The 72089-nt window shown below is 34.2% G+C and overlaps 1 protein-coding gene across 1 annotated transcript; it reads right to left on the reverse strand.

The window, feature by feature from the left end:
• Nucleotides 1-7529: 7529 nt before the first annotated feature.
• On the reverse strand, nucleotides 7530-20316 carry LOC127855880 (uncharacterized). Its single transcript, XM_052391775.1, has 9 exons — nucleotides 19718-20316; nucleotides 19209-19347; nucleotides 18428-18688; nucleotides 18040-18119; nucleotides 17852-17927; nucleotides 15275-15336; nucleotides 13757-14261; nucleotides 13421-13498; nucleotides 7530-9876 (listed from the first exon to the last, which is right to left on the reverse strand). The coding sequence occupies exons 1-9, from the start codon at nucleotides 20162-20164 to the stop codon at nucleotides 9365-9367; spliced, it is 2160 nt and encodes a 719-aa protein (XP_052247735.1). The 5' UTR covers nucleotides 20165-20316; the 3' UTR covers nucleotides 7530-9364.
• Between the last annotated feature and the right edge of the window lie 51773 nt (nucleotides 20317-72089).

The raw sequence follows: 72089 nt of genomic DNA on the forward strand, positions 1-72089 counted from the left end.
TGTCTTTACAATGTTTAATTCGTGTTAATACAGTTTACAAATCAATACATAGTTCACATCGAATTTCATTTGCATTTATAAACATTCATGTATGCTGACAATTTTAGATTACAATACATACATAACATATCTATTTCATATATGCACACGTTACAACTGCACACATGTGTTTATTATGTATATTACAGATATTATAGATATAAATACATTTTAAGTATCATCACAGGGTAAATTATTTATTTAACATCAGTTTGCTTGTCACTATATGGTACATTAGTATTTCATTCAAACGCAGTTTCTGTCAACACATTTAGATGGCATATTTATAGCTCTTTCATGGTTCAAACAAAAATTCTAACCACGATACGGCTTTCAAAAATAAATATCAGAATATGTTATATATAGCGAACAGTCAAATGTCGGTTCCTATTCTGGGACGATTTCAAGTCAGACTTACTTCGTACTGACCTTGATATTCGCCAGATGAACTGTACTACGTTTAAAGATAGAGCACAATGTTTGTGCTGCTAGGACCAATATTAAATAGTATTTGAAATTCAATATAAAAGCGTGTACTGGTAATATAAATTATAATTGTAATTTTATCAGGGTATGGAGCAACAGAGAAATAAAATATACGTGTGCAGATGATGCAACAAATAGAAAGTATTTGTTAAATGTAATGACACAGTTTCTTAGTATACACGCATTTTATTGCCTGTTGATTAAGTTAAAAAAACAGACGGATTGGACAGAGAAGCCGAACGTAAGATCTGTGTACGTTGAAGGTTGACCTTAGGCATTTTCTATGGGTTATCATAAATAAAAAAATGTTCTGTATTGGTGTAGCAAGAAACGGACGAATTTAAGCACATCTATTAGCATCAATGTGATATGATAACGCGAAAAATATTTATCAATTTCTAGGTATCTACCAATGTGTAAAGGAATTCGACCAACTTCAGCATAGAGTGACATTGCATTTGTTGAAAGTTTTACATTTAACAGTCTTGTACAGAACTGTCTGTGAAAACGTTCAATATAAGTTGCCGAAATAAATCCCCATACTTCGCAATTTTAACGAAGAGTTGACAAGACATATACATCAAGCAGCTTAAAGATAACATTTATGGCACTTCCATATTTTTTGAAATGCAAACAAGAGAATTCATCGCTCTTGTACCTTTTCCATAAAGTGTCTTCGTGGCAGGTATAAATGAGCCCCCACTTGACATAACAATACCAAGGGAGTTAAAATTGCAAACTATTTCAATATCTTTTTCTTTGTATGTCCCATTTGTATTTTTAAGTTTCTGAGAAAATGATAGCATCATCCGCAAAAACGAGGGGAGAAATCAACAATTTATCTAACGTTATTCCGCCGGTTTGCAAATTAAATTCTATATCATTAATAAAAAACGAAAACATGATCGGCGATGTTATTTCTCCTTGAAATAGACCGACATTGCTACTTAAAAGGTCCGAAAGTACGACTATGAGTTGAACTTGAAGTTTGACCTCGCTATACATAAAGCGGATAAGTGAAATTACTTTCCGGATTCCCGATAGAATCATTTTACGCAATGGCTGTCCGCGATTTTTAAGGTCTTTACGGTAATCGACAATGCAGCAGAAAAAATATGTTTTTACTATGTATAAGCTTTTCTATTAAAGGATTAAGAATGAAAATTGTATCAACAGTACTGCAATTGGGTTTGAACCCGAACTGAGCGTCTCTAAGAATGCCATGGGTTTCTGCACAATATTTTAAGCCTTCGTTTATCACACCTGTAAATAGTTTCCCATAACAGCTTAACAACGTGATGCCTGTAAAGTTATTTGGATCGCTACGTTTATGTAATGGAATAATAACTCCCGTTGACCAGCTGTTTGGAAATGTTCATTTCTAAGATATAATTAAATACTAGTTCTAATGGTTTGACTAAAATATGCACTGTTTCTTTTAAGTATTCATAAATAATATTATCGTTTGAGGCTGCCATTTTATCTTTAAACGCCTTGCAGCTTTAATTATTTATTCTTCGGAATGGGTTTGTCTAGATCCGGATAAGAGCTGATTGGATTTTTTATATTATCAAACTGCCGTAAATAACTGTCACTTTCGTCGGTGTTTAGGTTAACGTCAACCTCAAAGGTTAAAGTATTGAAATATTCATAGATTTCTTGCAGCTATGTATTATCTTCTTTTGATAATACTTTTTTTTGTTTGAATAATTTTCAGAATACACGAGGCTTTTTTGCGACTCATGTAATTTAATTACGCACCCTGTTCTCTGTTAAACTTTTATTTTATTTTTCGACATAAATATTTATATTCTTTCCTGGCTGCCAGCATAGTTGTTCGTTTATGCATATTCGTATGTAAATTATACTGGTAAACTGTTTGAGTATATTCTTTCCGTTTTCGTTTGCGTGCTTCGCTAAACCAGCGTTGTTTATCGGTGTAAGCAAAGCGAATCTATTATGATTGTTAATAACATTATTGCTAATCCCATGTTTAAAATATTTTAATCAAAAACAAATCTTATATCAGAAAAGTGAATCAGACAGTATGTATGTGTTATGTCGACCTAAAATTTATATTTTAATCAAAAACAAATCTTATATCAGAAAAGTGAATCAGACAGTATGTATGTGTTATGTCGACCTAAAAATTAACATATATATATGCTTTAAGTAAATTAACTTGTGTTTTAGGATGATTTTCATTTTCTTGATTATGAAAACCATTCTCAAGCAACACTTAATTTACTTTTCTACTATCCTAAAATACTTTATTAAAAGGCGTGTTCAAACAACTGACAGATTTCGTATTTCCCCAAATTTGCAGTAAATCATTGGGACTCAATGCTTACAAAATGAGCTTGATAGGTTCCGTATAGATTTATCAACATCAATTTGCATTTTTCTGTAAAATCAACGCATCCCTACTTCATAAATATACTTAATATACTTCCTTTAATTTTACATGCTGTTAGTAATTCTAACCAATTTCGCTGGGACCTCCATGTTGCATTTCGTTTTTCTATTACTCAAATGTTTACGGTGCTGATAATTTACGGTTTTACAATTAATTTGGACACATTAATGTTTGAGATTTAATTCGCAAATGCAGTCTGAACGTCTGAACTAATATGTATGATAGCTAAAATAGTAATAACTCACAGATGTTATAGTATTAGCATGTAGTGGAAAAGTCTTAGTAGAAATTCTAGAGGTAAAAATATCTTCATAAAACTGTTCATTTCAATCTTGCCGATATAAAATAAAATTTAATTTGCATGTTTGATTGTGCCCCACCAAAGCACTTTACTTTGTAAGTGGTCGATCTTTTTTCATTCGTGAGTTGATTTCTGACTGATTGTGTAACTAATTATATAACTGGCATAAACCCCTGGTATGGAACTGATTTGTTATCACGAAATGTCAATAATCCGAATTGTGCACAATCTATTACGGGCTTTGCTCTCGAGTTTTGAAACAATCATTATGTCATTTGCATAGCATGTACATCGTTATCTAATCGCGAAACAATCGAAAGGTTTGTTAACTTTTTATTGAACTAATTTACACCACATTTGGGTGGGGGGGGGGGCTGCTACCCTCATTCCACTAAAGAATATTTTTTAATGGATAGAAGCATTGGTCCAGATCGGACAAAATAGTTTTTCATTTAAACGTTGATTAACAGAGACGTCGTTCATTACTGTTTTCTTATAGAAGAGAAATGATACAAATCAACGGCCACAAACATGATTAATTGGATGAGGTCAACTTTCTTCTTAATTTATACTATAAAATGTTTTCTCTTTCCTGTTTAATTTTAGACACTGACTTGTCGCGATCCCTGAATGATTCGGACGTGCACTGCGCCCATGACAGCTGGGCTGGTGGCCATGGCAAACAAGCTTCATATCGCTTTTACGACCACGCAGCCCAGACCGGAAATGACTAACCGGTATCCTTACCAATCGTTCGTTAATTCACTTCTGACAGCTGGTTAAAGTACCAATAAGATCGAGACCCCGACCGTTCCTTTTCGTTGACACATTGTCTCTGAAGTGCGAGAACGAACAATTAGTTTTCTACGCCATACCCCCGGCAATGTTTGCATGGTGGAACAGAGAGGATAGGTCCTAGATTCTGTATTAACTAAAATATTTTTAATGAGCGTGATGAAACAAAGGCAATCAATATGTTTAAAATTGTATTGCAATTAAATGCCGGGATGGCTCAGCGAACGAACTCGGCGTCCCTTCTGATATAAAACTTAATAAAAAGCGATCTCTGTCGTCAACCACAAACTCTTTCGGGACTTACAAGGAACTGATATTAAAACACCCATACCACAGTAAACAACAAATATCTTTAATAAAGAATATGTATATTTTGATATTGTAAATAACGTTTACAAAGAAACTTTCTAAATAATTAAATTCAAAACAAAGATTTAATTGCATTTACGTTTTTGTAGTTGAAAGTCGCTAATCCACCGCACGAAATGTTTCGTAAGCAGTGAATGCTTATTTGTCTTTACAATGTTTTATTCGTATTAACCCAGTTAACAAATAAATACATAGTGCACATCACATTTCATTTGAATTTATATACACTCATGTATGGTGACATTTTCAGAATTCAATACATATATGACAGATCTTTTACATATATGTACACGTTACAACTGCGCAAATGTGTATTTGTATATAACATTACATAATTATATAGTTTAAGTATCATCAGAGGGTAAATTATGTATTCAACATTAGTTTGCTTTTCACTATATGGTACATTATTATTTCACTCAGACGCAGTTTCTGTCTACACATTTAGATGAAATATTTATAGCTCTTTCAGGGTTCAAACGAAAATTCTTACCACGATAGGGTTTTCCAAAAGAAAGTTTAAACAATCAGACAGTTATTAAAGTGATATTATGGGCATTTTTCACTGTTAAATTGAGCTGAAAAGAATTAACAGGTCAAAGAGTTAGTTAAAATGTGGTAACTGACCAATTATCTGCAACTCATCTTGCTACCAGTTGTTTATTAAAAAAATATTTTTTATTCGATATTTTACATGTCTCACCCTTTCATCTAAGCCGAAATGATCCGTAAAACAAAATTGTGTCTTTGTGTCGTATGAACGATTTTGCACTAAAACAAAATTTAGGTTGACATCGTACATGCATGATCAGTTGTCAAACGAAAGTACTGTTGATATTCAAATGCATTATTTTTCTCTTTTCGGGATATTGTTTTAGTATGTTCATGCTGCATTAACAAATATATGTGTATATGAAGTGAAAGCACCAGAAATAAACAACGGTTGCGATAGCTACCTATAAACTGTTAGATGCCCATAATATCACTTTAATAGCAAACAGTCAAATATCGCGAGCCTTTTCTGGGACGATTTCCAGTCAGGCTTACCGCTTACCGACCTTGTTATCCGCCAGATGAAATGCATTACGTTTAAAGAAAGAGCACAATGTTTTGTGCTGCAATAACCAATATTAAATAGTGTTTGAAATTCAATATGAAAGCATGTACTGGTAATATAAAGAGAATAAAAGGTTACTGCCTGATCTTTTTGTAATATATCAGGCTTAGAATAATATAACGGCGAGGCTTGCCGAGCCGTTCTTTTATTCGTGCCGAGCCTGATATATTACAAAAAGATCAGACAGTAACCTGTTGTTCTGTTTATCATACCTCTACGTCCCCGATTTTTAAGATATAATGTAAAAATCGCTAAAAAGCTGCAGTTTTAGCGAGAAAGAATAAGACTTGTGTAATTTGACGGGTTAATAATGACGTAATGAGCACGCGCGCATAAGATTTGTAAAACATGTTTTTTTGCTGTTTGTGTTGCATTTTGTGTTTAAAATATATTACATCTTGGTATCGAATTGTTTGTTTTGTTAAATCGCATTCGATTTTACTTACAATGATTGCTTTATAGTTGATTCCGAGTAAAATGACCATCCTCCACGCATGCCTGTTATAAGAACATTATGTTGACCATGATATAAAACAATATATCAGGCAACTTTATATCAGGCAGATATCAATGCGGTGGTATGATAACAATTATTATTGTAGTTTTATCAGCATAGGAGGCAACAGCGAAATAAAATAGGCGTGTGCAGATGATGCAAAAAAAGAGAATAGGCTGTTGATTAATGTCAATTAAGGCTAAAACCTTGGTTGGACAGATAAGCCGAATGTAAGATCTGTGTACGTCGAAGGTTTTAACCTTAGTAATTTCTATGAATAATAATAAATAAAGAAAAGTAACAACGTTGTGTATTGGTGTAACAAGCAATTCGCCATGTTACGCACATCTGTTAGCATCAATGTGTCATGATAAGGCGAATAGAATGTTCAGATATAGTAGAAAACTCCTAACACTTTGTGTTGTGAAAATGTATTTACATAGACAGGCTACTAAAGAAGCATATATAAGAACATAATACAAAATACTAGACAGGCAATACAACATCAACTTATTGCGCATGTTTGCATACATCATAACGTAAAATAAAATAAACCACAACTCAAATAAAGATTTGATTTAAAATATAATAAATGCATCTACATTATTCAAAATTTACAAATACCATATACAACGTATACATTTACAATTTTAAAACTCATACAACTCATAGGAACATTAAAAGAAATATATTACGCATAAGTACACGTATGCAAAGTGTGAGACGGGTTGTGTCCAATGAAAATTATTACTCTCCCTTTTCATTATCAAAAGAAAGTGAAGATTTAGGTTCAATGATCAAATCTCTTGTAAGTTCATGTCCTTTAACTGGAACAGACTTCTTTCCTCCCAACGCTAGACCGGCACGACTCTGGGTTGACCTTTGACACGTTTTGGCAATGACTTTTGTGAGCATTTTCAGCATGTCGAACGGTCTTTTCTTGTACTTATCCTTATCCTTATCCTGCCTAAAATGAGGCTGTGCAAATCGCGTATCATCCAAGAGCCTTCTGCCTTGTTTCTCCACGCGATCGAGCCGGTTGGGGTAGCATAGAATACTAGGTGATAAATCTCACAATCCAGTGAGAGGGGTTCATCCACAATATTCTGCTTTCGTTTTACCTCGGCATTCATAAGTGAAACAGAACGAACATCAACTTCTATAGCGTCTTCAATCGATGGTTTTTTGTTTCATACAGCAATGAAGGTATATCTTTAACCAGGTTCTGATTCTCTGCTCCATATGCTTCCATCAGTGCATTTGCGGTTACTTGCTGATATATTTTATGGCCGTTGTGAGGCGCGTTTGCAATTTCGGTTTCTGACTTCAAGTGCTTATATCACACATATGTCAGCATCGGTATCTTTTGATAGATCATAAGTAAATGATTTCAGTAACTTGTCTGAAATGCATTTATTGGTACTGAGTATAACACAACTATTAAATGAAGAAAAACCTAGCGCAACTAAAATGAGCATTTTCAAGGCAAACAACAAAGATAAAACGAGTCCACTTACAACTAATATATTAACTATATTATATACATAAATATGTTTATTATGTACAAACATTTTTTAATAAAATTGTTAACACTCTCTAATAAATTGTTTCCATTTACCGACATGTTGTGCTCGTGTTTTTGAGTGTTAATGATGATCAATGTTTTTATAGAGTATGCGTTATAGAGTAAACAGTACGAGGATTATATCGGCCAATTTACAGGTATAATGTGACTAATATGGGACGAAAAGCGGTCTTACGTAAGGTATATACATAATAATCTATCCAATATTATTGTACGATTAGTAATAAATTGTCATGGCCCTCATGAACTGTGATTGAACAAATATTTGCAAACGTGTGAACTTAAATGCATATACAGAATACGATGTCTGTCCTGAACAAATCAATGAATAAAGTAAAACTGTTGACCATAAGAACCAGAAAAATATGTGTGAGCAGGTTCAACATTGGTTAAACAAACTGGAATTATTGTGTATTACATTTTACTAAGATGATAATTGTCAGAATAAAATAACAGGATCAACAACATAAAGCACAAACGCAAAACAAAACCAGAATAACTAAATAGATATAAGTATACATATCTTACGAGAGAAACACCAATGTTTTTTGAAACGGAGCACAGCGAAAACAATTAACACAAATAAAGCGTATTTCCATGTTTTAAGACTCTTGATTTATCGTACCCTATTTTGGGATACAGCTCACATGATTATTTAATATCCCTTCACAATGAACAAACGTAATAAAATACAAAGGAAACGTGTTAATATGCATAATAAAATGACTAAATTGTATTATGTTAAAATACGAAAAGAAATACAGGATTATAATCGAGTATATACATTAAACATGTAACTTGACTTTATTGCAATAAAAAGGAAAATAAAACATACAAACTAATTTAAATGTTAAATGTTAATTAACTCGAGAAACATGCGATACTGTAAACTCTTGAGAAAGAAAACCGACGTCAAATTTCGTAGTAAAACAATAAATATATATGAAAAAACTAGGCTAAGGCCTTGATTTTAACTATTTATATATATTCACACATATCGCCAGTTACGGGGTCTCCGATTTAGAAATAGGTCATTGGGTCCCCACTTTAAAAACATGTATCTCCATACCCTTTTTTATCCGATATTAACACGAATTAATGTATATAGGGGTAACCCCATATAGTATTATATATAAATACGTCATTTATTTTATCATACAAGAAATATATAGCAACATTAATTGCGAGGTATACATAATTTCAATTTCAGACGCGATTGTGGTTTTCGATATAAGACCTTATTGTAACATTTGATTGCATTACCTCCCCTACACCCCCCTCATAGTAATTAAAGGTGCCTAGAACGCGGGGTTGTATACAGATCCCGTTTATAATATTGACCCCTTAAGTATAGTCTGAAAACTACCGAGACCGCGTAACTGGCACAATGTAATAGTATATATATATATTCGATAAAATTCCACATATGGGTCGCATTTATTTTACCCTTTCATTTTCAAATCAGCACGACTTATTCTGTCAGAAGTTGATTACAGAGCAGTCTGTTAATTGTTTCGTAAAGCTCAATCTGCCAGATAATAGTATTGAACGTGAAATATAAACTAACTTTTTGTCGACATAGGCCAAAGAAAAAAGCTCTGGTGTATGCAGAAACATTTGTTTCATTTGTATGTTTAGTGTAAAATACGATTATGAACGAGACATTTTAACAGAACATAGACATAAATTGATTGGCATAATAACACAGGTTCTTTAAGAAGAATCTTTAAATATCATCGGACATCACACTATGTTTTATGTTATTGATCATCACCTAACGGCGGAAAGATCAAGTCCCGAGTAAGTTTGTGTTCGACAACAGATATAGCCTTCTTTTTATCCAGATTTGTATCATAAGGAGCGTTTGTAGTCCTCAGAGCCATCTTAGCGTTCACTTTTAACAACAGTTTTAGTATATTCACTGGTCGTCTCCCATCACACTTCTTAACAAGTTTGTTTAGGTAATACAGCATCCAGGAGCCCTTCTCTGTGTTCCGCCACGCCAACATGCCCGGGGGTATGGCGTAAAAAACAAGTTGATCGTTCTCGCACTTCAGAGAAGGTGTGTCAACGAAGGGGAAAGGTTTAAATTGGGGACTCGACCCAAGAGGTTCATCAACGAGCTGAGTGGAAGTGAACTGAGGAACCATGTGTATCGCGGGTGACTCATTTTCGGCTGCAGCCGGGAAGTCGTCATGAAGATGTACAGGGCCACCAGCCCAGCTGTCCATGGCAAAGTGCACGTCAGAATCGTCCAGGAATCGCTGGGTCTCTGGAATTTACCATGAATAGAAAAAACAGTAGTCTAGTAGGAACGGACGTCCACGGTGCATGATTGGAACCTTTTTTTTTAAATATGCTGATATTGTTCTACATTGTCTTGGGTAATAGAAAATGTTTGTTCCCAAGAAAACTTTTATGCCCACGGGGTCTTAATCCAAGATGGCCACCAACATGGCCGACCAAAAACATAGTAAATACCGTTTTTTTTTGCAAATTACTCAAACACCATATATTTTCCATGACTTTGGTAAGCTTTTAAATTTAAGCAATTGAGAACATATTATTCTTATTAAACAAATAAGTTTTTTGGTGAAATATTAAACATTGTATGAAAAAAATGACTATATCGATGAAAAAAGGTATAAAAAACCCATGTAATTTTGTCCTTATGAAATGTTTCAATTTGTATCTGAAAAACAGTTTAGATACAATTATTATCCTAACTACATTAAACACACACCTATGGGGCTAAGGAATATAAATTTATAATATCTCATGTAAATATGATAATAAAAATGCGATTTGTAAGACAAGAAAAATGGGTGGGGTAAATGACAAATCAAAAAAGAAAAAATGCCTAATGTGCATATTGATATATTTTGAGATAAACGATTCTTGCTAACTTGTTATGTTTATGTATTTGGATCTTTTTGATACTTTTAAGTGCATGCACATTGTTGTTAAACATAAAATTCATTTTCTCTTTAATATAATAGCAAAATAAAGATAAAAATCATTTATCAACAAAGGGTGTAGCATCTCTTATATTGAGCTCTAGTAGTATCAGGGGTTCACGCTGCATGATTCTAAGATTTTATTTGAAAATGCTGATGATAATCTACACTTTTGGGGGTAAAATATTATTTTTGTACCCAAGAAACTTATTGATCACATGGTTTCTAAAGCCAAGAGGCTTCCAAGATGACTGCCCATTAACCTAAAAAATACTGTGTTTGCACAAATTGCATAAACAACATCTAATTTGGACCGTTTTGGTTAGCTTTTTAATTTAAGTAATGTATTACATATTATTAGAAAAAACTACAACAATTTACTGTTTTTTATGAAAAATATTACATGAATATATTACATGAAAATATGATTGAGTACACGTTAAATTGGTACACAAAATGGTTGTTTTTGCGTAGGACATTTTCAAGTATAACCTGATGAAATTAACATGTCAACTGCATATATAAACCATAAAGAGACTTAGGAATAATATTATATATTATTGTATGTGAATATCATCCATGATTATTATATACAAGAAATAAAAGTGGATGGGGCCAAATGACAATCTGAAGACAAAATGCCTAATGTTCATGTTGATATATTTTAAGATAATTGATCATTTTAAACTTGTTATGTTCACGGATATATGGATTTATTTTCGTACTGATTAGTGCCTGTACATTGCATGCAATTAAATGCTTATTCCACTAACTCATAACAGTATTGTTAACAAATAGGAAAACAAGATCATATACTTGTATGCACATAGCTTACGCATTCAAATCGCATTCATTAAAATCCCTGTCGAAACAAAGATTGTTATTTTTACACACAACAAATCTTCTGAATGCACTGCATAATACACAATTGCGAGACAAACTCTTAGTCTTTACTAATTAATAACGTTGCTATAATATTCTTGTAACGTATTCTTTCCTTTCTACGTGATGATAGGAAACATATTGCATTCAATCAAGTAAATAGATTAAATCTAATTAACTTGAGCAACCAAACCAGTTGTGCGTGTGTGTTTTTTTTTAAGTTTATGAAATCCTTCCGCGCCTGAGGCTGAAAAATGTGTAAACCCGGAGTTGGTTCCATAACTTCTACTAAATTAACTCACTGGACCGTTCTTAAAAAATCAAATAGGAAACTAATAATAAATTGTAAACAGAGGTTATTAAAAAAACGGAGTTAAAAGAGAAAAGCAAAATATTACACGACCATTTCATTTTATTGATTCATTATATTTTAGAACTATGCATATAACTAACATTTTTGGTGCGTCCCTTTGTTATACATGTAGATTTTATATGGCAGAGAATCTTATGCACACAATACCCTTTATAGTATATTTATTTTACAACGTAAGTAATCAATGTAAGTAATGGCGACGGTTTAAACAAATCGCATTTCAGTCAAATAAAATAGACAAAACCGCCTACTTTCAACCACAATAGTTATCTTATAATAGCTCTATTATCAAATATGTCAGGTTGGTTAAACGTCTTAAATGGGTAATCGTCTAATTTTTCGTGTTCATTTTATATCGACTTTAATGCAAGATAGCTTTAAATATATCACCTGTTTATGAATGTTCTAGATAATCTCAGATAACATGTTTGTAAAGCGATACGCTGTCTTTATACCATGCGCACATATTTTAATTTTCAACAAATAATTCTACTTAATGGGTAGAATTGAATACACCTATTTTTTTCCTATGTCTAAAATACGCGAATATCTGTTTAAATCGAGAATTTTTTCTAGTATTTTGCGCATACATATTTTAACCGATTATATTTTAAAATCAATAATTTAAAATATTTTACAAATTGACTGTATTTGCTATCATTTAACACATTGAATGTAAGTTATTTAATAAGAACCCCCTGCGTTTAAGAGTTAGTCGGCACATTTGTTACCATAGGCGATGATTGAGTTGTTTGCATAAGATATTTTAACAAAGCATTTCCATTAAGTTTCCTCATAACGTTAAAATATCGATTGCCGCCTTTTTAATAGGTCGATGATCAAGCTGGTATGAATAAACGATTTTTCGTTCAATGAATAAGTGTATATATTCGTCTTTCAAATAATGAAAACATATATTATGAATCTCAGAAAATAGTGTGTCATAATTGTTTTTTTTTACCGGCCTTGCGTCATGGGATATAGTTTGTTCTAGTGAACCAAGATGCATGACTGTGTCTGCTTTCACTAATTCAGGGTCTAGGATCACCTCATAATGTGGGGTTCGCATTTCAATATTACCGGACGTATAGGAGCCGCTTTTTCCCCGCTATTATTTTTACATTTTGAATATATTGCATTGCATAGAAGACAAATTTTGATATAATTTCTGTAAAAAAAACATTACGCAGTTACTGTTTTTAGTGACACGAAGTCAAAATTTGACGTATTTAGAATAACCGGTAATATACAGCACTTGTCCCCATCCATTTGTAAAGATGTCCAATTTTAAGCACCCATTTTCTCAGACTCATTAATTAAAAATACACGCGCTACATATGCGCTATTAATATCTAATTAAAGTATACCAATGAGCTGAACTATATGAAAAACAAAGACATTAAACTTTCTTATTGACGCGTTTACCTCTCGTTAGCACCGTGTGTAAACCACTCTAAAACTGTGATTCTGAATCCCGTTAACACTAGTCGATCTAAGAATAACGGAAACTACGGAGTCTTAAAAAGCTGCATTCTATCGACTCAATTGAGCTAAAACAAATACGCCTACAATTATATAACTGCAAGAGTTGTTTATGTACCTACCTGCGTTGCCGCCACAAGTTAGATCAGGTGCTGCCTGTTTTGACACCAAAAGGTCAGCACCGCTGTCATGTTCTTCACCTAGGACAGAATTTACATAAATTCATGAACATCTCGAAATGTAAATAGGGGTTTTACCGACTGAACTAAAACTTGAGTGATTACATTGATTAAATACGTTGAAAATATTTGGCATGCCTACTTGAAATGATTAAATGATTTTGTAATTACCACAGAGTATACATTTGCTATATTTATCACTCACTTGGTCCTATCCATTAAATTATATTTGTGTAAGTAGAAACAATAATAAATCAATAATTAAAGTGATTGACTTACCTCTACAAGCTTGGATTATGAATAATTTTGGTTTGTTTTTTAGGGACGGGCAATTGTCGTCGTTGAACATTTCAGTTATTGTGCTGGTGAAAATCCATCTGTCGTCTGAGCACACAAGGGCGTGGTCACACTTTCCTTCAGCTTTGGGGTTCGGTCGTTCTAACCCGTGTGTGCTAAATGCTACGACAAGCATGTTACTGTCCGAATGGTCGAGACACATCACATCTTCGAGTAACTGTTTCGTTTCTGTGAAGGACATATTTGTTGTTTTTCCTTTATAGACCGTTAAACGAAGTTTGTAGGCAATGTTAGATAGATACGCTTCATCTTTGTCTGCTCCATGCCTGAACGCTTGGCGCTTGAACGTTTCATTAACAATGATGATCATATAGCCTCGGTGACCGCGACTGAAATCGTATGGGTCAACAAGTAAAACATCCTGTTCAGGACATTTGGTATTTGAAATTCGACCAGTTTGTGAAGATTTGGTCAGCTTTTGATCGACCTGTAACGGAAAGAAAAAAATGATATGTTTCTGTAGTGGCGTCAGTAAATTCTCAAGTGAACACTGTAGAGGCCGCAGTGCCACATTCTTCTTGGCCGACCCCGTCTTTGCTCACTTTCTCTTCGCTTTCACGTACAACTTTAGTACATGTGTTAATGTCAGTTTCTTGACCGTTAAAGGGACTATTAACCCACAAATTATCACGCTTTTCGTCCATACGATATTCTTCTACATAAGCATTGTCTTTTAGAGAACCATGTTGATTTGTAAGACGATAAAAATCGGTGGGGTAATTTTAACCAATGTTGCTGGGATCGCCATGTTGCAATTCGTTTTCTATGACTATGTTGTTTACGATGCTGATTATTTACTGTTTTACAATTAATTTGGACACATGTTTGAGATTTAATTCGCAAATGCAGTCTTAATGTCTAAACGAATATGAATATTAGCTAAAATAGTTATAACTCATAGATGTTTTTGTATAAGCATGTAGTATTGCTAGTGAAAAAGTCTTAATAGAAATTCTAGAGGTGATACTATCTTTTTTTAACTGTTCACGTTCATTTTGCTGATATAAAATGAAATTTAATTTGCATGTTTGATTGTGCATCAACACAGCACTTGACTTTGTAACTGGTCGACCCATTTTTAATTCTTGAGTTGAATTCTAACTGCTTTTGTAACTAATTAACTAATTATATAACTTGCATATACCGCTGGTATTGCACTGATTTGTTATTACGAAATGTCAATAATCCGAATTGTGCACAATATATTATGGACTTTGCTCTCGAGTTTTGAAACAATCATGATAATGATGTTGATGATTATGATGATCAAAACAACAATGATTATGTCTACGATGATGTTGATGATAATAGCAATAACAGCGTTATTTATATTATTGCTTTTACTTTTGACACCTTCGATGATGGAAGCACTTTAACTACTTTAATAAGATCTTGACTTCATTCAAACAATAAGATTATAAAAACGTGTATATGATATACCCCACTCTCCATGCCTTGGCTGTGTCCAACGCCGATGTCCCGTGTACCTCGATAGAGGCTGGCTGAATAAAATCGAGACACTGATAACATAAAAATGGATATAATGAAGTATGTATTGGCTGTATCAAATAACGGAAAGACAGAAAACGTTTATGCAATAAAGTTTGAGCTGCCTTTGACTCCATGTTGGTAATATTAAACTTGTATCGCGTTGACGTAAATGACTGTGGTGAGACTCTATTGTTATCCGAACAGATCTTCCTCATTGAAAACTAGAACACTTGCACTTATAAATTATATATTGAAAATGTAAATCTTGTTTGACTACAATGACTGCAATAACTGTTTGGCATACATACAACATATTAACAAATAATGCTTAATATTATAAATGAAACACACATCAACATTATAATGAGCAGATACAGTTAAACTGTATGCACCTGGCGATCAGTTGCATTGTAGAGCAAAATCACTTTTTTAAATATGCGACATCAGGAACAATTACTTGATACTGCTGTTAATACAAACAAAGTTTAAAACAAGGGCTGTTTGTAAAACATGCATGCCCCCCATATGGGCTGTCCGCTGTAGCGGCAGCCATTGTGTGAATAAGTTTTTTGTCACTGTGACCTTGACCTTTGACCAAGTGACCTAAAAATCAATAGGGGTAATCTGCGAGTCATGATCAATGTACCTATGAAGTGTCATGATCCTAGGCAAAAGCGTTCTTGAGTTATCATCCGGAAACAATTTTACTGTTTCGGGTCACCGTGACCTTGACCTTTGACCCAGTGACCTGAAAATCAATATGGGTCATCTGCAAGTCATGATCAATGTACCTATGAAGTTTCATGATCCTAGGCGTAAGCGTTTTTGAGTTATCATCCGGAAACCATTTAACTATTTCTGGTCACCTTGACCTTTGACCTAATGACCTCAAAATCAATATGGGTCATCTGCGAGTCATGATCAATCTACCCATGAAGTTTCATGATCCTAGGCATATGCGTTCTTTAGTTATCATCCGAAAACCATTTTACTATTTCGGGTCACCGTGACCTTGACCTTTGACCTAGTGACCTCAAAATCAATAGGGGTCATCTGCGAGACATGATAAATCTACCCATGAATTTTATGATCCTAAGCATATGCGTTCTTGAGTTATCATCCGAAAACAAAACCATTTTACTATTTCGGGTAACCGTGAGCTTGACCTTTGACCTAGTGACCTCAACATCAATAGAGGTCATCTGCGAGTTATGATTTATCTATCTATGAAATTTCATAATTCTAGGAGTATGCGTTCTTTAGTTATCATCCGAAAAATCATTTTACTATTTCGGGTCACCGTGACCTTGACCTTTGACCTTGTGACCTCAAAATCAATAGGAGTCATCTGCGAGTCATGATCAATCTACCAATGAAGTTTCATGATCATAGGCGTATGCGTTCTTGAGTTATCATCCGAAAACCATTTTACTTTTTCGGGTCACCGTGACCTTGACCTTTGACCTAGTGACCTCAAAATCAATAGGAGTCATCTACGAGTCATGATCTATCTAACGATGAAGTTTCATGATCCTTGGCGTATGCTTTCTTGAGTTATCATCCGGAAACCATTTTACTATTATGGGTCACCGTGACCTTGACCTTTGACCTAGTGACCTCAAAATGAATAGGGTTCATCTGCAATTCATGATCAATCTACCTATAAAGTTTCATGATCCTTGGCCCAAGCGTTCTTGAGTTATCATCCGGAAACCACCTGGTGGACAAACCGACAGACCGACAGACCGACAGACCGACCGACCGACCGACCGACAAGGGGCATAAATATTAAATATTGCAAAACACGATAACTAGATATAAAAAGATAGCGTATGTCGCATAAGTTAATGTTTTGTTACATAATATATAGGTTAAAGGTAAAATTTCAATATGGATATTTACCTTCGGTTTATTATTATTTTTATCGCAAATAATTTAGATAATTTAATACAAAAACTATAAAATCCCTACATACCTCTTCCTTTCGAATGCTTATAAAATCCGTTGTATAAAATTAAATTCTACGTAACGCTTTGTTAGAAATGTAACCTTTGTAGCTGTCAAAAACGCATTAATCTGTGTTTAAGTTAAGGTACAAAACAGCATACAGTTGAACGTTACATATATATTGTACGGAATGGACTTAAAAATGGACATACTGTTCATTTTATTTTTGTAGGTGAATAGAAAAGAGTGTGTGTGTGATTCAATATTATTCTATATTGTTGACACAAAATAATGTGAGAAAGTCTTAAATACGTGTATTTAATGTAATGTCTTTGTGACATACTATATGTGCATAAATTTCAATACAATTAACATGTTAAGTAAAACAAGATGTTATTAATTTTTCTTACTGAGGTTCTTGTTTGTAATACAGAGAAATGTTTAACAAAAAAGTATATCAAATAAATGTTATTCTTAAAAAAAGCGGTATAACTCTGTGAATGTATTTAATGAAGGCGAATTTCATGTGTGTTTTATAATTGACATCTGTTTAGATACAACACGTGGTAATTAACTCACCCGAACTGTTTCTGGAAAGTGGAGATTGCAATTCATGATAATCATCAGATGAGCTTTCAGAATGTTGTTTGGGTAACTGAAACATATTTTAGACAAGTTTTGTTTTACTTGCTTTATATAAAGTTTCATAAAAGAGTACATAACACATACATGACAGTATTTTGCATAATGAAATTGTATAACTTTACCTCATTTTCTTGGTTTATTCGCACAAAGGATTCTTTCAAATGAATTGATTTGCAAATTGTCAACAAGGATTTTCCGCCACCTGTAATTCCAGTATTAATAATTTACGTGTTATGCAAAATAACACAATAGCGCCTTCTTAATGCTTTTGATACAAATACACAATGAAATAGGAATATAATAACTTAAAAGAACTCGAATTAACAACCAACGAACACGGAAGCACCAAGGGTATAAATATGCAATTTAAATCAGTACAGTCATCATAAATGAGTATATTAGCAGAGAAAAAGCAGGTACCCTTAAATGTTAATAAACATTGATAACTGACCGTATTAAATACACTCATATAAAGATTGCTTCTGCTTCTTAAGACAAACAAACGTATACCTCCATCATTATTTCGCATGTGTAAGAGTGTCTCCACAATAGATGAAGGCTTCGAACTGAGGAGCTTCGCCAACTCCTCGTCAACATATTCCTCTGCCGATTCCAGGAGTGTGGCCAGAGACGTCAGCGGACGTATATCCATCGCAACTGTAATCGCATTGATTGCTTTCTTCAAGTCTACTTCACAGACCTTCAAGATTTCAGATCCTATGTCTTGACCATCGCAGATTACAGAAATGCGGTTGTCGCCACTGGGAAGATCTGTGGAAGAAATGGCCTTTTTATCTGCATTTTTATCAGTTTTGTCGAAATAATCAAACTTTACATTTCTGTTTTACCTAGTTCAATAAATTCGCCAAATATTTCGATACTTGTAATAATGAAGAAAAGAGGTCTATAATAATTAATAATGTAAACACTCACGTTTATGAAACCAGTACTAATTTCGAAGAAAAAGTAGTACAAGTATAAAAAAAACATTCTTTAATTGTATGATAACCGACAGTTGTTGCGTTTCATTAGAAAGAAACAAACTAAAGCTCCATTTTTGAAATAAATGATAACTTATACAGGCTTTAACGCATATTTGCATTTACTACGGTAGGTCAGCTTTAAATAAGAAGATACTCTGGCCTTCTTTAAGTGATTGTTAAAAACGAGGAGACCGACGTAAATGTTATCGAAAAAAAGGAAACAAAAACGAATGTATCACTCTACATTGTTATTAAACTAGTAGCATATGAAAGGGTTTTACTTTAAAAAGAAACTTCAAACATCGTACCTCCAGTCTGGAATGTCCAGACGTTCGTGAGGACACGCGTAGCCGGAAGCTCTTTGTCAGCATGTCGCACTACAACTTTCTGGAATGATGTCTGCTCATTTTCTTCATCAAACATCAAGATTATTACCTCAGTCGGCCCCTGAATTATCGATTAAAACATAAAATGGCAACACATGGCAAATCTAAAAACGTTTTTTTATTTCAGTATTTGGAGATCAGGAAAATTAATATGATTAAGGTTTACCAAATTGACCTTTTTTGACACACATAATTACAAAAGACAATATTTGTAAAGACACTGAACAACGATTTATAAAAATAACAAATGAGTAATTAAACGAAAACAAAACATGTAATTTAACAATTACAAAAATGAATCAATCGTTTTAGAAAAGTTGATATATTATTGTGTATATGAAGTTAAATAAAACTAAAAGCTTTTAAATAGAAATTCTAACAAATAAATAGGAATCGCAATACATATTTTAGACAAACATTTTGATACTTACATATATAATTTCTGGCTTGACTATAAATCTGTTCGCCTGTAGAGGCAAACACGGCCCATCAAATTGTTCCACACAAGCAATTACATCATCACGAAATTTTTTATATTCATTTGTGCCATATCTAGCAACAGAGAAATAGCGATCGCAGTTCATGCCACAATAATTGACCACTGAATCAAGTTGGCTTGGTGGGCATGAAAAAAGAATTTTCACATTTGACTGATGATCGAATAATTTTGTCAGAACCTCTTTTTTAATCTTCTGTATCGCTTCGCAACCCTTAGGCGTCAAAATTATCAATATGACGCCATTTTGTTTGCTGTCAACGTGAAAGTGTATGTCAGTAAATAAAACAATGTTAGTCACACATTTTCCAGGGAGATTATTCTTTATACTATCTACGATACTTTTACTGTCCGGCGCGCACACAACAAACACGCGAACCATTTTATTTAGCCTTTTTACATAACATCAACACAGTGAAATCGTAGTTCACACACTACATAGTTCGGTTTTACCGGAAGTGAACATTGATACAATGGTTTAACACTGTTTTATAATGTGAGCGACTGTTGCTGAGTGTGAACAGTGAGGGTAGTTTTAACACAGTATCAATCCGGAAGTTGATGTCATACACAATTGTTATCGGTTATCGCTATCTGTCGTTATACATAGTGTTGACTTTGATTAGTTCAGGTGTATTTTAAGCAAAACAAGGTTTAAGTGTATCCAAATAAAGTTTAAGAAGTATTTCACGTATAACAGTATCCAGATTAAGTTTGCAAATCCAGATTATTTGCAAACTTATTTTTTTATTTATTGAACAATTGTAATGAAATTTTGCATATTTGTAGGGGACACTGAGTACATACATATATGGGTGTTTTTTTCCGGACGGGAGAATTTTTCCTATATTTTACAAAAAATGTAATTTAAATATTATGCTTTGTTTACTGTTTCAATGTTTACAAATACACATGCTTAAGTCATAAAATATGTACTTAAATCTGAAAATAAAGTGTTTGTAAATTTTCTTCCACCCGTGGGATTTTTACGGGAGCTCCCACCAATCTCCCATTTCCATTAAACTCCCGTAGGAGGTTTTGACGGGTCCCCCGTGGGAGGTTTGACGGGTCCCCCGTCAATCCCCCATTTTCAATAAACCCCAACGGGAGTTTGACGGCTCCCCCCCCCGCCCCTTTACAAAGAAATCCCATGGGTGTTTGACGGAGGAATCAGACTTCAATAAACATTTAATATTCATTGCAATGTAGAGCTAACCGCCAACATGAAAGGAAGTTTTTGGATACTCGCATATTTTAATTACCCTAAAATCTCCTGGGATACAGAACACAGACCCACAATAAAACCTGGATGTAGTAACGTAAAACTTTATGATGACTTTATTGACTTGCTTGCAGATTTCAACCTTTCTCAAATGGTGACTGAAAACACAAGAGGAAACAACATCTTGGACCTTTTCCTGACCTCTAATCATACTCTTGTTAACTCTGTAAAAACTCTTCCAGGTATTTCAGACCATGATATTGTATCTTTTATTTCAAATCTAAAAGTTAAAATAGCAAAACAGAAACCCAGGGTTGTACCGCTGTATAGAAAGGCAGACTGGGATTCTTTTAAAACCCACATGCAGGGAGTGAGTGACAGGGTTCTTGAAAAAAGTGAAAGTACCTCGGTAGAAGAATTTTAGTATTTTTTTTCAGAAACTATAGGTACAAGAAGATCACTACCATGGATTACACAACCGATAAAACGACTTATGAGAAAAAGAGATAACCTTTATTTCAGACTTAAAAATAATGGAACACATAAGACCAGGAAAATGTTTCTCAATATTTAAAACCTTATCAAATACTAAAACTGCTTAAAATTAATATATCGAGTCCATTTTAGGCATTGAAGACCTGACGCTCAAGAAGACAGATCCAACTTTAATTCGAAGAAACTGTATAATCTCTTAAAAAACTCCAAACAAGACGCTCATGGTTTATCTACTCTTTTTGACAATGTTTCAGGAAAATCAACATCTGTGAAACAAGAAAAAGCCAATGTTTTGAACCAACAGTTCCAATCCGTTTTCACACCTATGTCCCCCCTTACTCTATCTCAATCATGTCTTTCAAAAATCTTAATGATATTTCATCTTCATCTTTCAGAAAATTTCCAACAATGCCAAAGATCACAGTCAGTGTCAATGGGGTGCAGAAGTGGCTATCCAATCTTAAACCAGACAAGGCAGCAGGTCCAGACAATATCAAACCTATTGTTCTTAAGTACACAAATTTCTCCCACAATAACACTTCTATTTGAGAAATCATTGGACTCCGGAATTCTACCAAAAATATGAACATCTGCAAATGTAATACAACTGTACAAGAAAGGAAACAAAGAAGACCAAGCAAATTACAGACCTATCTCTCTTACCTGTATTTTATGTAAATTCTTTGAACATATAGTTTCTCAAATCTTTCAGCTCACTTCAATAAATATAACATACTTTATGACTTACAGCATGGCTTCAGAGAAAAGCGTTCCTGCGAAACACAACTTTTACAACTCATTGAAGACCTTGCACGAAATATGTCATCTGGACAACAAACTGATCTAATATTGCTTGATTTCAGTAAAGCGTTCGACAAAATGAACCATCTTAAACTGCTTTTCAAATTACAGGAACATTGTGTCGATAAATATACTCTCTCATGGATCAAATCATTCCTTATAGGACGTACTCAACGTGTTGCTCTAGATGGAGAATTATCATCCGAGGTACCAGTGACATCTGGGGTTCTACAAGGGTCTGTGCTTGGTCCGTTACTTTTTCTTCTGTATATTAATGACTTACCTAAATCTATTACTTCTCAACTTCGCTTATTTGCAGATGACACTGCCGTTTATCTAACAATCAACAATATGCATGACTGCCATACTCTATAAGAAGATCTAGATAAACTAATGAAATGGGAACATCTTTGGGACATGGAGTTCAACCCAAGTAAATGCCATGTTTAAACGTAACCAGAAATAAATCAACATTCTCTTTTAATTACAGACTCCATGGAAACATACTAGACACTGTTGACAATGCAAAATACTTAGGTGTGGACATCTCAAAAGACCTTTCCTGGAACACCCATATAAATAGAATTACAAATAACGCTAATAAATCTCTTGGTTTTCTACGCAGGAACATACAGACAAGAAATTCCAACATTCGCAAGCTGGCATACAAGACAATAGTTAGACCACATGTTGAATATGCTTCTTCCGTATGGAGTACTCACACTTTACAAAATATACAAAAAATTGAAAATGTACAGCGTCGAGCAGTCCGCTGGGTCAAGCATAATTATTCTCCATTTGATAGTGTCACCTCCATGCAACAGGAACTCGGTTGGCAGACCCTACAAGACAGACGAAATGACACTAAATTAATAATCTTTTTCAAAATTGTTCAAGGTTTAGTAGCCGTACCGCTACCATCATATATTGAACGACCCACCAGATTCACTCGTTACATGCACCCCCTCTCTTTCAGACAGATCCATACCACTGCAGATTATTATAAGTTTTCATTTTTGTCCAAGTGCTATTGTGATGTGGAACAACCTCCCTGTCACTACAGTAATACATCCTGATCTTGAAGGGTTTAAGCGGTCCCTGCTTTCCCATTCTGCCCCTTGAACTCCGAGAGACATGTTTTTATCAGCTTTAACTTTAAATCACTTCACCATGCATGATTAATCGAACATACTTTTATCTTTCTCACTTATTCACTTTTAACACTTTTATCTTGCACTGACTGCGCACCTGTCAATAATACCCGCAAGGGGAGTTAGACAGTATAGATAGATAGATAGATAGATAGATAGATAGATAGATAGATAGATAGATAGATAGATAGATAGATAGATAGATAGATAGATAGATAGATAGATAGATAGATAGATAGATAGATAGATAGATAGATAGATAGAATAGATAGATAGATAGATAGATAGATAGATAGATAGATAGATAGATAGATAGATAGATAGATAGATAGATAGATAGATAGATAGATAGATAGATAGATAGATAGATAGATAGATAGATAGATAGATAGATAGATAGATAGATAGATAGATAGATAGATAGATAGATAGATAGATAGATAGATAGATAGATAGATAGATAGATAGATAGATAGATAGATAGATAGATAGATAGATAGATAGATAGATAGATAGATAGATAGAGATAGATATATTTAATTGTATAAAGACACCAAACTTAATTAAATAATTGATGTTTTCTTTTTAAGTTGTCAAAATCGATTTATAATGATTGAATTTTCTTAAATCAGTACCAGTATTTATGTTGAATAAAATGTCTTTTTGTTAAGAGATTATACCCACATATCGATATTTCTGTAAAGATGAATTTAAAACGTTCAATAATTTTGAAAGACTCACTGTATAAAGTGACTTGTCTCGAAAATATATTACATTTACCATTTGATAATCCAAACGTTGCTTTTATCCATTACTGTGATGATAATACGGTCAGGTACTGTGATGATAAATACAATTCAGAAAGACAATAACATTGGAAACATACTTATTGTCATTCGGACTTTTTTCTTTTGTTGTTTATTCCTGTGTAACAGTTTTGAAAGTTTTTTGCTCGAATTTTTGCTTGGAACCATGTTCGGTGCAATGTCGTACCTCAATGTACCGGTTACATTCCACAACATCGTGCACTGGTGGCGTTATTATCAGAGAAATGAGGGAGTCTTCTTAAAACATACTGTACTGGCTACAGTACATTACAACATGACCAATACAAGCAGTTTCACTTATGGGACACAACACCACTTCTCCAATAGAATCGATGATGTTGAAATACATTTGAGTTATATTTGCAGTTTCAGGGGGGGGGGGGGTTCTGATGAGGATATGATATCTATCTATCTATATATACTGCTAGTCGCCAACAATTAACATTACAAGCAGGCGTGTGTCAGTGCTAGGAAATTAAGGAAGAAGTGTATAGGAGATAAAAAGTAATACATAATGTTTCTGTAAGACATAGAAACAAAGATGATAGTGTTAGTTAAAAGAAGAAATATACAGATAAAAGGTTAAAAACAGCCAACCTGCTTAGAAACTGTGGTCTAGTTTGGTCACCCCCTGCCCAAACTGGTCCAGGGTAGGTGCCTGTGCAATATTGGCTGGTAGAGAGTTCCATAGGACAATAGTGGCTGGATAGAAGGAAAATTTATAGTAGTTGCTGGGAGTGGGGATTTGTCTGAATGAAAGAGGGAATGAAAGAGATATCCCAGACGTTAGTGCCTGTACTGTTTTTTTCACTAAACACACAGACATTTTACCTCAAGGACTTTGATTACTTTTCATTATTGTGTATTAAATACAAAATACCACACAAAACTGAAACATATTTGATATTACCTTATCAGCAGCATGATTTCCTTTCTCAATGTTATAAAAACTTAATTTTAATCATGAACTTGTAACCAAGAAAAAAGGTGAAAACAACGATTGCGTAGAATTGTGAAATATGAAAGCCAGAGATCTCGAGGTACGATTGTTGTGCGCTGCACTTCTATACACCACGACCTGTCTTTGTTCGAAGTTAAATGTCATTAGGCCTTAATATAATTACGTTATGACCCGGACAATAAAAAAGCGAGATAAATATAGTAATTCAGGGGCTATAGCTATAGTTCTTGTGCACTAAACTTCTCATCAGTGAGATCTATCCATATATGAAGTTTCATGTGAATAGGTGTTATAGTTAAAGAGCTATAGTCGGGACAAGGACTGGAAGCTGCCTGACGCCCGTCATGACATAGGTTTTCCCTTAATATGCCCTTTATTAGACGGACGTATATATAAGAAAAATGGAAAAGATGAAGAAAAAAAACAGCAGTAATTAGTTTTATCAGAGACAAATAACAGAGATAGGCAGCTCGCCAAATATCGGCAAACTCTCGCATGTCGAGTGGTTTTGGCGAGACTAGTCTAAGCGCGCAAATATCCGTCGGTTGCAACGGTAGTTAACATTCTTATCAACATTTCTAAAACACGATTTTGCATTCCAGTTTTTTTCATACGAAACAAATATAGTGTTATGTATTATTAAATTGAGTATGTATAGAGGTATTATCACTCAATTGTTATGTGTCAATTAAAACAAGAGATTGGTAAGCAATATGGTCCCTTACTGGTGAAACTCTACCATTGTCAATTTTTGTTGTTGTTGTTGCCATAGCAACCACAATTCTTAAGGTAGGAACAAAATGAAATGACGTGCATAATCTCCCTATTGCAATCTATCCGTGTTTCAAGTTGCATGAAAAATATGAAGAACTTTCAAAGTTATCGCATGATCCAGAAAAGTGTGACAGACTGACTGACGGACAGAGTGCAAACCAGACGTCCCCTCGGGTTTCACTGGTAGGGGACAAGTAATCACATGCCGCATTGTTTTATAAGCGATTTTATCCGGCTCCAGTTTGAAAAAAAAAATCCGGTATATAAAGATGGCCTTTGTAATAAGATAAAGGAGCGATCAGAATCTTACAACAAACAACTAATAATAGGTTGTTGGAATTAGATTTTTGTTTTTCATTTTAATTGCAGTTTTTAAATTTGATTAATCTGGATTCCATTTACCTGTAGTATAATTTGAATAAAGCTCTGAAAAAAATTCTTATGGAGAGAATCTAGTGTCGGTATGTATATGATCTGTATATAATCGGCTGTAGATAATCTTTGTTCTCTTTAATTACCGCTAAATTCAATGCACAATTTTACCAATTATAAATAACAATACCATCTAGAAACCTTCAGACCCGTATACTGTGCCATTCTCCGACATTTAGCATATTGATCAAGTTATTTAATCACTTTTCTGTGTTTCTTCACTATGTCTTCGACGGATTTGTCATCGGATGACGAGGATTTAAATCTGGATTTACTTCTAGGTATCCCGATGATGATGAGCACTGTGATAGTGAATTTGTTCAGCACTTTAAAGGGGCCTTTTCACAGATTTTGGCAGGTTTTAAAATTTGTCATTAAATGCTTTATATTTATAAATGTTAACATTGGATCTAAAAAGCTCCAGTAAAAAATCAAGAATGAAATTGAAAAATAGAAAAAAAGGTAACCCACAGCAGGACTCGAACCACTAATCCCTGGAGTCCTGGAGTAAAAAGTCTGCGCATTAGCCCACTCGGCCATCCTTCTTTACACAATAAAACAAGAATTTTATACTTCATATAAGCGATCCTCGTAGTTTCACAAAATATAACGACAACAACAGAACTCTCCAAATTATTCCATCGTTTCGCGTTGCAACGCTTTATAATTTTCACGTTTTAAATCGTCAAAAGATAAATAAAAAGGCTAGTTCAGAGCATGTTAAATCTTCAGTATTACTGTTTCCTCCCAAATATCATAACTAAAACAAAAATTTGCGAAACTGAAACAACTTTTTTCAATGTTGTCAATTTACCAAAGCGTGAAAGGCCCCTTTAATCAGTCAGTTGTGTATGAGTGCCCAGAAAGCAAAAAGTTAATGAACAGAATATATGGATTCCATATATTGTTAAAAAGCATAATCCTAAATTGAAAAGTATGTCCCCTTATGTACATTTTGATAAACTAAATAAATTGTGTCCCAGCTTCTACAGAGAAGCCTATGCAACCATTTATGTGATACAGTATAAATAATAAACTTCTGTAGTAACAATTTAAGTCTGTGCATAAAAGATTGCATGAACACAGTTTTTACAGTTTAATGATATTGCATCAAAACTTCATAATCCATTAACAAATATCAATACACCAGGCATTAAAAAATTAAGCAATTTATCAAACATTACACATATTAATGAAGTTGTTGATATTACAAATAACATATTGGAAGAAGACAGCTGATATTCTGCAGTTATGCAGGCAACAAACATATAAGCATAAGAGCCATTATCGTATGAGGCAGGGTATTAATGTTGCTAAAGAAAAATCATTGTCACATATTAAGTATTTTTCATCATGGATATTTAACTATAAATGTGACTGAGAGTGTTATCATGGTGGTCATGTTTTTTAACCATGATAATTGTGACACATTGTTCGACCAACTTTCATGAAGACCGGATAATAAATGTGGCCTCTAGAGTGTTAAAAAGGTTTTTCGATAGCTATATATAGACTTATAAGGAAAAATGCCCCACAGCCTGGTGCCTATGTATTTGAACCAACCGGAACCATTTTTGAACTTGCCCAAGATAACATTGGGACAAATCATCTGACCAAGTTTCATGATGATGGACAATAAACCGGAACAATGTTTTAACTTGTCCAACATATCATTTGAAAAATTGTTCTGACCAAATTTCATGATGTTTGGACAATAAATGTGGCCTCTAGATTGTTTACAAGGCAAATGTTTACGCCGCACACACACATCGCATAAAGGACCATTAGCATTGTGCTCAGGTGAGCTTAAGGGCAAAAGGATAATCACTAGAAATTTGTTTCCACAAAAAAATGGTCCTGTGCAACTTCCTTACTATGAGCATACACAGTAGTGTGTCCTGCTTCATTAAAACATACTTTCATACTTAAATATGTCTTGTCATTCCTTTGATCTGAATGTAAACAGAGAATGTCAAGGTCTCTAGCGTGCATATTGACAATACATGGCTTTCAATTACTTCGTTCAGTATGTAACACTCAAACCTGATAGGCACAGTGATCTCAACTTGACAGTCTCCAACGTCAGCTGAGTCTGGTTCTGTTGTTGACGCTGACAAACCCCACTGGATTGCTTTTTCTTCATACAATGCAGTGTTGAGAGAAGTATCATCCTCAGTTCTCAGTTATGGATTCATCCTCATCGAGCAGGAAACCATGGTCAAGCGCTGTTGTAGATGATTCATCATGTCAAGATGGCTTGTGCGTCTTCTGCACCCCATAACTCAGTCACTCCCTCCTGGGAATGGCCAAACTGAAAATACAAATGAGCATATCAGATGTACACCAAATCATGTGATATGTATTATATGCTATTCTAAATTAAGATAAACAAGAAATGTGTTTGTCAGAAACATGTCGCCTTCTGCGCCGCTTTGAATTTATTTTTATTTTTTGACCTTTGACCTTAAAGGATGACCTTGACCTTGACCTTTTACCACTCAAAATGTGCGGCTCCATGAGATACACATGTATGCCAATATCAAGTTGCTATCTTTAATATTGCAAAAGAATTCATAAAATGAGTGATTTTGGCCACATATATTTGACCTCTGACCTTGAAGGATAACCTTGACCTTGACCTTTCACCACTCAAAATGTGCAGCTCCATGAGATACACATGCATACCAAATATGAAGTTACTATCTTGAATAATGAAAAAGGTATTGCAAATGTTAAAGTTGGAGCAAACCAACAGACAGACAGACAGACAGACAGACAGACAGGGCAAAAACAATATGTCCTCCACTATAGTGGGTGGGGGACATAAAAATATAAAGGCCTCATGATATTTATAAAGAAGGCATATCAGCATGCAATTTATAATGTTTCATAGGTGATTTTTTTTCTATCAGCATTTAAACCTGACAACATTCAGCTTGTTCAGTTGACGTGTTACTGCATATTGTAACAAGACTATTGCCAAGCAATATATGTCCCAAACCAGCTCTAACATTGTCAGAAATTCCACCATGGTCAGAATTTTTTTTGCTGTTGCTATATCAACCAGAATTCTTTTGATGTAGGAACAAAATGAAATGACTTGCATAAAGTCCATATAGCCATGTATCCATGTTTCAAGTTTCATGAAAAAAATATGAAGAACTTTTAAAGTGATCGCAGGATCCAGAAAAGTGTGACTGACTTACAAACAGACAGTCAGAGCGAAAACCGGTAGGGGACAATAAAGGCAATTTCTCTATAAGATATAACAGACTACTGCAGTTGACGTCCCCAAAAGACAGTTACCTTTAAAATAGGGATTTATGTGTGTTACATGAAATTATGTTACGTTGTAACTTAAAAACACTTCCATATTACAAAATTCATTTTCTTGTAATAGAATGAGCTTCATTTTTATAAATTCATTGTCATATTTCAGCAAATGAACACCGAAAGACAATAAACAACCAATCCACCATTTACACCACACAATACCTGGTAATAAGACACAATTTTGTCTTATTTCCAGGTATTGTGTGGTATTTAATATTACCTGAGCGAAGACACCTTATTAAATTTCCTTCCTATATTATAAATTGATCAACAAGCACCTGTTTCAAATTAAATTCTTAGATTTAATATTCCTTGATTACTGGATTTAAATTAAATTATTAATTAAATTCTTATATTAATTATTAAATTACAATTGTATAAAAACTAAATTCATAAATTAAATCATATATTAAATGCTCAATTTATTAAAAACTTCCTTAACTTATTAAACTGAAGCACTTTTTTAATTAAGCACATTATTGACGGTTTTAACTGAACAAAATAAACAAACCATTATTTAGACTTATTTACACAAGTAAGATTGCGAATGAGAACGAATGAAGTCAAATTATAAATGTTTAAATTATTATAAAAAGTTGATTTAATTGGGGAGAGCTACCGTAATCTCTTATCTGGTATCATACTGTGTCTGCAATAATAAATTTGAGATACATCAACTGATATGGGACATTTCAACACCCATATAGCCATAAACTAGATGACAAAATTAATTGGCAGTTCTGTATGAAATAGTACACAACATTAGTAACTGGGTATCAATTTGACATCTTGTTTGGGTGGTTTGTATGGATATTTAGGAAATTTAAAAAAAGGAGGAAAGGAATCCATCTCTGTGTGCCCTTAAATTGAATCCATATACCGAGATATGCTCAGTTGTTAATTGTTAAAGAAATCAATACTTATGAACCATTATCATAATATCATATTATATACTTAAAATAACTTTACTGTAATTAACATGCACAGGTTGAATTTGAGCTTTAATTCCATTGAAATACTAGCCATAACCCTTGTCAACTGTAATATCCCATAATCTCCCTCCTTATATTGCCAGCTTGAGTTTATTTATGTGTAACAAATTTATTTTTTATTTAATTTTTGTATAACTTCAATCATCTTGAGATACAATTATTTATAACAAGAGCTGTCTGAGGACAGCCAGCTCGACTATTCGAGTGCTTGACAGTATAACGTAAGCCATCATGGAGACGAGGGTGGGGTATAATGTGGGTGTGTGATCATTTAATAGATGATTTTTCAAAGATAAAAACAAAACTATTTTTTTTTGGGGGGGTTGGGGGGAGGAGTTGGTACAAATTTGAGAGGGAGTGAGGTTGGGGCTTCTGGGGTATGGCGTGGGGGATGGTTTTGGCATTGTGGTATGTCAGGTAAGTGTTTTGTCAAACTTTAACATAGATTTTTCAATAATATGCATATTCTAAGTATAAAAGGGGCCATAATTCTGTCAAAATGCTTGATACAGTTGTCTGCTCTTATTTATAGATTGGGGTCATGTTGGTAAAGAAGTATGCAAAATATAAAAGCAATATGTCAACGGACATTGGAAATAATTGTGGTAGTACAAAAACTTTAGCAAAGATATATCAATAATATGCATATTCTAAATATAAAACGGGCCATAATTCTGTCAAAATGCTTGATACAGTTGTCTGCTCGATTTTATAGGTTGGGGTAATGTTGGTAAAGAAGCATGCACAATATGGAAGCAAAATATCAAGGGACATAGGAAATATTTGGGGTAGTACGCAAACTTTAACATAGATTAATCAATAATATGCATATTCAAAGTATAACGGGGGCCATAATTCTGTCAAAATGTTTGATACAGTTGTCTGCCCTTGTTTATAGGTTGGGGGTCATGTTGGTAAAGAAGTATGCAAAATATGAAAGCAATATGTCAAGGGACATAGGAAATATTTGGGGTAGTACACACACTTTAACATAGATTTATCAATAATATGCATATTCTAAGTATAAAAGGGGCCATAATTCTGTCAAAATGTTTGATACAGTTGTCTGCTCTTGTTATTAGGTTGGGGTCATGTTGGTAAAGAAGTATGCACAATATGAAAGCAATATATCAAGGGACATCAAGTTTATCACATTTTTTCAGTTATGATTGCCATTTTCCCGATTCATGCACTTTCAAATTAGGATAAAAAAGTATGTAGTACATTTCTTATGTTATATAGAAATTTCATTAAGCAAATGTGAGCAAAATGAAATAAAATTTGCACTTTAGAGAAAAAAGTTATGATGATTCAAGCACCAATTCAAGCACCATTTGAATAGCTATAATCACTCAAAATATGAAAGTTTTTTTTTCGAAAGTAAAAATGGCTGATAGTAAGTATGTTAAAAATGGGGTCAATTAATTATTGTATAATTTGATTGTTTCAAGGAACATCATTATGAAAATATGGGAAACCATAAAACTCAATCATCACATAAAATCATCCATGGTATATATTTTCATTTTTAGTCGCTACAACAATGAGAAGTTTGATTGAAAATAAAATTAGCTTAAAAAATGCACTTACAAGATGGGTATACTAAAATCTGGTATAATTTTCTTATGCAACAGAATATCACTATGAAAATTGGACTTATGATAATAAATTAAGTACAATCAGCACTTAAAAAAAATTAAGTTATCACATGATGCAATGAAACGTTTTTTAGCTTTGGTCACTCAAAATATGCATTTTTTTTGCAGAAAATCAAAATGGCTAAATTCAAATATCTGAAAACTGGATAAGTTAAAACTTGCATAATTTCATCATTTAAAGCAGGCTCCGTGAAAAATCCCAAAAAAAGCCTGTCGACGGGACAGGCTGATGGAAAAGTTAGCCTGTCAAGGCAAAAATTCACCTGACCGAACAGGGAGAGTATTACTGAATAATTAAGTAAAGTTTAACTCATATTTATTGCAATGTGGAGCCTGTGTATAGGTATCAATGTACCTATGAAGTTTCATGATCCTAGGCATAAGCGTTCTTAAGTTATCATCCGGAAACCATTTTACTATTTCGGGTCACTGTGACCTTGACCTTTGACCTAGTGACCTGAAAATCAATAGGGGTCATCAGCGAGTCATGAACAAATTTGGTAGAGGACTATTAGATATCACTACATATCAAATTTAGTAGCCCTAGGCTCTATAATATGAACAAGAAATTTTTTAAAGTTTGCACAAAGTAGGCCTTATTCAAACATATGTTCATTTGGCCCGGAGCAGATTCAAATTTGTCCCCAGGGGCATAATTTGAACAAACTAAGTAGATACCTATTAGATGTCACTACATACCGAATTTGGTAGAGATAGGCCCAATAGTTATGGAAAAGAAGATTTTTAAAGTTTGCAGAAAATGGGCCCAGTATAAGCATATGTTCAATTTTGTGACCCCTAGGGAACGGTCAAATTTGATCCCATGGGCTTAATTTGAATAAATTTGGTAGAGGACTATTAGATGTTATTACATACCAAATTTTGTAGCCCTATGCCATATGGACAAGAAGGTTTTAAAGTTTGCACAAAACAGGCCTTATATAAGCAAAATTTCAATATTTTGAGCCCAGGGCAGGGTCAAATTTAACCCCAGGGGCATAATTTGAAGAAACTTGGTAGAGGACTATAAGATGTCACTACATACCAAATTTGGTAGCCCTAGGCCCAAAGATTATGGACAAGAAGTGTCCTAAAGTTTTCACAAAATAGGCCTTATATAAGCACATTTTCAATTTTTTGACCCCCGGGGCAGGGTCAAATTTGCCCCAGGGACATAATTTGAAGAAACTTGGTAGAGGACTATAAGATGTCACTACATACCAAATTGGTAGCCCCAGACCCAATGGTTATGGACGAGAAGATTTTAAAGTTTTCACAAAATAGGCCTTGTATAAGCAAATTTTTTTCAATTTTTGACCCACTAGGGCAGGGTCAAATTTAACCTCAGGGGCACAATTTGAACAAATTTAGAAAAAGGTCACCTCAGGAACATTCCTAAGAAATTTCATCCGAATTGGGCCAGTAGTTTAGGAGAAGATGTTTAAAGAAAAAGTTAACACACGCATGCACTGACGCACGCACGCGCGGACGCATGCACGCACGAAGGACACAGGACTATGACCAGTGGAGCTAAAAATTATTTAATGAATTTGTGGAATTTAAGGAAAAAATAATAATAATAAATTACGAATTAACAAAAATTGTTTTAAATGCAAAAATATGAAATATATCAGTTTTACATAACACAATATCAATAAACCAAGATTTTTGTGAACTATTTTATTCGAAATTAGCATACACAAGCTGACATTTAATCTCAAAATGAACATACCAAACTTAAAATGAAGCAAAATGACAAACTTTTATAAATTGTATGATATATGAGAGTGAAAAAAGAGGATTTTGACTTTTGACTTGACAACAGCTTTCATTCTTTAAATGAAGATATATGAAATATTGATTTGTATTAACAAATGAAAATGATGAATTTTCATGAAAGTGTAACATATCTTTTGAAACCACCCCTGTTTAATACAACAGATGCATCTATGACTACCATATATAATATTATTAATTAAGTCAATTCAAATCAATTCATTTATAATAATTAATACAGTGAGTGATAAACTTTTTAAAAATACTCTATGTATTGGATCTCCAGAGGGAGGAAATTATTAAAACTTCATACATTTACTCTTTTATTAAATATTTCGGCCAAAGGCCTTCTTCAGTAAACGATTATTTAGACAACTTTACATAGCGTTTTCTTCTGTCGATCATAACGGAAGTAAATACAAAAAAATAAATAAATGACGTTACGTTACCCGACGTGAACGTGACGTTACGCGCCAATACTCGGAAGTCGCTACATATTATGAATTGTATGCTGTGTATATATTATTATATATATATTATACACATATACCCACATATACACACATACATACATATATACATATATACACATACATATACATACATACACACATACATAGATATATCCACAAATACATATATACACATATTTACATAAATACATATATACATATACACACATACATATACACATATATACATACATACATACACATACATTTATACATATACATATACACATAAACATGTTCACAATATACATATACATAATATATATAATGTTTATAAAATAAACATAAATATTATTATTTATTATAAGCATTATATGCTGTCTATTAATGTTGCCGACTGGAACACACTGTCTTTTACATTACATCCGAACGGTTTCATAGTTTTTAGTCTCTTTATCCACAACGCTTCTCTAATTACACGTTCTTGGCGTCCAGCGATATTTAGCGTCTCCAGGACCGAGAAGTACATATTGTCATCGCAGTGGCTCGAATCGAAGTGGGTAGTGATGGGCTTTTCTTTATGCAGGCGGACGTCTCGCAAGTGTTCACTCATGCGTTCTCGGATTTGCCTCTCCGTCTCCCCAACATAAACAACACACTCGCACTTGTTGCATCCTATACCGTATATCACGTTTCTCGTGCGACAAGTAACATTTTTGCACGTGCTGTAAGTAATTTTGCCGTCTGTGTCTTGAATGTCACTTGTTGTCAGTTTGTTACAGCACGTGCAGTTTGCCTCACAAATGTGTGTGATGAAGGTAGCCTTGCTTGTCTTGTTGTGTACCAGGGTATCACAGAGGTTTCTGTCCCTACGGTATGCTACTAAAGGCGGTTTACTGAAAACCTCGCGCATCCTGTCTGATCTATATAGCACGTTTAAATGTTTGTGTACAATGCTGTGTACGTTGGGAAGAAGACTGGAAAACGTGACTACAAGAGGAACTCTGTCGTTTTGCGTTTTTTTTCCAGTAAATCTGTGCGCGACAATGCATCTACCTTCTGTAACTGGCCTTCTACGAATTTCCCGCTGTACGCGCGTCTTCTTAATTGCAATTTTAGGTCATTTCTATGTTTGTTGTAATCATCTTCCTGCTCACATATTCTTCGTATCCGCAATCCAAGTCTATACGCTAAAGATCTTTTACTGCTAGGGGGGTGGCATGAGTCTTTACGTATGTAGAGCTGTTTGTCCGTGGGCTTTACATATTGATCTGTGTAGATATGACCATTTCGCATCCGTACGGTTGTATCTAGAAAAACGATACTATGCGGACTATACCGAAGGTCTACTTGGATATTTTCGTGTATTGAATGGGCATGTATGGTAAAAGCCTCATGTTCAGGCGCGGTACCTATCCATATTCCAAAACCATCATCTATAAACCTCTTATAAAATGCCAGTACTTTATAAGCTGTCATGAGTTTTTCGTCCCACTTCCGCATATAGCTACACGCAATTTTTTTCCCAGTTTTGAGCCGATCGCCACTCCATCTGTCTGTACGTAGTTGTTTTCATTTATACTGAAATTGTTGTTTTCCAAAACTGTCGTGATAACGTCAATCATATCATCAGTTGAAGTGACTAGTGGGTTGGAGCGCGCGTCCAATGCTTCCCTGCAAGCTTCTAACCCTTGTCTTTTGGGTATGGATGGATACAGTTTCCTGACGTCAAAACAAAATAGTAGACAATTGTCTTCCGGCAGTGGTTCTTTGACTTCTTTTAGTTTCTGAATAAAGTTCGTAGTGTCTCTAATGTAACTCGGCGAGGACTCCACATATTCATTTAATTCATGCCCGGCTAATTCGGCTAATTTCTCTGTAGCTGTATTTATCCCGCTCACTATTGTGCGTAAAGGTGCGTCTGCTTTATGTATCTTCGGATTTCCTTTGAGTTGACCCGCTTGTGGGTACCTTGGTATCAGTATTTGTGTTTTTTTACCGTTTCAAAAAAAAATGGGAGGGTGGGGTGGGGGGGGGTATAATGTGAGGGTGTGGTGGTCATTTGTGAGGTTATCTTAAAAAAAATATATATAGGGGGGGGGGATTCGGGGGGGGGGCACGGGGGATGGTTTGGGTGAAGACTATTGTGGTATGTCAGGTAAGAGCAGTTTTGTCAAAGTATCAATCCAATCTAATCATAAATAAAGAAGTTATAGCAATTTTAGCAAAATTTAATAATTTGACCTTGATAGTGAAGGTCATTCAAAGGTCAAGGTAAAATTCAACTTGCCAGGTACAGTAACCTCATGAACAATACAATAATATTTATTATTTAATAAAATTAATAATAAACACATTGATTTATTGCATTTGTGTGTCGTAAGTGGGAAATTAAGATTATTAGAAAAGTGAAAAGTCGAACAAGGTTACTAGATTTACATCATTGATTGCTATACATGCATTCATAATTCATGGTTACAATATTCTTGGGTGGTCGACATTAAACTATGTTTTTATAATACACTTGGTTAGAAAAACGTACATTATTAGTTCATTACTATGAATATTTCGTATGCTAAAACAATGGTTGGTTAGTTTTAAGTAGAACAAATACGACATACATTGCTAAGCAGCACACCTCTTGCAGAGCTTTAGGTGATATAAATAGCTCGTATACTTTAAATAAAATAGTTCCGTTAAGTCATCATCATCATCATCATCATCATCATCATCATCATCATCATCATCATCATCATCATCATCATCATCATCATCATCATCATCATCATCATCATCATCATCATCATCATCATCAGCATCATCATCATCATCATCATCATCACCACCATCATCATCATCATCATCAAGCATGAAAAAAAAACAGCACCTTCGACACGAAGTCGAAAAATATAACATTATTGAATTATGCCATATTACACCACGCTTTTTTGCCAATCCATAATTGGTATTCAACTTGAATTTGCGTTTCATTAGACAATCATGATGTCATTGAATTATGGAATATATGTTGACGATCATGATGACGACCGAGATACTGATTATGGAACGGACGAAAAGAGGAAGCACTGTGTACCACCACAGTGCGTTTTGTTTCAATGTATATATAAACTTCTTCAATGCACTTTGCTCGGTCTTTTGGGTTTGATACCGAAGTAAGATTTTCCCCAAAGTGCACAGGCAAATGCACTCCGTTTATAAAATAGAATACAACTGCAGTGTCGTCATCGCTTTGATATGTTTTGCGTTGAAAAATGACAATGCAGGTCGGAGTACGCATCATAAAGTGCTCCAGTGTCACAATTCTCTCGACGGTTTGTCTGTTCAGAACTCAACATCAACTTTAAAAAGCAACATGTCGTACTGGCGGTCATACCCGGACGTGAGCATGAAATATTTCACTCACAACATTGCCGTAGGGGGATATGGTGGAAACGATTTTAAGTTTATTAAACTTGGCGAAGGAGATGAGTTAAAAGGAATAAAAGCATGGAAAAAACCCAATGCTATCAGAGGTGTGGAAGTTTGGATGACTGACGGTACTAATTTTTGTGCGGGCAGGCGGAAGGGGAAATCACATGAATTTAGCTTTGAACGCGGAGAACGAATCACTCAGCTCAAGGTACAGGCCAGTACACACAAAGGGGGCACTCGTTGCGGAGCTATAATGTTCCAGACTAATCGTAATAGGCAATGGGAAATGTCTTCATCGTGAGAGTATCTAGTACAAGGTACAGAATACCGGCCGGATGTAGGATTGGGAATATGTTGCGGAATATTTGGAGCTGCGGGAGCGGATATTGATCGACTCGGATTTGCGATGCAAATATGATTGATAACAGATTATGTGTCTCCATATATAAATATAAAAGAACAGAAGGAACAGGACGAACTTGATATAATTGTGTTACAAATAAACAGACATTTCAAGGGCTTAACACAGTGAAAATACAAAAAAAACAAGAATATAATAAGTAGGTATTGTATAAATACATCAATCTACTTCTGACTTAATGTATAAACTGATCACTATGATATGTATACAAAACACGTGTTATACCCACATGTTAATTGTGTATCTAGTTATAATATATCTTATATATTTATACGTCCCTCTGTAATCAGTATAACAACAGAATAATTATATTTTGCATGGAAAACACAATATTTAACCCATTTATGCCTAGCATCTAGAAAAAGGCATTGGCAAACAGCGCGGACCCTGATGAGACGCCGCATATTTTTGTAAGAAATATTCTTAAAATAGAAATAAATATATTAGACATCCCTAATTTTGGAACAAAATTGATCCAATTTAGAAAGATGGGAGAGTCCACTAGGCATAAATGGGTTTAATTTAAATCACTATCGCTTTGATCCAAGTCGTAACGGCGCAATATTGAAATATATGTAAACTTTATGAGTATGAACCATCCATATCTGTGGAACCGAAAAACAATGACATACAATTAAAAAAACAATTATACGTATATCGTAATAAAAAAAGAACTACTAAAGATTACAATATAATAATAGTTGCCGTTTGTCTCGTAGGATAAATTTGATATGCTACTGTGTCTCTTATTATAAATGCTACATTCTTATACACTCGTTTTGGGTTTGCTTTCTCTTTGTTTGAGTTTTGTGTTCGTCATGTTATCAGTTTTGCTATGTAACATATTTTTCATATGCACTAACACGTTTTGCCATACTAATGCCTGCACGGAATATGAATGTTTTGAGCAAACAAAGCTAGCAGACAATTACAGTTTGTTTTTTGCCAGAAGGCTCTACGCTAAGAATGGTCACTGCAAATTGTTATTATTTGACAATTTTTTATACTTATACAAAATAACATGTCTTCCGCAAGGGAAGTTTAACAGGGTCGCCGTGCTACGGTGTAACATTGGCACTTAAACTAGCCAGGGGCCTCCGTGTTATCAGGAGTGTATCTGTAACTCGCTTGAACCCCAACTTACACCTCTCTCGGGTCGGAGAGCATGCACTCAATACTCAAGTACAGTGTTTAAATGATACCAATAAGAAAAACGTATTTAGTTATATTTCAATCATGTAGAATTATATAACCATTATATGAGTATGTCCTTAATAAATAATAATAATACTGAAAATTTATAGCAAATAAGTGTTGAGGCAATACATAATACTAAGACATAATAATGTGCAAAACATAACACGTTATTCCTCCAAATTCCTTTGTATAAACATTCTCTTTATAATATCATATATAAAGGCTTCTTTGTCTTTCGACATTTGATTACCACTTTGGCGAGCCACACATAACAATATATACCAAAATACATAAAGTGCTCATTGGCGAACATGCACTGGTAATTCATTGTATTTATTATATAATAACGTGCATATATTAATATTCACACAATATGCAGAACACGTATTTTCTTTTATGTATCGTATTAAGTTGAAGCTTTAACAAATGTATCAAAATAATCATGATTTTCGGAATGCATCTCTTAAAATATATATTATATTAAAGGAGCTTGTTTACATGCATTTTTGTTTAAAAAAAGAGTCAGTATATAGTTTTACTAACACATCTTCACGTAATATGAACAGAATAGTCATTTCTTATTATAAAGCAATGACTTTAGCTGGAGAAACATATATACATAACCGGTTGTTAAATCCTCTGAAAGCAAAAAGCAAACTCGCTATTATACATGCTCTTTTAGCTCTGAACGTATTTTTCAACTTACCGAAAAAAATATAATACACACGCTGTATTATCATACCGGCTAAGAATAAGGATAGTCCATTAATGAACCAATAATTAACAATTTTGTCTGAGTCACTTTTTAGATTTCCTTTTGTTAAACATTATGTATACATTCTTCTTGAATCTATTGCGGTTATTGTGAAGATCGGCATTGCACCTAACTGTGAACAAGTCCCTTTAAAAATTGTATCTACGTTTAGAGGTGTGGCAATGTAACCGTACGCGTCGTATTTCGGCTTCTTCAAAAGATGCATTCCGATGATCTGAAATGTGTACTATATGATGCTAGGTTTTAAAATCTTGTCATCGAGAGGGGCTTAAGCTGATGCTTGTATGTATTTCATTTTGTGTGCCTTAAAGTTGCTATTATGTTGCTCGGGTGTATATTAACCATTCAGTTATACAATTGCAATTAAAATCGGATTATATATCTGTTTTATTTGAAACCCCATAAAGCATATGTTATGTATTAAGTTTCAAAATATCTAAAGTATTCTGATGGTCCCTATACACAGGTAGCTATCCTGGAAAATCATCCATATCGTCAAAGGATCGAATAAGCTAGACTGGGATTCTTCCCCGATCACTTCGTTAACGGAAACATTCGAAGGTTCGAAAAAAAGCTAGAATGGGTTACTTCCCCGATCACTTCGTTAACGGCAACATTCGAAGGTTCGAATAAGGCTTGAGTGGATTACGTCCCCGATCACTTCTTTAACGGTAACAGTCAAAAACCAGACAATGTACAGATAATCAGTTACAAACGGCAATATATAAAGCGGAGGTATAATGGATCAAATACACCAAGTACTGGTTCTAGGACCATGAAACGGACTCGAGAGCGTTTATATAAGCCTTAGGCTTTCGATGCAATCGAGCTAAAATAAATAGGTTTAAACTAAAGCGGACGAGTTTTAAAAACTGTTTACACACGGTTGATTGAAAAATGATAATCTGTGCGTAGTTTGTAAACACTTGTTTTAAGGTTATTCATCATGTCTAGATATAATGTTAACTTATCATAGAGATGTTCAATTCACTTGTGTGGTTTTCAAGTTATAAACTACAGTTTGTTATGATAATTAACAAATATGTTTGGACCCGAAACACTTTCTGTTTTCAAATTGTTATATTTCATGTAGCTGAATTCCAGCAATGAACTGTGGCCGTAGTTCGTCATATGTAGCACATCTACCCGGGTAATCATATCTGTGAAATATTAACCGCTGATACTCAAAAAAGTCACCAGGTCCGTATCTCTTTTTTAAGCGGAATGAGGAATAATTATAAATTAACTCAATAAATGTGCTTCAACAGACATCTTTCTGTTAAACATATTTTTTGACACGTGGGTTTAAATAACGATTTAAAAACGGACCATATGTACGGTTCAGGTCCAGACGAGTAAACAGCGAAACCAATTATATCCTTTATATGAACGCGGGTCCTATTTATACGTTAATACTTTTATTTATTTTGCAAACCACGTGACTTACTTGTATTTTGTCATTAAAAACTTGCATCTCAATAAAGCAAGAAAAAATATCTATGAATGAATTTTAAAATACAACACTAAAAACGGTTAAAGAAAACGCAAAAAGGAACACAACGCGAAAGTCCTGTGGTTTCCAGTTCACACCTCGCATCTTATTTGACCAAGAACAAATTAGCGATGATTGGAACTAATAAAACCAAACTCACTTAAATACGGGAAAGGAAATACGCAGACGACATATTTAAGTATCATTTGAGACTTTTACTTGTACATATATATTAGCAGTGTGTTCAAAACAAAGACTTTCAATATTTTGCCAAATGAACAAACAAGCGACAAAATAAGTATTTACGAGAAATTGACATTCTTAGTCGGCATACGTTTAATGAAATAATATTAGGTCAACATAAGTTCCTATCTATTGTCACTTCAAGCCTTGTTTTCAAAAACTGCATTTAGAGCTTATGCAAAACTACGGAGAACATCCGAACATGTCGTGACACAATTGCGAATAGAGCCAAACAATTGTTTAAATAGTTTTCAAAACATATTGACATCTCAGCCTAAGTTTTATCGAACAAACTGGTGGAAGGTAATAAGAATAATCGCAGATAAACGAGGTTTTCCCTTCATGTCCTTTTATATTAACAGTCATTGCTATCGTTAACATTCTTCTAAATGAAATTGCGTTGCTTGTAACATAAATTTTAAAAAAACGTTCACAATTTACGCCAGGTATTTTAAAGGCTGTGAACACCTGACATATATTACAGCAAAATGCATATCAGACAAACACTAATGATACCAACAAGGCCAGTAATTCCCGTTTCCATGTTCTGTATTACGTTTATAAATTGCTTAAAGTGTATCCGGGTACAGGCCGGGCTACCCTTCTACTTCAAACGGAGGTAAATTCGGCAATTCTTTTACCTTAGTGAAAACGACATATAAACGACAAAACGTTATTACCGTTAAAATTTTAATTTTCACCTGTAAACAAATTAAACTACATTCTGCAGACAAGCAAAGATTAACGAATCTTGGTTAACCCATTCTTACAAATAATGTAGGGTTTAAATTAGCTGTTAACATTCAATGGCAATGAAGGTAATCGTACTATACCGTTACTGAACGTATACTAGATTGTTTCCATTGTGGATATTACTCTGACACTTAAGTCATATACTAGTTGAAAGCGTTTTAATAAGTACCAATGTACAAGCTAGTCTGCCATTATTGCGGCGGATGAACACAATCTTTACAAAGTGCAGGGTAATGCTAGTACTTAATGTAGGTTAAAGCTTAGCGGTTATCAAATGAATATTGTTATCACAGTTATGTCGTTGTCAAGAATAAACTATTTGAAAACGTTATGAAGAGCACCATGTACAAACTATTATGTAACATTGAAATTCTACGGCGTACAAAATAAGATTTAGGAACAGTGGATAAACACAATCTTAAAACAATGCAGGGTAAAACTAGTACTTAGCGGTTATTATTATAGCACAAGGGATATAAGAATAATGCACTTTCACTGAAAGTATACTTAAATCGTCTCCCTTGTCAACATTGTGATTCTTTATTCTCGATATAAAGGGGTAAAACTCCAGCGTCAGGAGCAGCATTGCTCTCTTATCATATACAATTTATTGGTTCTTAGTTTAAGGCAAGTGACACGTTGCCAAAACAGTACGAAACAGCACAATACGAAACAACATACCCACATAGAAGAATAAAACTCGGGTCACCGCCTTTGAACGGTCAGCGAAAAACACTATGGGTTTAAACCGGTTTTAAAGCGCTCAACCTCACACTTGGCCCAGGAATATTCATGAAATATATAAGTGTAAATACAATTTAACCTCATAGCATTTCAAGTCGAATTAAAAAATAATAAAAGGGAATTAAATCGCTTTCAATTTAGTTACCATTTACTTACTCAATGGTAGGAAAGAGACAATGGCATCAGTGTAACAACTTTTTGAGGAACGATTTAATGAAATTACGAACAAATGTCAACTACATCCCTTCTTTTTCAAAACAGATGTAAGCATATAGTATCATATTCATATTTTTATAAGATCGTCATCGTACAAATACATGAAGAAGCAGCAATCTTGGGTGTAACATATCCATATTACATAGATTGGTTGTTTATATTATTTGCTTAAAAATAAATCAATCGAGGAACGCCTGCCAGAGCGACAATACTAATAAAAATGCACGATATAAACCTGATGACCTATTCATGTAGTCTTGACAGTAAAAGTTGATCAGATGACGTTATTTAGAAGCGATGACACGATGATGTCACCAGTAACTAAATCAAATTAAACTAAATGGACAGTACTGTAAAATCAAATTTATTAAAGAGGCAGTATTGTTAAATAGAATTACCAATAAAACCAGCTGTGTTTATTGAGAATATTTTAGTATATTTAAGAAAAAACATATAAAATTGTCATTCCATTAACAATTCCAAATTTTAATAGAAGAAAAATATAGTGAAGTCAAAAACCAGCAAGCATGTTTTTAAGTCCGTCAGCATTATATCCTTTTTATAAAAATGAGTTAATTAAATTAAAAAGTTTTATATAAAAATTTATTTAAGATATTTTAAATTGCGAACCTCACCTCATAACATCTTCATAAAAATGATGGGTTGGAAAATTCGATTAGTTAAATGCCATTTTAAAGAAACATTATATTTTGAAATTTTATCACAATAATTTAAGTGCAAATTAGCGATTTTACGTCGTAGGATATTATAAATAAAACTTATTTTGGTAATTTTTTTTAATTAATATACGGTTTCTGTCATTTAAATCTTTAACACATGAACATGATCTGGCGTATCGTACTAACTGCGAAACGTTAATACCATAGGATGGACATTTAGGGATGTTACCATCTAGGAACGGAAAATTCACAATTTCAAAGTGAAAGTTCTCCCGTTTGTCGTATACACCTGTCTCAATCATATTATAATTAATAGTTAGATGCAAGTCTAAATAGGCAGCGTCTGTATTGGATTGAAACGACTTATTGGAGACTAGTTCTTTAGGGTAGATTTTGTGAATATATTGTTCAAAGTATGGGTTATCTAAGTTTAGTATGTCATCAATATACCTACTTGTTAGGTTAAAACGTTAAATCAAATCAAGTTAGGTTAACCCTAACCCTAACCCTAACCCTTTCATAACAATATAAAAATAGATCAGCTATATGTTGCGCACAATTAGAACCAATATGGACACAGATTTTTTGTATAAATATTTTAGCATTAAATTCAACAAACAAGCTATCCAGAAAAAGTAAGTGCTGCACAAAAGTCAAGACTCGTCCAAATGTTGTATTTATCTAAAATCTGAGTAGTAACAAAATGCTGTTTTAGTGTTTAAAGGAAGATGAGAACACTTCTCTCTTGCAAATGTTTTTTCAATCAGTGAAGACGAATTTGGATTTATTAAAGTGAGAGGAAGCGTTGCATTAAGTGTAGACAAAAATCATATGTGCTTATATGTGACACCTTATAGTTTTCCTTTCAGTTTTATCAATATCTTCTTAGGAGAGCTTTATTGACCAAATTACGTTTATATTACTATTTTCATAATTATTATTACAAAATTTAGCTAAATTATATCTAATAGCACTCAAGGCGGATGTTAGATACACTGAACATCGCCTGGTGGAACAAGACACTGAATTAGCGATACAACGACTTAGGTATTGTGCTGTTTTGCATTGTTTTGGCAATTGGTCACTTGCCTTTAATAAAGGACCTACTAATTGTATGTATACAATGAGAATGCAATACTGCTCCAGCAGAAGTTTCTTTATATCTATATGGCATTTTATGAAATTTAGGTATCCATTAAGTGATGTTAATTTTTTGTCAGAAATATTCATTTTAACATTTAGATTTTTGGATGGCATATCTTTTATCATTGAATATTGTATTACGGTCAATTTAATCACGACCCTTGTAACAAAACTCAATTTTTATACAATACTTTTCTCGTTGTGTTCTGTGAATTTTCATGAAAGGTTAAAGATTAAAGTCAGTGTAGGATACAATGATACAAGCACATTCATACAGTGGGTCAGATTGAAGTAAAATAAGTTTACATTCCTTATCGATATGCGTAAAAGAAGAAAAATAAAGAAAGCAAAGTGCATTGAATTATGTTTACCCCAATTTTGTAATAATGTGTAACATGTGTCATTTACAGAAAGCAGTCGTCTTAATTTACGTCTTTTGTTACCATTTTTCATATTGCCGTGTGAACATTTTATTTCTTAAACGTTTACTGGAAAGAGAAAAGGAATTTATCAATCAATATTTAAAATTATTTCCAAAATTTTATTAATAACCATTTAATCTAAGTAGGTTAGCTGTTTGTAAAATTTATTCAAAGTCCAACACGCACATTGCTTTAAATTGGTACTGAATTGAAATTATATTATCAACAATTAGTTGTTCCACAAATTGAACAGATATATTTGCTACGCTATGACCATTTTCATTAAAGTGTTGGTAAATAAAGTTGTTAAATGTATTTTTTTTTAATTTTATAGCAATGTTTTCTAAAACGTGTTTTAAGTGATCTTCCAGTCTGTCCAACGTAATGCCTACCGCAACAGGGTACATTTCAAGAAACGACATACACTACATGTTTAGAATTTCATAAGACATCTTATTTAATGTAAACTAAAAACGTGCGGTTAAAAATAGATAATATAATAAATGAGGACATATTCAAATACTGGCAACATAAACACTTTTTTGGGTTTCACGTTTTTATTGTAGGATACCGATTGCACGGAGCTTGATTATGCCATGAATTAGAACCGTGTTGTTTAGTATATCCAATACAACATGCTTGAAGTAAACTAATTTTGACTGTAGGCTTAGAACAAAGTAATTGTATATACTAAAACGGTCAATGAATATTATGTGCACTCGGAATTCTCAATGGGAAGAGAACAACTTTACTCTTTTTGTGTTATCAATTTGTCCATAGTATTATAATTTAGCGTATCCATCAATCATGTAGTTACATTAATTCAAGTTGCCGATACATTTGAAATAAGAGGGTAAAAAATAGGCCAAATATGGCCCACATGTTGAACGTCTCCGAGATTCTTTGTAACAGCATGTTCTTTGAGCAGATTATAAACTAACCTATATCTGTGTGATAAAGTATGAGTACACACTACAAAACATGCAATATAGTTAGTTGAGCTTATATAAAATGCCACTCTCTTAATTTTAGTTAAGTCAAAACATACATGTAAACAGGTTGTTAATGGGATTTCTAAGCATCAGAATAATGTTTTATTTATATGGCAATATCAACATTATAACATGTATGCCCTTATAGATAATGTTGTTTGCATCATAACGATATATTTATCCTCAAAAACTTATTTATAGAATAATTGATATTAAAGAAAGGTAAGGAACCTTTTTTGCGTACCTAATAGGTAGATACACAGTGGAGATGTTTTTGCTGTATGGTATTTATGCATGTACAGCGTAAACTTTTATTTCACAAAGGAAAGCGTTTTGTTTTCATTTAAGCGGTCGGACGTACAATTTGGGCGTGCATCGATGGACAAGAGGACAATTATAAAATACTGCAGTCAAATGCCTTATGAACAGAAACAACTTCATTCAGCTCGAAATACATTTGCTATATAAAAGGCGTACAATTACTCGACCTAACCCAAAGGAGTCCCCGTAAACATAACATTATAGTGATGTCAAAATTGTTTAAGATCATACTTAAAATAAGCTCCGTATCTGCGAGTATTTGTGTGTATGTGATGTTTATTTATTTTGCATTACGGCTTTGGTTTCATAATGTCCAATTTGAAACAATGTTAATAATAGAATAATAGTGATATTACTGTGTAAAAAGGTATTTTTAAGTAAAAGGCATTTAATTTGCTTTATTCCTGCAAAATACACACACAACACAATAGCTTAACAATATCTTAACGAGTGTCAATGTGTTAATTTGTAAAATGCCGAATATCTTTGAGATATGACTACTTACTTTTTTGACACCACTTATTTGTTTCAATCTCTAATACTGCTTCTAATGAAAATATATTGTATTGTGCAAAAACCTGATAGGCCGCACATTCAGATATGCGTATTGGATTAATTAAACTGTAAACATTAGTAAAATAATATTTACAACATTTCAATCCATCAAACACATACTAGAATATTCCTAATATATTCATAAAGAATGTACATGCAGCCATGTTGCCAGTATTTGCAATATGTTGTATTGCATGAATTGAATTTTGTATTAACTTGTATGCAATTGCTGACTTTTTTGTATAAAGACTTTCCAATAACTGACCCAAACGATTCTAAATAAAAGGGTAAGCTATATATTATTTTACAACACTGCAACTAATGTCTCAATACCATTTGACCTTGTCTCTGATGTGTTGACCTTAAAATCGAAAGGATTTTAGTAGCATGCTTAATTTGATGATAGTTGGTCGTAACATTCCCTGGATATACTGTAGGTTACCTCAAAAGCAAAATCGTACTTCCTTTCCTCCCGATTAATCAGCATTTTAACTTAGACGAGTTCTACGTGGGTAAGAAACTCCCTCCCCAACACACAAACAACCGATGCAATCAGCCTAACCCATCTGATGATCATTGTCATAGTTTTTCTAATGCATAAGCATATTGTATGATACACTGTCTTGTAACTTATAATTTAACCTCAAAAGCAATAGGCGTCATCCATTCCTTCCACTTAAGTAAAATAGATTCAAATAACGATGATCTAAGGTCAAAGTGTTTTATACACAAAGCAACAGATACATGCTACTTTAAGGTTCTTTGAAATTGATTGTGTTCGATAACATCATCAAAAAGCGTCATCCTCAGGATATATTTCTATATTTCTAACTTCGTCCGTCTCGAATTTCTGAAATGAATTATGCCTGCTCCCTAAATGACCCGTTGAAGGAAACAACTGCTACCCTATGTGAGAGTAGAGATGTTGTGTTGTTTTCAAGAACCAACCGGTTAACGTCGTTTTTAATGTTTAATACTTGAGTTCATTTGAAGACTGAGCATACTGCCCGTTTGTTAAAAAACAGATTTTTGTTGAAAGCAATAATTTAAAATACGATCATTCATATATGAATATGAATAAGTATATAGATGCTAGTTCTCGGCGCAACACGTGGGGACATTTACGGTAAAGGTAAAAATACAGCGCAAACTTGTTACAAAAACGCTTTGTTTACTTTTATGAAATACAAGATGGTGTGATTGTCATATTGAACCTCACTTGTCAAAATAAAGGGTAAATAAAAATCAAAGCTCTACATACAGGAGCATAACGGAATGTGTCAATAATCCCCTTTAATAAATACTCTCGCTACTTAATATTTCAGATTGTGTTCATGGTTTGTCATACTTAGATTTACTTTTTTGATTAGGTGACTAGAGGGGTGACTCTTGTAAGTTCTTTTGTTTTACTTTAAAGTCAGCTATTTTTCTTATTAACTGTTTATTGGATTTCACTACTAAGTTTATCTACTGAGAAAGAAAGAAAAATCATGGTGCAGCATTTACGACTTCCGTTGGTATTCTTGAACTGTTATGGTCTTTACTTCTCTAACTTGAGTCAATGTATTTATGTTTTTCGATTCCCTTTAACAACTATATTCAACGTTTAATGTATATGAAGTGGCTAAAATGATCGATCACTTCAATCGTAAATCTTTTCTATAAATAACTTAGTTATTACACATAGTTCATAATAACGATTGTACATTATTTGTAGTTCCATTCCTTGATTTAAATCTTTCACGCAAGTGACAAGTTCCTAATTGGTTTATCTTTCTAATTAATCCCAGGCTACAGGGTTGATTGTAAATATAGGAGGCAAAATAAACTATAAAATATAATGCATTTATGCATTTGTATTGGTAGCCGCTTAATAATTCTTAAAAAATAGAAAATCTCAGATAAAACATAGTATCCTATTATCACAGTCGAGATGAGTACAGTTGCCGCCTGGGAAACTAAATATTTTAATGCCTGGTTAGTTTTACCACTAACAATATAATACGATGTGTTCTTTGCAAATTTCAGATAAAATAGATGCTCGGCGTTGTATGGTTCCGGCGAAGAATCCATGGCTCGCGGCCTATCACGATGGTACCGACTTCCGTTCGGTAACACTCGGAACATATTTCGCGCACGAGCGGGCATCATATTTCAATGCTGACTGTCCGGAGGTCACTCTTAACATACATCTTTTTCGCAGAGTGAGCAACCAGAGGCGGTGGGTAACAAATCGGCTAGGCGTGGACTTATATAAACAGTCTTTCAATAATATGAAGTTAATCTGATCATCATAATAAGCGCTTATAGAGTGTTGTGTCGCCCAATGCCTGGCTGTAGGGCAGCGGCATGAAAAATCATGAATAACTACTTTAAACATTTCACGAGAAACGTATCTTATCATCGCGATAAGATCGCGGAGAGATGGATACCGCCATGGGCCAGGCTGTCGGTGCGATGAACAGAACACGCTGGTGTCGTCCAGTGCCTAGCTGGAGGGGAGAGTTAGACATACTCCACACTCAGCGATATGATTATTGTTAAGGAGGGACCATGTGGTTTAAAAGAGGGAACAAATAAAACACACTACAAATTACAGTTACCTCATGAATATTAAATAAACATACCACATGAGGGGTTGCTTTATTGCTAAAAACATCATTTGAATATGTGCACGAAAGAAGTGACAACGTTTAATGTTAGCAAACATTATGTTAGCATGTTTTCAAACAGATTATTCTCACGAGGTAAACATTAAATTATTATTTGATGATTTATTAAATCGCTCTTAGGACAATATGTAAGTATCGGTATATTTAATGTTTATCAATTTGAAAACCCGATTGAGGCCAATTTAAAAAATCGTGACGAGGCAGGCTACTTAACATGTTTATATCGGCCCAATACGAAGACTCGTCAATATTACTACCATGTAATCCAAAGCTGATTTTTGTATTTTCAATAGTGTAACTTACATTTTCGTCATATTTATGAACACGGGAATAGCAAACGATTTTAACAGCACTGTCGTAAATGGACAATATATTATATAAATCTCAAATGTGTTCTCATCCAGAACATATTCTTTTGAAATGTTTTTGATATAAAATTATAGAATGCGAAAACATTTTACACAATGATTGATCACAACTGATTTTCAGTCTTCAACGGTAGAAAGTGTCAACATTGAAATCAAATAAACGCATCCGCAAAGAGCAACTTATCTATGTGTACCCAGCCAGTGACGTAATGAGTCTATATTTAGCTATCGCGTTCTGTTCTAATCATGAGCGGTCAATCTAGGTAAACACTGACGGGTTCGTATACTCTGTATTGTCTCTGTAATGTTTAAGGACCTTAAACTGCCATTTAGATAAATAATGATAAACTATGTTAGCTACGAGAGATAAAGCGAAACATGTTACGTGGTTAATTCATTCTATAGTTATTACAATTACTTTAGTATTACCGTTAAAACAACACAAATAATATGCATTTATACTTTGCATGACTAACATTTAACAGACAGACATACATTTTATATTTGACTTGCATAATCTACATAGACAACATCACATGTGGATGGTATTGATATATGTCAATATGTATATTCGCAGAAAAATAGTGTCAACAAACATGAATATATACAAAACTAATGCATATTAACTGTGTCACAACTAATTACTTGTTCTATAACAACGCGATAAACTCATTATTCGGTCAAAGATTTCGCTTAATCAGAAGTCATAGGATTATTCTTAAAACGCCATAGTGTTTCGTTTCGTGTGTTCCAATGATCCGACAAACTTTAAAATGCTGAGTCTGAAATGTTTCATGTCTGTGACAAAATATCTCGATTGAAAAAACTAATTTGACACTAATAAACATTCCGCAAAGTTATAATAAATCCCTAGAACTCATATAGTTTAAAACAATCGTATTTGTATTGTTGTATTGATATATATATCGAGTCGCCCGCTTCGACTGTTATCTCCGGAAATATGTCCGTTGATATTAAGTGTTAACCAACGCACAGACACTGATCGCTTCGGCGATTCTGAATTCATTGATAACAATCGTATAATAAGCGAACAATAAATTAATATATTCACTTCGACTCACCATAGTAATAATCCGATTCTACCGTTAATATGAATGTTGAAACGTATATCCTTTTAGATGTATGCCTTTATTAAACAGTCAGCAACTTTGAGCCATCATGAAGTTGTTTTCTGAACTAAATTCCAAACGAAGTGCATATTTAAGAATTATTTAAATAACGCTTGCATATTCGTGAAATAATGACGATTTGAACCCCTTTAGTCAAGTAAATATTAACATATGATAATCTTGTCAAAACTTGGATTGTCTTATATGAGAGCATTTTTCTGTTAAACTACGGGTTACCTGTTTAGAACTCCAACAGCAAAAAAGACATGTGCATCATTATATTTATAGACATACCATTAACATGCAATTCGATCAGTATTCATTTCTTGAACATTTATATATAAATTAATATCATTGTGTATTGTAAATTAACGAAACAATTTAAATGTGTAGTTTCAATCCTGAAATAGACACAGTCATATTAACATGGGATAGTAGTACACCGTATATATTTAATTAATTGTCGAGATAATACAGTGTGTTATCAAACTTCATTCGTCCTTAAATCAACTGGCTTTTTATTGTAATTGTTCTGGTGAGATTCAGAACAATTATTGCAGAGTGAGTAAAGTCCAAATCCTTTACATTTAGTATGTCACTTAGCTGATAAATTAAATCGAATATTCGATTTATCATGAGGTGAGATAACTATTTTACGTCAACAATTAGACTTAAGGCTTGTCCTATGTGGATGATAACCCAAAACGCCCTGTCAATTTCCTACTATTAAACCTTGATATTTGTGTACAGTGCTATTTAACATGTGATCATTTCAAGTGATGAGCTGATGTGATCACATTGAAGATTGTTATAGTACTACCATATTATTAATAGTATCGGATTTTATCTACACGTTTATCATTTATAGAACAATGGGATGTTGAATCCATTGTACGTCGCCATAACACTTGACATACAGACGAATGTTTAATAATATTTGCCAATGCACACGTTCTAACATTATTGTGCATGTCTTTATATTTGGTTGGTTGATTTGCTAGCTGGCAAACTGAACTCAAGAATTACTTTATCCTCACATAATTCATAAGCTATAAGTAACCAATCAACTTAATGTTTAAGTAAATTGGCGTTAGGATTTAACTATTCGTTTCTTCAAAATGTTGTATACTTTTTTCGATTGATGTGACATGGAAGATGCACAAATGAGTCACTATCATCGAAAGCTGAAATAATGCTCAATTATTAATTTTTCTCTGTCAGTACATGGGGATACATAAAAAATGTTTAAGGTGTATCTTAATACGAATAACTGATATATCATCAACTGAGTTATCCTGTTCAAGTTACCTTGTGATGTTCGATTATTAATAATAACTCTCAAACGCTCGACATTACTGCATTTAATGAAAAATAATTATTTTGCTTGTACTTTAAAAGATAGAAGAGTCATATACAGAGCCATTCAACAATGCATTCAGGTTCTTGAGTAATCCTATTACAATGCAAATTATACATATTGACATCTTATTCTTCAGATAAAATATTATTGAGGGCATATATGAAGCGGCCCATTATACAACGATGATTCATGATGGACCTTTCGAAATAACAGTGTATTACGCACAACCAAAGAGTGATTCGTTTCAATGTATACATGTTCGTCTTTGACGCAATGAGGAGTTGATAAAAAGGGAAACAATTTGGTTTTCTTTAAATAACACCTAACACGGTACTGCATAGTCCTATCTTTTACACAATAGCGATCAACTGCAGAGCCTTCATCGCTTTGATTACTTCTGTTCTGGTAGATAATGGTGTATATCTTCAGATTGAAATGAATCATTACACATCACGTGTTTTAATTGTGTGTCCAGGTTTTTGGATTTATTTTTTGATGCGTATATGTACTGTGCTTCAATTAGTCAAGCTGAGAGAACGCGTTATCTTGTTTGAGTTTAAATGTGTGTTTATAGCACGTGCATTAAATGTGGTAGATACTTGTAAAACAATATATGGCTGATTTTATTTTTACGTTGACATATTAAATGAAATGAATGCAAATTTCAACTTCACGTCATAAAGTGATCCCGCCTCGACAGTTGCACAGTGCAAACGTAAACCTTAAACAGAAAAATGGAGAATGTGTTTGCTGAAAAGGACGTGAACACGGACTATTTTACTGACAACAATGCCACGGGATAGATGGTAGGCTCCCGTTTTCGTTTATTAAACTTCACAAAGGATCTCCGCTAAACAGAATAAAAGCATGGAGTGATTTTGGGATTATTAGTGGCAAAGAGGTTTGGATGACTGACGTAGCAGTTTTTTAGCTGGCCAGCGCAAGGGGGATTCAAATGAATTTAGGTTTGAAAGCGGAGAACTCATTTCTCGGATTTGTACTGGGAATAATGGATTGCTTTTGTTGACTGCTGTTTTCGTGCGCGGCTCCGGTGCCACGAGATGTGGGCTGGAAGCTATAGTGTTCGAGATTGCCCATGGTAGAAAATGGGAAATATATGCAACAAATCTCACAACAAATTACTCGCGAGAAGAAGGATCGGGAATATGCTGCGGCATATTTGGTGCGGCTGGATCATCGGGTATTAATCGCCTAGGATTTGCAATGCTTCGCAATATTAAACGGACTATTCAGACAAATGTATTGTACCCAAATCTAGAAATAACACGTGTTTCAACTAATCCAGAAACGATAGCTCACGAGAGTCTCAGCAACGGTACAGCTCGAGAACAGACCTTCCGTTTGAGTGGCTCAAAAACCGTTAACGTCTACAGAGAATGGAGTGTCAGCGCAACGTTGTTATCCTCTCTTAATATAGAAGTTAGATCTCCAGTGCCGGTGGTTGCAATTGGGGACGTTAAGACCACGTGGACTGTCAACAAGCTCCTACAGAAGCTCTTCATCGGCATCTGAAACAATCTCTTGGGACTGGCCGCTTGTATGTACGCCTAAAAGAAGTATTTATGGTAAAGTTACAATGTATTCCGACGAAATTAGCACGGACTATGAGGCTGATATAGAGTTGCAACTTGAAAATGGCAAGGTCTACCGTTACAAGGGGAACGGAAGATATAAAGGAATCAACGCGAGAATGGAAAGGATCAAAGTCAAAGATGCAGGAGTTTACGATGTACAGTAAATGTTCCACTGCACCGATATAATATACTTGTTTTTCCCTGTGTCGTGTATGAAACATGTTTAAACCATTTTTGAAACAACACATGTTGTATTATGCATACAGTTAAAATAAGTGTTTTCATCTTCAGAGCTTCGAAGTTCATCTAAAATGATTTGTACAATATGAACAAATACATAAAAAAGAACGAACATAACAGCACATAACTGTGTTACCCATAAACTTAACAGTTTTAAAATGAAATGGTTACACACAACACAGTAATTAACAAAGTGATTATTGAAGAAATGGTATACATCTAGTAATGGATGAACTTTAAATGTAATCATACACATGTTATTTCATAAAATATGTTTACATTGAACCAAGTTGTATAATTATCTTTGTAATAAATGTATTACGATCATAATTAAAATTATGATCGACAACAAAATATAACACTTTAAATCCGAATCACATACAATTTAATAAATTGTAACGTAATGTACATTATAATTGTACATATAATATATATAATAACATAATTTTTTCTCATTGTACATTATTGTGTTGTTATTGTCGTGTTATTGTTGTATAAACAAACTAATTTAGGAAATAGAATCTTCGGGTAGGATGTAATGAAATTTAAAAAATTGATTATGGAGATGTGTAATGTAATGGGTTATAATGAGTATATTACTTTTATGGGTTTATTTTATGAAAAGTCAATAGAAATATTTCAGTAATATGTAACGAACAGAAAACATAAGAATCGGGACTCGCAAAATACATATAAACAATTACTAAATACTTTAGGCGTTTATTTCATGAAAAGATAATAGATATATTTCAGTAATATCGTAAAAAACACATAAACAATTAGTAGATACATTAAGAGGGAAGACACGCGACATTCCGATGCGTAAAATATAAGAATCGTGACTCGCAAAATGCATCTAAACAATTAGTAAATACATTAAGCGGGGAGGACCGACATTCCGATACGTGTTCCAGGTGTGAATACAAATTGGCTTGTCAAATTAAATAGGGACCCGCGAGTACAGGAGGTGTAAAATCCGCAGGGATCATACATCATCTGTCTATATACGCCAAGATACACACGTTTGACGTCCATTACTTGATGACAGGCGTGGGTCACGAATTAGGCGAGTACATAACGGAATTGGTATAAATAACCCTCAAAATAGGCAGACAGGACCTCGCTTTCTCTTAGGAATTATTCATTTTGGTTATTTACCTTGACTTCGAAATTATTCTTTTTGACTATAAGTACAATTTTGGTGTTAGGGAATAGAGAAAAATAAAAGAAATATTTTAGACATCAGAGACTTGTTTTATTTTCACTAAGTACATTCGATTACGTGACACGTGTTTAACTGGTGCGCGGTGACAAGATCAACCGGAAGTACCACTTCTTTCACGGGCCAGAGGGAAGAAGACGTGCCGGACCTCCACAACGAACGGGCAAATATTCGGTGAGTGACTGACTTAATTTCCTATGGTTAATTATCTAAGATGGCAGATCAAGCGGTTCCACAATTCTTTCAAAATTTAAGCGAACACATTAGAGGAGTAACAAATGCTATCGGAACTCAAAGCGTCTCACAGGTAATTCAAACTTATGACGGAAATCCTAAAGAATACAAAAATTGGATCAAAAACATAGAGAAATATGGGGTACTTTCACGTTTGGCGGGGGATCAATTGAAGTTAGTAGCTTACCAATCTAGTAGGGGACTTGTTAGCGATTACATTCATAGGTATTTGACTGATTTTCCTGAAGAGTCATGGGCAACCTTAAAAAATGAACTTAAGATAAGATTCGCAGAAATCCAGGACCCTCATTATGCTCTCGCTCTCTTAAAAACAATCAAACAACAACCCGACGAAAATGTCTAATTATTCGCGGAAAGACTCCTGTCTTTATCTAGTGAAGCGTATGAAAATGTTGAGGATAACCTCGAGATAATCGAAAGTCAGTTAATTGGAACTTTCATTGACGGCCTGAGACATGATTATTTACGCCTTAAATTAATGCGAGAAAATCCAACTACTTTAGCGTTAGCAGTCAATTCCGCATTAGCCGAACAAAATATAAGAGCAAGATTCGAATTAAGGTCACATTTGAGTCATAATCAAGTTCAAACACCACTTAATAGAGCTGTTCCCATGGAAATCGATCATTTGAGACCATCAATCACTTGCAGGTATTGCAAGAGACAGGGTCATGTTATACAAGACTGTAGACGTAGGAAAAACGAAATAAATGCATACACGGTAGGTCAAAACAGTTACGCACGTAAGAACGAATATGACAAAAATTGGAAAGAGAAAATAGACTGTTGGAATTGTGGAAAATTGGGACACTTCAGTAGAGAATGTACTCAAAGAAAACCATACCTTAATAAAAAAAACTAGGAACGTCTTACCAAAAAGGGGTCTATGGTAACGACGGAAACGTAAAGACGTATAATATTGCTTTGTGTGGAAACCCAAATTCTTGCCTCATTTCAATAGGAAATTGTAAATTTAGGAGCTTGATAGATTATGGTGCGGAACTTTCCGTAATTAGTAAAAGAGCTTATGATCTATTAAAACACAAACCACCACTTAAAATGACAAAAATTAATCTAAAGGCGGTCGATGGTAACTCGCTATACGTTCGTGGGAATGTAAAATTAAAATTTAAAATAGGGAGTATATATATTGAACATCCATTTTTTGTCGTTGAAAACATTAATAGGAACGTAATACTAGGGAGAGATTTCTTACAAGATAACGGTGTCCGTTTATACTTTGATCTAGGATGTTTAAGAATAAAAGATTGTTATGTACCTCTGGAAGAAGATGTACACCTTTCGATAATAGCGAGGCTAACTAGACATACCGTTCTTAAACCACAAACTGCATATAGACTCCTTGCCAAGACTAAAAGAAACGGCTTACGCTCAAATGAAAATTATGACTTTACTGGAATAAGTAATTCTTTCTTTGATAACGAACCCGGTTTAACAATCGTTAACTCAGTAGTCAAGGCAACGCGTGATCGTAAATTCCCTATTCTAATTATAAACAATACCCATAAAACGATTAGACTAAAACGTAATAGTCCCATAGGCCAACTTCAATCTATCCAAGATAATGAAATATGTTCTATCGAAAGCGTTATCAAAAACAATACACCCAAATCAGGCTTGTCTAAAGATGAGATCCTAACAGATTTACATGTCGCTGGAGATCAAAAAGAAAATATTCTTCCAATACTCTTAAAACACAGAACTCTCTTCGCAAGAAATAATTTAGAACTAACACAAACTACAGCGATGGAATTTAACATCGATACAGGGGACCATCCTCCCATTAAATTAAGGCCGTATCGAACACCATTAAACAATAAGGTATTCATAGATAAAGCTATTGACGAAATGTTAGCGGCAAACATAATAAGCCCATCAAGAAGTCCGTGGAGTTTCCCTATTGTTTTAGTAGACAAAAAGAAAAATAACCTTGATTCAAATAAAGATCATAAAGAAGAGAAAAGGTTTTGCGTCGATTTCAGACAGCTTAACAAAATTACAAAACCAATTGCTTATCCATTACCATTAATCGATGATATATTGGCGTTATTAGGGAAAAGTAAATATTTCACCAGTTTAGATTTAATATCGGGTTATTGGCAAATACCTATAAAAGAAGAAGACAGAGAAAAAATGGCTTTTGCTTCAGGGTTTAGGGGTCTATTTCACTTTAACGTCATGCCATTCGGTGCGTCTGGGGCGGGATCGATATTTCAAGAATTAGCTAATAAAGTACTTAAGGGTTGTGAAGGATTCGCCGTAGCATATTTGGAAGATATTCTAATATTTTCACCTGACTTACAATCTCATCTATCACACGTAGATACAGTACTGCAAAGTCTCAGTAAGTATAACCTTAAGCTTAAACTATCGAAATGTCAATTCTTACAAAGAGAGACTAGATACCTAGGCTTCATTATAGATCAAAACGGTATAAGGCCAGATCCGTTTAAAGTGGAAGCGATCCGACAATTCCCTAGGCCAAAGTGCGTACGCGATGTACGATCTATCTTAGGTGCAGCGGGATTTTATAGGAGATTCTGTCCGTCGTATTCAGAAGTAGTAGAGCCTCTCATTTATCTCACGAGAAAGAATGTCCCATTTACATGGTCAAAACAATGTGAAGATAGTTTCTTACAATTAAAAGACTCATTCACGCAATTTCCTTACCTTTCCTATCCGGACCCGAATAAAGGTTATATTCTGTATACAGATGCTTCGGATAAATGCATTGGATCTTGCCTAACTCAAAAATGCGGGGATAATGAAACCGGAGATTATGTAGGGGAAAAACCGATATTCTTTCTATCACACCGATTAAACCCAACACAATGTAAATATAGTACTATTGAGAAAGAATGTTACAGCATATTTTACAGTCTAAATAAATTACACCATTATTTACACAACGCCGAATTTGTTATCAAAACGGATCATCGCCCGTTAAAATTCCTTCTTGAATCTCCGATGCAAAACAAGAAAATACAATTATGGGCCTTAAGTATAGCAGGTTACAATTGCAAAATTGAGTATATATCGGGAAAAAAGAATATAAGTGCCGACTTTCTAAGCCGACCCCCAAACACCAAAATAACGAATGACCGAGACGAACAAACGGAAATAGAATTAGATATTAACGATAAACATTATACGATTAGTTCGGAAATAAATGGACAAAACCAGACGCGCGAAATTATTGTAATTGACTCTACGCATATCGATCACAGACAAGTAATTGATAATAGCACGATCCCACAAACGGTTATAAATAACGAGACAATCGAACCCGATAAAATAAACGATTGTAACATGGAAATTGAACAAGGAAAAGACCCACACATATCTGAGATTAAAACGAGATTAAAATTAGGGAAACAAAACAAACACGAAGATGATAAATTTATTATGGTTGATGGGATATTATACTATATATCGAGCGTCGATGAAGAACCTACCTTTAGGCTTTTTGTACCTAAACACCTGACAGGTTTAATTATTAATCAATATCATGACGAAAATGGACACGGTGGTTCTCAAAGACTTTTTCATACCATAAAAGAGAAATATTATTGGCCTAAAATGTTCAAAGAATTGCATGATTACGTGTCGAAATGCATTGTCTGTCAAACTAGAAACTTGAAAGCAATTAAAGCTCCCGTATCATCAGAAACCGCAATACCACCATTCCCTTTCTCGGTCGTTTCCATAGATATATGCGGACCATACCCAACAACGCTTTCCGGAAATAGATATATAATATGTTTCGTGGATCAATTTTCAGGATATATAGAGGCGTTTCCGTCGCCGGATAAATCTTCTGATAGCGTAATTCACCTGTTAGTAAATGAGATTTATTGTCGTCATTCATGTCCCATAAGGATAATTACCGATAATGGTAAAGAGTTTACTAGTACGGTGTATACAGAAACATTAAAATCCATGAATATCCAACATGTCAAAACGTCCACATATCACCCGGAAGCTAACGGCAAAAATGAGCGCTCTCACTCGACTATGAACAATATACTATCAAAACGCGTTCAAGAAAACGTACAACAATGGGATTTACATTTAAACATGTCTTTGGCAGCTATGCGATTTTCCCATTTAGAGACATCAAAACATTCGCCTTTCTTTTTAGTATTTAACAGAGACCCCATTCTTCCAATAGACAATTTGTTAAAACCTAGGCGTAAATATCACGGTGAAGATTATCATAAAATAATATTAGAAGAACAACACAAATCATTTAAAAAAGTGTGTGCACAAATTCAAAAATCTAAAGATAAACAAGCCGAATATGCGAATAAAAATACAAAAGACATCAAATTCGAAATTAACGACCCCGTTTACTATTAGAACTTACACCGTACAAATAAATTAGACAGTAAATGGAGACCATATTATCGTATTATCGAACAAAAATCACCGTTAACATACGTAATAAAGAATCAATTAGACAACTCAACTATTAAAGTTCATGCTGACCAAATAAGACATGCTAATATAAATGAGTGGCCTATATCAAATACTAATATGGGACGCCCCATAAGGAAAGCAAATTTAGCTTTTGCCGAAAATAGTGAGTCTGATAGTGATTTAAGTAAATCAATACAAGGATTACCTATCATTACTAGGCAAACCCGCCAAATTCGGGACAATTCTGACGAGGAGGAAGACATCCCTTTAGCGGAATTGCAAAAACATTTACGAAAAAAAACAATTCAAATACAATGCGTCAAACTCTAGCGAATCTGACACGCGTCAATACGATAGGGCTGAACAACAATATCCGCCCCCACGTCAATCGGACACCGATTCGACCGATAATCACATGCAAATTGATGAAATAGCTATCAAGCACAAAAAAAAATCCATACGACAACGTCAAAGATCTAATAAATCTATTAAGAAAGTGATTTTCACGTGCCTAGAGGCAATAGCTGATCATATGTAATATTTACCGTAACGACCACACGAGCAACGTTGACGTCTATACGCTTGAATGACCCCAAGTTATGTAAATAGCATTTAGTTAGTAACCAAATCGGATAATATACTTCTTCTTTGTAATATTTCAGATGATGTTGCCATCATTTGTTTTGATATTATCGTTGCGCATGATCGGGGGACTTGAGATTAACGAAAATGTTATATTTCAAAAAGTTAACGAAGTGTCTGTGACCAGAGCTCATTGGCAAATAGCCCTACTTCTCGATACCACCGTCTTCTCTACATTTCTTACCCAACTTGAAACAAGACTAAATGATATCACAAATACCACGAAAGTCATGATGTTCCAATTCAAACGTAATGATCTACTTTTACAAACGGACGCCTTTGAACAATCATTAGCACAACTCCATACGGAAATCGAATACATCCGTTCTGACCATGACAACGTACTTGACAGTTATCTAGATTATAAAACGCTCAGTCATACCCAGAAACGCTCATTGTTACCCCTAGGCGGATTATTTAAATTTCTTTTCGGCACAGCTGACGATTCTGACATCCGTAATATTCAAACGCACGTTAATCAACTTCAAGAAAGCCAGAAAACTATTATCCATGTGTTACAAAATAGTTTATCCATTCTCAATGTTACCCAACAACACATAACTGAGAATCGCCACTCCATTAACACTCTGATATCTACCCTCAGACAACTTGACGAAAAAATCATGCACACATATGAACGTTTACAGGCAATAACCCATGCTGTTCAAGATTATACGGTTAATTACAACTCCCTGAAGATCATGATTGATGAATTACGTCAGGCTGTTTTCCACGCATCACTATATCTAGAAACTTTTAAAGGACAACTTAATATGCTCAGCACTGGCAAACTTTTTCCATCTCTTATTTCATCTATTCACCTGAAAGACGTACTATTAGACATTGCGACAAAATTGCCTAATAATTTACAACTACCAACTAATCCCAAGACCGATCTATGGCATTATTACCAATCTACCGTAACGACCGTCATAATGTCACCTACTACTATTATTATTACAATGGACATCCCTCTCCTCGAGATAGGAGCTTCCTTCGAGGTATATGAAGTATTCAATTTCGATATGCCCTACTCACCCGCTAACGAAACTATCAATCACAATAAGATCCACTATAACATGTCCGCTAGATACGAACTTGAAACTAAGGGCTGCTTGATTGATCAAGCGCGAAATCACTACTGCCTATTGACAAATCATGAACTGAAAACTTGTCAAGCGCAACGTACATGTGACGTACAATCTCCATTCTACCAAGTGGACATGTCTAAATTATGCGTCATAGCCATTATGATTAACAACACTCAGCACATAAAGGATTATTGCAAGGTGATCATACACCCTAACACCGTCTTACCTGATGCCAAATATTTAGGATCTGGTAACTGGGCGATAGTCTCTAGACAAGACCTACGCCTCGTGACGATATGTCAAGACCATTCCCAAAATAAAATATCCGCTCGCGCCATCGCTCCCATAGACATTGTTAATGTACCCATGAACTGTCGCGCATACAATGAACACTTTACATTAAATGCTTGGTACATTAACTCCAGTCAAACCCGGCTTCAGACCGACAAACTCGACTTACCTACCTTTAGGGGTTCTTCCATTTGGAAACCATTCCATACCTCTCTCGTTAATTTCACTAAAACCGAAATGCCTCATGAACTATCAAACATCAAAGAAATACCTATGGAAGCTTTAATAACAAAACTGCAGAGTATCAGACAATTAAATGACATTGACACGACATCAGGTGACTTCCCATTATGGGGTTACATTATCATAGGTGTGGCGACCGCTCTGAGTTCTGGTGCAGCACTCCTTATTTACTGTAAATGTAAACGTATGACCCGATCTAATCGTCCCATAATTACCCAATTCCGATCTGCCAACGATGATATGCACCTGGGAGAAATCAGTCCCCCGGGTTATGTGGGCGTGGCTTCCTGTGATGTGGCGCACGAACCTCTCGTGTCTGAGGTCAGAAAGCCCTCAGCATCCCCGCAACGACCGAGAACATTGTCATCCCTATACCCGTCTCTACGAGGGTGACAAACCCTTCCAGACGACGACATCAGGATGATCCTTGACGATAAAAACTTGTCAACAACATCATTATCTAACATTTGATCCAAGTTGTGAACCATAAACAGCACCATGGGCTGTTTACTGGATATTATCTACTATCGTCAATAATGAACAGAACAATATACTTGAAAGGACTAAAATCTACGAACATTGTTTAGTGCACTACTACATCGATCGATATATCACCCGTATTCGTCTATTGTGACTGTATATATGTGTTGAACACTCGTATAATCTTCAAAGAACGTTTGGAATATGTGTTATTAAGATGTTGTCTATAGTTAACCAAGATGCGTTGAACACTCGTATAATCTACAACGAACGTTTGAAATATGTGTTATTACCATATTGTATATAATTTACCAAGACTAATGTCAACACCATGAACTGTATCTAACAATGATTTTTGATTCCACGAGTAATTCAATCGCAGAGTCAAACCAACCACTACAAGAACTCTACCAGCCGCTGCCGCCAAATCTACCAGAAACCCATCATCCGCTGACGCCAACTCTACAAGAACAACATTGTTCGCTGACACCAAACTTCACAAACTTTATCGTCTGCCGACACCCAGTCTACAGGAGCTCCATCGTCCAATATCACCCAGTCTACAAGACCTCCATCATCCGCTGACGCCAACTCTACAAGAACAACATTGTTCGCTGACGCCCAGCTACACTAACTTTATTGTCCGCTAAAATAACCTACAAGAACTGTGCTGTCCACTGACAAAACGGATATAAACATTTCCTTATTTTATAACTATATATTTCATTTATTAACCATGTACCTCGTTGACCTCTTTGTACACATTACTTTTTGGATTACTAATTCGATTTTCTTTCAATCCAATCATTTTTTAGATTCTACAAAGAATTTAATTTTCAATCGCCAGTTTCCATTACTTTACCTATTAAAGAAAATCAATTAGAAGAAATACATTATTTTATAACTACATTTGAAAAAATGTCCACCCTTGAACAAGAACATAATGTTTCAATTTTTACTTATATGATGAGATCTGGCGAAATTCAAGTGGATACATTGATTTTCTTGATTACGTATTTCAACACACCTCTTCTTCATCAACAGATGCTCAACCATTTAACAAATGAAGAACACATTCTCAATTATCAAATTTGCAAAGCAATATTCACGTACTACGGCATTGACTCTAAAGAATCACTACAAAAATTCCGCCGATTAAAATATTCAACATCCATCCCAAACAAAATACGCAACATGTCAATCGCCACATTCGCTCAATCAGATAACACTCAATTGCATAACCGCATCCAACAATATTTCACTCAAGGCCACCAACGTCAAAGACGTTATCAATTTTTATCAAAACTTTTATGTAAGTTCTGTTCACAACATAGCATAGCAGCAGTACAAACACCTTGCTGTAAACTTAATTATCATCCAACATGTGGCACACCATACAGAACTTTCAACAACGCACATGTTTGTCCATTTTGTTTTACACAGTTGACATTACCAGATATAGCCCTCATTCATGCATCAAATCAGTTACCACACATACAGAGATGCAGACAAATACTACTAGACAACAAACAACGTAAACTTGGTAATAGACATTAAAAAAAAAAAAAAAATCCAATCTATTTACTCATGATTATATTGTATTCACTCAGTTACAGTACTGTCACAACTCATATTTCGTATGTTTATATAGTGCAATACATGTCATGTTACTTCTCGAACCTCTTAATATGTTAAATCATTACATCATAACAGGAAATATTTTGGAATCTCGTTGGTTCAGAGTAATACAATATCTTATCTTCGTACAGATCTCATGATTAAATTTTTGACATTATCATAATTTTTTCATATCATGAAATAAGAAAAAATTCATTTGAAAGAGTGAGTTGTGTAACGTAATGTACATTATAATTGTACATATAATATATATAATAACAGAATTTATCTCATTGTACATTATTGTGTTGTTATTGTCGTGTTATTGTTGTATAAACAAACTAATTTAGGAAATAGAATCTTCGGGTAGGATGTAATGAAATTTGAAAAATTGATTATGGAGATGTGTAATGTAATGGGTTATAATGAGTATATTACTTTTATGGGTTTATTTTATGAAAAGTCAATAGAAATATTTCAGTAATATGTAACGAACAGAAAACATAAGAATCGGGACTCGCAAAATACATATAAACAATTACTAAATACATTAGGCGTTTATTTCATGAAAAGATAATAGATATATTTCAGTAATATCGTAAAAACACATAAACAATTAGTAGATACATTAAGAGGGAAGAAACGCGACATTCCGATGCGTAAAATATAAGAATCGTGACTCGCAAAATGCATCTAAACAATTAGTAAATACATTAAGAGGGGAGGACCGACATTCCGATACGTGTTCCAGGTGTGAATACAAATTGGCTTGTCAAATTAAATAGGGACCCGCGAGTACAGGAGGTGTAAAATCCGCAGGGATCATACATCATCTGTCTATATACGCCAAGATACACACGTTTGACGTCCATTACTTGATGACAGGCGTGGTTCACGAATTAGGCGAGTACATAACGGAATTGGTATAAATAACCCTCAAAATAGGCAGACAAGACCTCGCTTTCTCTTAGGAATTATTCATTTTGGTTATTTACCTTGACTTCGAAATTATTCGTTTTGACTATTAGTACAATTTTGGTGTTAGGGAATAGAGAAAAATAAAAGAAATATTTTAGACATCAGAGACTTGTTTTATTTTCACTAAGTACATTCGATTACGTGACAAAATAACGGAAATATTCCGAGTTATATATTCACTTTACTTTACATTTAGGCAACATTATCATAATGACTTTCTAATAAAAACTATACAGATTTTTGGAATATATCTCTTATAATATGAACTTGTCCACATATTTTTTAAATGTCATCAAATTCAGGAAAACGCTACCACACTTGTATTGCGCAAAGCATTTTTTAATTTTGAAATTAGGAATACAAACGCTTACTTTGTACACAAAATATTTTCTAAATTTTCGAGGATTAGCGTTACAAAAGATTTAATACTTTTGTGGTTTCAATTAATGATTTTTCAATATGATAACATATTTGTAAGATTTATCTTCTTCATTAGTATTATTTTACTTGTATAAACATGTTTTAAGATGCAAACAGTGTATATATGCTATTTGTAATCGATGTCAATGATCTGAAAAACACTAATCTTACCAAACTGTAAATACGTACATGTATATTTTATAAATTCATTCACGATTTGTGGTGTAGCTTTGTAATTGAAAATTTTAAAAGATGTATAATCGCTTAGTACAAAGATGCATTTCGATGATTTAACAGAAATCTGAACAAAGGGATGCCAGGTTCGATATTCCCTCAACCCAGCTAGCTACACTGGACAATTTTGAGTATGTTCCCTCAAAAGTCTGAAGCTAGAAAACATCGTTAGCATACGCTTGGATTGTTTCCTATAGTTCCGGTTGTGTTCGTGCATGAAATGCACGAAGTTGTAACCATATTTGTGTTAAAGGCCGCTTTTGCAATTTATTCAAATTTTGAATGAATCAAGCTAAACCTTGACTTTGGGATAATCATAATGTAAAAGGTTGACGAACATAATAGTCTGACGGACGCAAGCTTGTACACACGCATGAATGTGCGCTCAAACAAACACACACACACACGCACACACAAAGCCAACCACAAAAACACAAACGCGCGGACGCATATAATTTCTGTAGCTAAACGTTTTATGCGAGGGTATAACAACAGGCTATAATGTATTTCGCGTAGCCAAGTTAAAACGGCGTTTAGGTTATACATTGCTAGAGTATTAATTAGCTGGTTGGAGGTGGAGATGAAATTCTGCTAGAGACGGATTTATTTGCAGCTTTGTACAAGTTGACGGACATCAATTGCTAAAGAGTTGACCAGGTAATCTAGCTTTGACCGAGCTTGACTCAGATTCAAACATTCCGTGTCAATTGCTTACATAATACGTTACAAGAGAACGAATCATCCATCAAGCGCATGTATGCTCACATGCCATGAAGAAAAGTCAGTTTAGGGAAAGTTTAAGCAATTGTATAACGTTTATATGGTTAAACGACTATCGAGGTTTATATTTTATCATTACAAAATGTATCAAGATAACTCCCGATAGTGTTAAATTCCTTTATATAGCTTAAGAAGACATCTTCGTTCGACTTTGGTATATCTAGAGATTATCTGAGATTATTCTCATTAAGCAACAAGAACAAACTTTAAACAAGTTCGCTTATATCCTTACTTGGTAGACAATGTTCGTTTGATTGTGATTTGAAATCAAGGTTTAATAGTGTTTTTTTTTACTTGTAAGGCGCATATCCACCGAATTCAATGTTTATTATGAAGTACACGTTTGTTGCAACCACATAGTAGTGTTCGTAAATAACAATTATATTTCGTGATTTCATGTCATAGGTCTCCTAATATGGCTTATTATGAATTTATTTCTTCGCCATCGAAATATATGGTATGGTTTTATTTGATTAAGACTCAGTTTTCTTCTTTCACAATCAAATCACACTTTTAGAGCCGCGTCATGCAATAAGTTTCTTATACGGCCAGCGTTGGTACAGCCCATCTTGCACGACTGTACAGGATGGTCAGCAGGTGCGCTTTCCGCTATAAAATCACACATGGTTTCGTGGTCTCAATAGTTATCTCCTGACAAGACTGCGCAGGCTGGACTGAAGCCGCTTATAGCATAATACTTTTTTCTCGCACGACGCGGCTCGTCACAAACCTAATTGAGTCTTGTAAATGGAACATCTAACCACGATACATTTTGGTAGCCTAATAGGGCTTTAAATAACGATTTTTAGTAGACATGCTGTCACCGTACGTAACACAAGCTGGCTTAGCTGAATTGTAAATTGAACGAAGTTTCTCTTATCATGACACTATGCAATCTCGGTATTTTGTCTCACTTTACAAATAAGAGACATTAACCGGTTTTCATTGATTGTTATCCCTAAAAGTCATGTTATTTTATATCTTGAAAGTAATATTGTGTTATCTACATTATAGGATTATTGATCGTTCGTTATGTCTTCCCTTGACAATTTACTGGTCGAGCACTGACAATGAGATTCTGCGAGATCCTATGTAACGCGAAATCGTAAATGAGCCAATATTGGTATTTATATGTCGTATGACCATGCAAAGAGTCCGTATTTCCCTACGCTAAAAAGTGTTCCATCCTCATCGCTAAAAAAGCGCAGTGTTTCGGCCAATGTTCTGGAGGATTTCTCTAAAATCAGCCAATGAAATATTCGGATTTATTCATCTGAAAATTTACCCAACATTAACTAGGCTGTTTATCAAGGTCATTCACGGTTAAATGCTACCTAATATTTTGACTTAACATTAGGTTTACAAGTCCAGTTAGGCTGATCGAACACGTAATGAAGAACATGTATAAGGAATTCCAATGTATGTTGGACTCGATTTTTGGTTAAGCTCGTCTTTTTAAAAAAAGTCAGTGACATCATCCAATATTTGCAGAGAAATAATGATCCGGATAGCACGTAAAAAATTATGAACACCAAACCATTGTAAGATACTTTCAATGGTCCGTCACTGGCAGTCGATATGTTAACGCGGACGAATGCGAAAGTCCTATTGAAAGTTTCACATAATTCCATCTGGCAGTTGCCCATTTAAATAGGACGCAGAGATAAGTTTGTATTTCCAGCGAATGTGGATAGTAGTTTCGTAATGATCGAACTGAAATCGTGGACAAAAATGCCATTGTTTGTCGTTTCAATTGTTGTGATATGTATTAAAACTAGGGATGGCATCGAATACCAATATCGGTATTCGAATGTTCGCAAATTTATTCAATCGAATATTCGAATATTCGCATAAAACGGCTGGATTGATTTTACCTTGTTATTTGTTAATTCCCATTGGTTTGTAAGTTATATCCGTTTGCTAAATACGAGGCTGTTTATAAACGTTGCTATCGAATAATTGTATCGCTGTCGACTAAAACTATGACCGATACTGTGATCGGGCACAAATAGAATGAAAAACATCGTGTCATAGGATTTTATTTTTACAATGATTTCACAGATTTGAAGCAGACCGCGCATATGTAAAACTAAGTTTACACACATTACACGTTGCGGTCTTCTTATCCACAGACCGTGTACAGTATTCCATACTGCAGAAGGGGCTGGTGGCATTTTCAGATTTGAATTATGATTCCTTGATGATTGTTTAATTTATATCATCTGTTACTTTTGAGTAATTCACATATTTAAATGTCTGTTCAAACTGTGATCACAAAAACTAAATAATTATTGGCAAGTAAATTGAAGCCCTTAATTCGTACCTAATTGACAAACAACAGTTCGGGCCCTTTCTTATAGTAAGTATATTGCATTGCGCGATTTGAGTAATTCACACATTTTAATGGCTGTACATACTGTGATCACAAAACTTAATTATTTTTCGCCAGTCAATTGAAACCGTTAATTGGCACCCCATTGGCAAACAACAGTCGGGGCCTTTCTTAGAGCGTGTATATTGCATTGCGCAATCAACACTGATACGGGCCGCGTTATCAGTTTGACACGAAGAACGTCACGTAAAACATGTTACTCCAAAGTAAATGCGGTTGCTGTTTAGTAAGCGGTTCGCAGGTCATTAAATACTGGTGAAATTAGGTTTGGAAAAAAATGCGAATATGCGAATATCATTTTTATTATTCGAATGCTGACCATTCAATCGAATATTCGATTATTCGAATAATTTTGCCATCCCTAATTAAAACGTACATGTACGCTAATATTTGTTTTCATACGCAATTTGATTTAATAAGACAAAAAACATTAACTTAACCATATAGTTCCTTAACAAAATACAATGAATTATGTGATTAGCAAGCACAAATATAAACGCCTTTATATAAAGTCGGTTAAGTTGATTTTCTAGATGCGTCAGTTAAATAAATATGTGAGACATTTATCCTTACACGGAACGCTGTCAATGCGGATATTCATTTACATTTATCACATTCAAGTCACTAACAAGCGTCATACTATAATTTTTAACGTTTTTTGACGATGCTAACAGCATCGCCCAAGGTATCATAATCGTAAAAAAAATTCTCACAATGGCGACCTATGTAAAAGACCGAGCCAGTCCGATTGAGATTACTCGATTTTTCAGTTACTTCCCTTTTGCATTCGCCACTGCGTAGGAGATTGCTCGTCATTGATTACATTCTCCTAGCAGAGTTGTCGTTCGTGTTTCAATATTCAACAATGGCCGCCCCCATGAGAGTCTCGAGTCAAAACTTTCTTACTGCATAACTTGGCTTGTTTCGCTATTTAGAAGCTGTCATTTATGATATATGAATTATTTATTCACTAAATCTCCGCTAATGACAACAAAGGATGGAATTCGAAGGATATATTCGATGTGAATGGATCACTTTCTATGGCTTCGCCCATGAGAGACTTGATAACACTCGTGTCAAAATTTCTTACAGCTTAAATCGGCTTGTTTCGCTTTTTAGTAGTGCAACAATTAATGGAATTCGAAGGATATGTTCAATGTGGATGAAGAACTTTCTGAATCTCGACAGTTTGACAAGGCAAAACTGGCATACTGATGATACTGGTATTTTTAGTTATCAATTTAAGTCACATTTTGCTTTATAAATTTTGTTTTAGCATTTTGCGACTTATTGAATGGCTATGATACCCGATATCAACATGTCATATGGGATTTGCATATCACCAAGCTGTCCTGAATACAACATTGAATACAAACTCTTTAATCAAATTACTGGTAAGTATGAATTCTTTCTTCTTTCTATTTAAGTAGTTGATGTCATTACAGTCCAAATAATTAGACGTAATTTACCGTTTAGTCCATGTATATTGACCTCATATTTATAGGATTAGATATTATGTTAAAAGGGGCCTTTTCACAGATTTTGACATGTTTTGAAGTAAGTCATTAAATGCTTTATATTGATAAATGTAAACATT

Source organism: Dreissena polymorpha, chromosome 13 (genome assembly GCF_020536995.1).
Source record: "Dreissena polymorpha isolate Duluth1 chromosome 13, UMN_Dpol_1.0, whole genome shotgun sequence".
In the NCBI taxonomy this organism is placed as follows: domain Eukaryota; kingdom Metazoa; phylum Mollusca; class Bivalvia; order Myida; family Dreissenidae; genus Dreissena; species Dreissena polymorpha.

Bases quoted from the DNA above. Each gene is read 5' to 3' on its own strand.
- LOC127855880 (XM_052391775.1), bottom strand. From the start codon at position 20,164: ATGGTTCGCGTGTTTGTTGTGTGCGCGCCGGACAGTAAAAGTATCGTA. The intron at 18,120-18,427 runs GTATACGTTTGT...CTGGAATTACAG, and splicing joins CATGCGAAATAATGATGGAG to GTGGCGGAAAATCCTTGTTG. The intron at 13,499-13,756 runs GTAAGTCAATCA...ATTCTGTCCTAG, and splicing joins CATAATCCAAGCTTGTAGAG to GTGAAGAACATGACAGCGGT.